Raw genomic sequence first — 72,089 nt, 5'->3', positions numbered from 1 at the left:
TAAACTCATTAGCGCTCCTCCCCGTCCGTGTAGCACTTCGCATGTCAGCTCAGTGCAACGCACGATGCTGCCCTTACCTCAAATGGCTTCTGCAGCTTTGCCCTCGGCCACAATTGTGTTCCTTCCACCCAGGCTTCGCCCAGGTAAGCGGAGCTTGAGAAGAATGAGTTAGTTAATAACATGGCTTATCTTCTGGTGGGCTGTTTTGTTGCAAAAGGAGTAAAGACAAGTCCCTTGTCAATTGGCTTACTGAGAAGGACAATGTGTGTGTGTGTGGGATATGCTTAACATTTCACTTGGTAGAGGTAAGCCCTGGTTGCACTAATGGACCAGCCTCCACTGACTTTAATCCGGGAGTAGGAGAAATGAAGAGAGGAAACAATTCAAGAAAAAAATACTAGAATTTAACAATGACAAATCATTGTTTATGGTCATGTTATCAAAGATACCCTCTCAGTTAAAAAATGTATACTAATAACTTGGGGGCTTCTCAGCCACACTGCACACTGTGCATACACGTGCCACCCACGCCCCCTACATGTCTGGGCATTAGCATTGCCCTTAATGAAGGTCTGTTTTAGCATTGCCCTTAATGAAGATGGCAGCCACGGCTTCCCTAAGGGGAATGAAGCCTCCACTGCCATCTTTGTTGATGGCACATGTGCATGCTGCGCACTCACATCTCTTTCATCAACTAAGATGGCGGCAACGGCTTCAGTACCTTAGGGAAGCTGTGGCCACCATCTTCATTAAGGGCAATGTTAAAAAGCCAGCTGACAGGTAAGTGGGGGCGAGAGGGCATGGATAGTGGATGGGGGCTGGAGGGCCCCTCAGGGGCCCCTCATGAGCTCCTGTAGCTCCAGGACTCTCGGGCCAGTGCCCAACCTGGCCGCCCTTTAGAACCGGCCCCGACCCTCTCAGTCAAAAATGTATACAAATAACTTGGGGGCTTCTCAGCCACACTGCACACTGTACATACATATAATCTGCCATTGAGCTAGTCCTTAGAATCACATTCATCTAGCCACTACATCTTTCATTCATCAGTGAGTTACTTATCATGCACATGTCTTACATATCTGAGCATGAGGATCAAACATCCAGTGCAGAGGGGAATGACCTCAGAGGAAATAAATTGTGCCACCCTTTTGATGAATTAGGATGATCAATTAGGCTCTGGATATTACCAAGGTGCAATGATGATGCAATGTTATGAAACACTATTGGGAACAGAGGTGATTCACTCTCCTCTTCATAAGGCAAGCTCCTGCAAATAAACAGCAAATTCAGACATGCACACACCTATATTTTCCAAGAGGATCATCATTAGACAAAGGTGAGCATTATTATAAATCATATTCAGTATAGATTTTGGGTTAATCCCAGCTTAGTCATGCTTAAGGTAGACCCACTGAATCACATCTCACTTAAGTTTCATTGTTTCCAATGGGTCTACACTAAGCATGACTAAGTCAGATGTTACACTAAAAGCTCAAGTTTTCATTCCTTTTTAAAAAAAACAACAACAGTGTGATGGAGCGATTTGGACACTTGAACATTACCATAAAATCTGTATAATACATGTTTAGTTTTTTTTAATTCCCTTGCTTTTTCATTAGGAAAGAATAATGTACAATATGTATGGTTGTTTCTCTGAAAGTGTGACAGCAACAACTCCCTCCCCCCATATTTAACAAAAGGTACCAAGATTGTTAAGGAAGATTATTTTACATTATTCATAAGGGACTATAAGCTGGGTTTTTCTTAAAAAAAGAAAAAGAAAAAAAGTCAAAACTGTGAATGAAATGTACTTCCGTATTGGGTATAATTCCTTAGTGCTGTTACATACAATTTAGAACATAAGTCTATGCATGTTTATTTTTAAGTCCTTTTGGGTTCAATGAGGCTTACCTCTAGATAAGTATCCATAGGTTTGTCACCTTAGTACGGATCAGTATGAAATGAGCATGCAAGATTAATATAACTCTTTTGCAAAATAATGTGGGGAATGGGGACTAATGGCTATTTAGATATATGCAGATTTAATACTATAGAGATGGATCCATTAGAAAGGTCTCAAAGACTTATAATGATGCTGATATACAAAAAGATGAATTGTTCCAGGACTGATATTTATTTTCCTTCAAGAATTTATAAAGTTCTTCCCTATAGTTGATGAGATTTTAAACAAGATACAATAAACTGTGATGGGGAGAAAGTTAGGCTACAGACGTTGATGATCATTGCCCTGCCTTGTTGTTAAGCAACCCCATTTCTACGCTGGCTGTTCAGAAGAGGAAGTTCTGTGCACTTTCAAAGTTTTGTTGTTGCTGGCCTGCCTTCAAGTCGATCCCAACTTATGGCAACCCTACGAATAGGGTTTTCATGGTAAGCGGTATTCAGAGGGGGTTTACCATTGCCTTCCTCTGAGGCTGAGGATTCAAACTCTGGTCTCCCAGGTTGTAGTCCAACACTCTAACCACTACACCACACTGGCTCTGCACTTTCAAAGAAGGAGTGTTTATTCCTTCTGCTAGTACACAAAGTTTCTTTGTTGATCATGTAGTAGGGAGTTTCTATTATTGCATAACTCACATAGAAATATGGACAGCTAGTTGAGAAGACACAGACCACTTTGCCCTTGCCTGGCCAGCAGGCAGCATTGCTGTAGTACCATTCAAAGCTGCTGAGTCTGTTCCCCACCCTCACCCCAGTTTAGTGGTGCTTCGCAACCACAATAAGGCTGCTTTCACACATGGGGCTATTGCGTTAGTTTAACAGATTAAAATAGTAGTGCTTCTGTCCTGATTTCTAAAATACCCGTGGCTCATATACCGGCATGTTGCACAAATGTCTTTCACACTGCTTCAATTGGAGACACGAGGATCAGGTGAGAAAAGCAAAAAAAAAAAAAAAAAAAAACAAGAAACCAAAATCTCCAAAAAGAAAGATCTAGAAACAAAAACACGGGAGAAACGGGGAAAATGTGGTCACTTTAAAAATACAAGCTGCTCCAGCTCAAGTAAAAAAAGATTCAGGGAAGAAGGGCTTAAAAGACAATAGAAATGGACTTGAAAAGACTTGAAAAGCAGCTCCAGCAATTATCGCACACAATAAATCTCATATATGACGCCTCGCTTGCCGCGCAGCTGACGAACGATGCATAGTTGCGGATGGGGGTGAAGCTGCTGCCTCCATCTTTCAATAGGGCAATGTTGCGCATCGCGACTATTATGCACGTGTGATGTGCAGCATGGAGGGGTGGAGCTTATGGGCCTATTTATGCCCAGCTGCCCCTCCTACCTTCCTCTTTGCTTGTGCAACGCTTACCCCACCCTCCCTCTTTTATGCTGTGCCTAGGGGTTGCTTCGGGACCAAGTAGGAATTTTTATCCTGCCCACCCTCGTTGGCAGGCAGGTTTTTTGCCTGCTCCACACTATGGGAGTGGGAGGGGATCGGGTTAGGGGGCGTTGTGATCAATAGGTGGTTTTGGCTAGTCTGACTAATTTGACATATTGAAAGTTTAATGCCCTAGTGGGCAGATCATTATAGCACTGGTATGGGAAGGTGCAGGAAAGGAAATAGGTAAGGACAGCTAGGTGGCCCCCTTAGGCACCTTTAGAGGTGATTGGCGGTTCAAGAGGCCTGTCTGTCAGGGCTTTTCCGGCTCGAGGGCAGGATATGGCCTGCCTCTGGGGCCAACTTATCTCATCTACCCAAGGGTTATCCGGCCCCGGGTGGGGATGACATGGGAAGGTCCCCCTACTCACCTACAAGGTGTGGCCAGGGTAAGGGGTAAGCACATGGGCTTGCCCTTGCCCCAGCAGGGGCTGGTCGCCCAAGAGTTGTATGGCAAGATACTTGCTTATAGATAGTTCCCGCACCTAGGTTTCCTTCTGCAGGTCACTTTAAATTGGGTTTTGTTTACTGTAATTTAATAAAGCGGCCCTTGTTCAACCCAAGCTGATGTCTCTGTGTTTTATTTCGCCCCTCAACTGTAACTGAAAGCAGCCAGGGGAAGCTATCTTGAGTAAAGTGAACATGGTAAAGAGAAAAAAGGTGGGTAACATATTTTAGATCTTATAGCAGCTACATGGGGAGAGGTAGAGGCGGCAAAGAACAGGACTTCCAAGGCACAGATCAGAGGTAAAACTTTGAAAAACAATGTAAGGAGGACTCACCAATGGCAAACAAAGGAAAATAGGAAGCAGGTACAGGAAGGAACAAGTCAAACAATACAGAAATGTAGCAAGGCTACAGAGAGGAAGCTTGGATGCCTGTCACGTGACAGACTGCTAGCGCAAATCTCCTGCACTCTTCTGGGTTCCCAGTCTTACAAACAGATTATGTCTGGTATTATTTATCATGGAAATTAGTGATAAACTTCCACTATATTCCAAACATTTCTGAAACTAGCTTGTACATCGTGTGATAGGTCAAATATAATGTGCAAATTACCAGAAAAGGAATTGTCAGAAAAATGGAATAAAGCGCAGTATGAAAGCACCCCAAGTTAGTTCTCATAAACTAAGGATGGAAGGATCTGTAATTTTTGGTGCTCTCTGTTTTTCATTATTTCCAATCTTAAATTTAGTTCTCCACATGTTTGCAGCAATTTGCCAAATTCTTCAGCATTTTAGTGCAAATTTAAAGCAAAATAAGGAATATCGTTCTTATTGAAGCAATAAAAATGCAATATTGGGGGAAAAAATGGAGGGGAAATATTTGGGGAAGGAAAAAAGCTCAGTAGATACAGCATCTGCTTTGTGGGCAGAAGGGTCCAGGTTCAACCCACAGCATCTCCACGTAGGGCTGGGAGAAAACCCTGCCTGAAGTCCTGGAGAGCTGCTGCCAAACAGTGTAGATAATATTGAGCTAGATGGATGGACCAATGCTCTGACTCAATATAAGGCAGCTTCCTACGTTCTTACGTTCCTAAAAATATGATTAAAAATCAAAATCAGTTTTTAATGTGAACATGCCGCTGACTTCCTAAATGAAACGAGGATCACTGGTTTGGGAACCCTGGTCTAAAACTGTTAATCTAGGCCTTTCCTTGCATTGTAAACTATTTATCTTGTATTTTGTGGCTTTGATTATAGGAAGGGTTGATGATATTTGCATGCCACTCTCTGCTCTCTCCATAAAATGGAATGTTCTAAGTGTTGCTATTGTAACCAAGTCGTATTTCAATGCATTAGGCAGCACTCATTACCTTTTCCCTTCCCAGTACAATACTTGTGTAACTGTAAAATTGTACAGTATATGCTTTTGTATGTGCCTGCATATAAACAGAAAGAAGTATTTGTACAAATTAAGTAAATGTGGCAAAACAAGATAATGTTGTTGGCCCACACATGACATCTGTGACTTTAGTATCATAATGTTAATGTCACATACATATCATTGCTCATTTTGTTACACAATAAACTGTAGAAAAATAGTTTGATCCTTCATTTCTTCAGCCTGTGCTAAATATAGTAAGACTGAAAGCAGAAGTGGTTTGATTTTCAACGTATGTCTACTCCCTTGGGCATAGGGGTAGGGGTGGGAATGCATGCTCAAACCATTTTTAAGTGTATAAAATGTTACCTCTGTCAACTGTTTATTCTAAACTAGGGACTACACTGAATCCCATCTCATGTCATTTAAAAAATCAGGAGTAAGCGAGCCATGGCATTAAAAAAATCAGTCTATGCTATCATCCAGTATTGCAGCATTGGTGCCCAAACCAAACCAAACAACAAAGACAGACAGACAGACAGACAGACGGATAGATGGATAGATAGATAGATAGATAGATAGATAGATAGATAGATAGATAGATAGATAGATAGATAGATAGATAGATAGATAGATAGCTTTTGAGAAGTAGGATTTGGAGAATTATGTGTTTTAACATTGGAATAAATGCAAAAACCCAGTCACTCTTCTTTCAAGAGGGTTCTCTTAAGATATTGCTTAAACTAGGGGTCACCAGCCTTCAGTGGTGCCCCTGCAGATAGCCCAGAATCTGAGTTGTTTTTTTTTTTAAGTAAGTCTCTAGCCCTCCTGGAAAGGAAGTTATAAAATGTGCAAGTACCCTTCCAAGTGATTCCTGTGAAATGAGCCAGACTTGCTGCTCTGGCCGGTCAGTGTTATTAGTGAAAGAGTGAAATTAGAGCTTTGATTGGTAAATGGTTTGACTGAGTATCAGGCAATAGCAATTCCTGGGATTCTAAAGAGCTGCTTTTTAACCTTCCCTTTTAGTGCATTTTTCCAGCTTCTTTTTTTCTCTTGTCCTTGGAATCTCCGTAGTTTACCCTTCTTTTTCTTTCCTGTGATGGGTTCCAGAGATAAGTTAGTGCCTAGAAGTTATTTTCTGCAAATACTACTAAACAATAAGTGTGGGTGAAAGTTAAAGAATCCCCATTCCCCAAAAAGACAAATGTGAAAACGTTGCAAAAAGGCTTGGACATGTCTACTGCCTTGCAGTTCCTAAAGATGTGGGACTCATTAAGAATTCACTGTATTGTTTATTTACATTACAATAGTATACATGTCTACCCAAAAGTAAGTCTCTTTGGGTTTCATGGGCTTACCTCTAGGCAGTCTTTTAAAAAAAAATGACAGTGCCAGTACTTCTACCTTGATAAAAGTGTTGTGACTGCCAACACAAAGCGGTTACTGGGGTGGGCAGCAAACAAAAAGAGTTGTCCATACTCCACAATAGTGGGTTCCCCACTGATTCCAGGTATGGGGAGAGGATGGCAGCCTTGGCTTTGTTTCAGGGTTGACATTGGGGGAAAACAGGGTTCTTGTGCCTTTAACAGGTCAAGTCTTTTCTAGTATGGAAATACTAGATTATGGGAAATTATGGGAAAAACTTCACCATGATTAGTCTCTAATTTTGTGTTAAGCCATGCCCCCATGAAAGCCATTTTGTGTTATGCTACATCGCCACAGCCACATAGTGTTTGTTGCCAGGGAATGGTGAACCCATGGTCCTCCAGATGTCCTTGAACTCCAGCTCCTAATAGTCCCAGCTAGCATGGCCACTGGTCAGGAATGAATGGAGCTGCAGAACAGCTTGTTTTACTTATTTACTGCATTTATATCCACCTTTTCTCTAAGGATTCTCCTCATTTCATCCCCACAACAAACTAGTGAGGTAGGTTAACCTGAGAGGCAGTGACTGGCTAAATATCACACAGTGGGCTTTATTGCTGAGTGGGGATTCAAACCCTGGCCTTCCAGGTCCTAGTCCAACACCCCAATGGCTCTTCTTGGAGTCCACAGGTTCCCTATCACTTTTTTATCTCATCAGTGTCTGTTTTTTTTCAGGAGTTAACTATACTTTTTAATATATATTGAGGGATATGAATCTTCCCAAAATGAGCTGATAAGTGAAACATAAATTGAAAAGGAAATACATAGGGTCCAATATCTCAAAGATATTTGGGTGTTATTCAAAATACAGTAACAGCAGCTTTTTCTAAAATGTATACTGCAGATCAGATGATGCTGGCATGGTTAACAAGCAGGGTCAAGGAAGCTCAACATGAATACCCCATGTGGATAAGAAAGGTGTGTCACAAGAAAGTTCCTGGCCCTGTTTTGCAGATGAAACAACTTAGAGACGTTGGTCTGAGAACTCCCCCTTCATCACCCACTTGGTGCTCACTAATCACCCCCTCCCCCTCACCAATCAAAGCAATAATGACAGAAATCTGTGGCTTCTATTGTCTACTTTTCAGTTTCCTAGAGATTCTTCTTCTTCTGTTCCCACATATCTGGTTCATTTATACATTACGCTACATACACCCTTAAAATAAAATAAAAAACTTAGGGACACACACACACATGCAGTTTGTGAAGAAGCCCCCAGAGGCATCATTACGATAAAAGGAGGCAAATCAGGCCAATGATGATGAAACTGTTGTTTCAAAACAACCACAACCACAAAAAGAGACATGTGATGGGAGGGGGAGGCAAAAAGCTCCTAATCTTCTGATCCATCAGTCTCCTCCTACTCCTCTTCCCACATATCTGTTTCATTTCTACATTAAACTGCATACACTCTTTTAAAAAAACCTTAGGTGTGCATGCGCACACACACACACACACACAAATACAGTTTGTGAAGAAGCCCCCAAAGGCATCATTACTGATAAAAGGAGGAAAATCAGGCCAATGATGATGAAGCTGCTCACACACACACACACACAAAGTGAAAGATACAGTGGGAGGGGGAGACACAAATCTCCTAAGGTAGAAAAATTCATACATGAAATCCTTGCCATCTTTTTACTGAAACTGTACCCCTCAAACAGAAGGCAAAATATTGTATCATATTAGTGCCTGTTCACATGGGAGGTTAACTTTAAAGTAAATACTGTTATGAGCATGGGGGGGGGGCTGGAATGGATGATTTCTGTGGGTCACCTTTCCAGCCTCTGATTTGGAATCCTATGCCTGGGAGGCTGGCTCTGCTAGCCAGATGAGTCTCCCTTGTTAATCAAATAGAGTGGCTAGGTAGTTAATGGTCCTATTTAGTTGCCCGGCAACTGGTGAAAGGGGCTAGGAAGATCCTTTTTGTCATTTTAAACTCTACTGGAGGAGAGTCTCCCCCCCACTCCTGGGCAGGAAGAAGTGTGTTTGGAGTTGGCAGTGTGTGTACTGGAGAACTAGGGCTGCAGGCATGCACGGAGGCTGGCTCCCTGCATCGTGGCAATAGGATGCCCCCGCACCTAGATGGAAAGCTGGGTATTAGACTGCTGATGCCTTGAACCCCTCCATCCTAAGCTCAGGTTGGAATGTGTGTACAGAAATAAACCATATTTCATAAAGACACTGCAGTCTCTGCTGGCCTTCTTCCCAAAGGAAACCAAACCAAACCCTGCGCCCGCAGGGACCCCCTGAAATCTCACCGCTCGGAGATTGGGGGAGGCGCGCAAGAATACGAACCTTTTGCCATTGCGATAGATTTGCCAGGTTCACACTCCCCAGCTTCCATTATGTTATTTTTACTTTCAGTTCACATGGTGTTCCTCTTGAAAGGTTAGCTTCACTGTTCCCTTTCTCAATTGCATGTTAAGCCTAGAGACCATTGGGGGGGGTGCAACTGACAAGGAAAACATTTTCTGTCAGGTTTCATTCCCTCCCTACCTATGTGTGCCTTCTGTTTTAACTTAGGTCATACTGCATCAAAATACAAAATACCGTATCATATTAGAGCCTATTATTATGCTGAGAATAGTAGCCCAGTAGCAGAATAGTGCTGTAAAATTGTGTGTGTGTTGATTGTAAACTGCTTTGGGAACCAATCTTGGCTGAGAGGTGAGATATAAATATTTTAAATCTATACATTTTTGAAGTTGACTTACTTCAGTGGTGGATTTATGGCCCACAGCCCCTGTGCAGAGCCCTTTTTTTTAGAGGGGGGGAACTATTTGTTCACATAAATAAATGTAACTATGTCCAAAAATATGTATAATAATAAATTAGTTAATAACATGGGTTATCTTCTGGTGGGCTGTTTTGTTTCAAAACATGTGAAGACAAATCCCTTGCCAATTACAATGAGAAGTACAATGTGCCAGAGGAGGGAGGTATGCTCAGGGCCGGCTCCAGGTATGCGGGGGCCCTTGGGCATCAGCTTGCCCTGGCCCCCCGGTGGGTGGGTGGGTGTGCATGTGCATGCATACGTGTGTGTGTGCCCTCCCACGTGCCCCCCACAGCCCCCTACCTGTCTAGTCTTTACCATTGCGCTTAATAAAGATGGCGGTCATGGTTTCCCTAAGGGGAATGAAGCCTCCGCTGCCATCTTTGTTGATGGAACACGTGCATGCTACATGCACATATCTCTGCCATCAACTAAGATGGTGGCAGTGGCTTCAGTACCTTAGGGAAGCTGCAACCGCCATCATCATTAAGGGCAATGCTAAAAAGCCAGCTGACAGGTAAGTGGGGGCATGGGGGGGCACGGATCATGGAAGGGGAGCGGAGGGCCCCTCAAGGGCTCATGTAGCTCCGGGGCCCTTGGGCCAGTGCCCAACCTGGCTGCCCTTTAGAACCGGCCCTGGGTATGCTGAACATTTCACTTGGTAGGGCTAAGCTCTGGTTGCCCTAATGGACCAGCCTCAATTGACTTCAATCTAGGAGTAGAAGAAATGTAGAGAGGAAATTACTAGAATTTAACAATGACAATTCATTGTTTATTGTTGTGTTTCAAAGGTATCCTCTCAGTTAAAACAAGTATACTAATAACTTGGGGGCTCCTCAGCCACACTGCACACTGTGCATACATATCAATCTGCCATTGAGTTAGCCCTTAGAATCAGATTTGACTTTTATTAATTAGTGAGTTACTTATCATACACATGTCTTACATATCTGAATATGTAAGGATCAAAGCAGCCGATGCAGAGGGGAATGACTTTGCACAAAAGATATTGTGCCACCCTTTTGATGAATTAGGATGATAAATTAGGCTCTGGATATACCCAGGAGGAAATATGATGCAATTCCATGAAACACTGTTGGGAACAGAGATGATCCACTCTCCTCTTCATAAAGCAAACTCCTGTCAATAAAAAGCAAACTCAGACATGCACATTGTGATGTTCCTGCTTATATTGTAAATATGGTAAGTGCTGGTTATATAGAAGATATATGGTAAATGGAGTGAAAGAGGAGGGGGAATACATGAGCAGTAGAATGCTGGATGATTGGATGAGCGTTTGAATGGCTGGGAGTATAAATGGAAGAATGACAGTTGAATCAGGGTGGTGGATGTTGGAGGTTTAGAGAGGTGGGTTGTTTTGGTGGTGTTTGGAGGTGAGTGAGTCGGAGTTCTGAGGCAATTAGTAAGAAGTCAAGTGCATAACAGAATATAGATGAAACCATACACTTGTAAACAAAGTCTTAAGTAATCTTGTTATTTCTAATACTTAATAAATATTTCTTGGTTAAATAAAAGCCTGATTCCTTCAGCTGGGAAACACAAACCAGGGGGGATAGCAAGTAACCAAGGCTGAACAGTTGTATCAAATGGTGGCAGTGGCGGAGCAGAGGAAATTGTATCCAGTACCACAGAGGAAACCCAGGGCTGTAAGCTTCAGAATCAAGGGGCTGCAGGGGTTTTTAGAAATTACCTATACCCAGTGACACAAGGTATCTGAAAAGCCAGGCAGAGACTAGGCACAGTCTATTGGCTAAAGGGTTACAGAGTGTTGGGTAGCAGGGGGATCTGTTGAGATCTGTGCTAGAGCTATAAAGGGTAAGAAGAAAACCTGACGTTCCTGTCTGCTGTTAGCTGCAAGTGAGAGCTTCACAGGTGGTGCTGGGGAAGGATGTCACACACACACCTACATTTTCCAAGAGGATCCACAGCAGAGAGAGGTGAGCATTATTATAAATCATATTCAGTATAGATTTAGGGTTGAATCTCAGCTCAGTCAGGCTTAAAGTAGACTCACTGAATCACATCTCACGTTTCATTGATTCCAATGGGTCTACACTCAGCATGAGTAAGTCAAATGTAATACTAAGAGCTTAAGTTTTCATATCTTTAAAACAAATGAACAGTGTGACAGAGGAGCAATTTGGATGCTTGAATATTATCATAAAATGTATCTAATATATTTTTAGGTTTTTTATCTACTTGCTTTTTCTAATAGAAAAGAATAATGTACAGTATGTAAGGTTGTTTCTCTGAAAGAGTGAGAGCAACAACACTCCCCTCCATATTTAACAAAAAGTACCAACATCGTTAAGGAAGATTATATTTTACATTAATCATGTAGGACTATAAACTGAGGTTTTTGTAAGAAAGAAAGAAAGAAAGAAAGAAAGAAAAACATGTCAAAACTATTAATTAAATTTAAATCCATATTGGGCATAGTTTCTTTGTGCTGTTAAATACAATTTAGAACAAGTATATGCATGTTTATTTTTAAGTCCTTTTGGGTTCAATGGGGCTTAGGTCTAGGTAAGTATCCATAGGTTTGCCACCTTAGTAAGGAAGAGTATGAAATGAGCAGGCAAAATAATATAATTCATTTGTAAAATAATGTGGGGAATGGGGACCAATGGATGTTTAGATATGAGCAGATTTAACACTGTAGAGGTGGATCCATTGGAAAGGCCTGAAAGACTTATAATGATACTGATATAGAAAAAGATGAATTATTCCAGGACAGATATTTATTTTCCTTCAAGAATTTATAAAGTTCTTCCCTAGAGTTGCCAGGATTTTAAACATGATAAAATAAACTGTGATTGGTTTTTAAGCATTCTAAGGGAATGGCTGGCAGCGGAAAAGGGTCACATTAAGGAACTCTGAGTTATAACGGCATGGAGTCCCATGGATCCTGAAATATAACACTAAATGGAGCACAAATATCTAACAGATCTATCTATAAATATCTTCATCTATATCTATATATATGCACACACATATGCATACAGTATATGAAGGCAACCACCTTTTTGGAAAGATGAATTCTTGTGCCACACTTTTGATCAAATAGAGAAAAGACTGTAAGTTAAGGCACTAGAGCAGCCTTTCCCAACTAGTGGGCCACCAGCTGATGTTGGACCACAACTCCCATCAGCCCCAGCCAGCATTGCCAATGCTCAGGAAAGATGGGAATTGTGGTCCAACAACATCTGGTGGCCCACTAGTTGGGAAAGGCTGCACTAGAGTTTGTCCAGGTAAAACTCTCTGATGCAGCCCCATGAAACAGTACGGGAAAGAGAAATGACTCTTTCTTTTCTTAAGCACACATGCATCTGCAAATAAAAAGGAATCTCAGGTATACAGACATTTTCATCTTCTAAGTGGCTCAACTTCAGGTAGAGTTGTGCATTTTCATAAATTACATACTACATAAAATAAGGGTCTGTTGAAGATTTAGTAATTCTCAGAGTGCACCCATTTAAAACAATGAGACTTAAGTTAATCTTGACTAACATACTGTATGTCTCGTTGATTACAAGCCTTCTCTAAGCATAACTAAGTCTGGATGCAACTCTGTGAATTCAAGGTTTCATGACTAAAAATGGTGTGAAATGACAGCAGAATAGTAGTAATTTTAGTATTTCAGCAGAATCATGTTTACTACTTTGCTTTTCCTGATAGGAAAAAAATCTACTATTTGTTTGAATGTTCCTCTTAAAGAATGGCAGCAACATTTAATTTTATTGGTCTGTTTAATGAAGGCAATGTATGACATTTGTTTAAAAAGGTCCTGTTTTACATGGATCACACAGGTCTCCGATTTAGATGTGTGTTTTTGCATGAGAAGAATAATGTTACATACTGTATATGCCTAATCATGAATTCATATTAAACATAAATGAGGTTTTCCATTGTAATATTAAATACAGTGTAGAACATGGATGAGACCCTCTGGCTTTCCACATCTTGGATTCTAACTCCCATCAGCTCTAGACAGCATGGCCAAAGGTCTAGAATGGTGGGAGTTGCAGTCCAGAAACATCTAGATTCCCAGAGATCCCCTTCCCCTGATTTAGAGTATAATCCTTTGCAAGTTTACTCCTACATAAGCAGCTCTGTGTTCCATGGTGCTTACTACCAGGTAGATCTGCATATGCTTGCACCAAAGGCTGTAATTCACTAGTAAGGAGAAAAAACCCTTGTGATTTATGAGTGTACATATAGCCAACAGATATTCCTATCAAACTTTAAAAACAGGGAAATTGGGCAGCTATAGTGAATGTACCAGGGGAGCAGTAGACCTGCCCTCCTCTGTGAGATACTATACTGCCCTACAAATTTGTCAAAATGCAAACACAATTTGGGTTGGTTTTTCACAGTCCAGTCCATTTCTTGTATAGATTGGAAGAATTTGGTAACTGTAGGCTGCTGAGAAGTCTATCTGTCTAGTTTTCCAGAAAGACAGAAACGGAAGACAATTAAAGGGTTAAGGTGTGCAGCAGCTCAAGGACAGTGCACAGACGAGGCTGCAGCTGGCACTGAGCTAACCCAGTCTATAAAGCCTTGAAAATGAAACTACAAGGTGTGGGGGTGTTAGGAGTGTGAAGGAAAGCAGTAGTATCTGTATCTGAATTGTATCTGTTCCTGTATGAAATCCTGTCAGTAAAGACTCTTAACAAATAATGGCTTGTGTGTGGGCATCTTCGACGTGGGCTATTGCTCTGGGCACATGCATTCTACACACCACTGCCAACAGTAACATGCCACTGAACATATGGTGAGTAGTGGCAATACCTGCCATCTCCAAAGATAATTACATTTTTGTATGTTTGTTGGTCTTCTTACTTTGCCTATTTCCTGTGTTGCAACTGCTTCTACAGAGACTCTCACATAGAAAATTATATTGCTCTCATTATTCATCCTAAACATTTGTAAAATTATTTTTTATTAATTTCAAAACATTTTTATTGGTTAGTGTCATATGATGGTGAAAACAGCCTTTTGTGTTTCATACTGGAGGTCATGTTCTATTTCTATTTTGGTTGCCTTAACAGTTGAATCTGAAATTGCAGTTTGATGTAAAATCAGACTGATTACAAAATGTTGCTACTTAAATGAATCTAGTTGCTGGAAAAAACAAACTTGGCCTGCCCAGGATGCACATTTTCAGCCTCCTATGCTTAAACCACTTCACTTAAGGACAGGTGGGCATGGTCAATTAAAATCATAGAGCACACCTAGAAATTTGCTACAATATATTTCACCTCCCACTGGTTATCTTGTGCAAACTGAGACACTCCTCATGTCCACTGGAGACTATATTGCTGAATAGCGAGTGTGATTATTCCACAATTGTTTTTACAATTTTTTTAGTGTAAATTTTGCAAATTGTTGCTGTGCTTCATGTATTCACAGAAAGAGGAGCAAAAGAAAATGATTCACTATAGAAAAATTGCAAAGTAAAACAAACATATTTAAAGTGACTATTAGAACTATATCAACTGTCTTAATATTGTTGCTTTCTCCCTGCTAAAATAAGATTAGAACAGCACACTTCTTTGTTTTGTTATTTGGGCTGATTGCAGATGTTGCCACCACACACCATATGCTCAGAGTCACATGTTACCAAATTCTTCCAAGCTACACAGGAAGTGGATTGCTGATTGCAGATGTTGCCCCCACATACCATATCTGTTGGCTATACGTTTGTTCTTAAACGGCAAGGTTTTTTTTTTATTAGTGGATTTCTTTGCTTTGTAATCTGGGAGGTAAGAAATGGGATCCTGTGCAAGTTTGCTGAGAATGGATTGATCATTTGCATGCTTGAGTCCAATGGAATTTACTCCCCTGCAATCATGCTTAGGATAGCTGAAACTAACTAAGTGGGGAGGGGAGCAGAAGGAAGTGCAGGGGAAGGGGAGGAGGACAGTGGGGAGGAGAAAAGACTGAGAGGAATGAGATCAGATGGAAGGGGGGAAGGGCAAGTTTGATCATTTGCATGTTTATTGGGTTTCGTGGGATTTACTACCATGCAATCATGCTTAGGATAGGTGAAACTGACCATAGGGGAGGAGGTAGTGGAGGAGGAAGAGGAGGAAAGGAGGGCTGGAGAGAGCAGGAGAGGAAGAAGAAGGAAGAGGGGAGGGGAGGAAGAAGGGAGAGGAGAGGGGAAGCAAGGGAGGGGAAGGAGACAAGGGGGAGGAGAGGAGAGAGGGGGAAGGGGAGGAGGTTGGTCTGATCGTTTGCATGCTTATTGAGTTCAAAGGGATTTACTCCCATGCAATCATGCTTAGAATATGTAAAACTGACCATGCAGGAGGAGAAGGGGGAGGGGCCAGTAAAGGGAAAGAGGAAGGGAGAGGAAGGAGGGGAAGGGGGGAGGGGGAGAGGATTGGAAGGGAATGAGAAAGGGGAAGAAATGGGTAAAAAGGGGAGGATAGGAGGGAGGAGGAGGAGGGGATAGCAGGTTTGACCATTTGAATGCTTTTTGAGTTCACTGGGATTTACTCCTGTGCAATTATGCTTAGGATAGGTAAAACAGTGTCTAAATTGCTTTTTAAAATGTGTTTTTAAATGTGTATATTTGTTTTTAATGTTTTAATTGTTGTAAACTGCCAAGAGAGCTTTGTCTACAGGGCAGTATATAAATGCAATAAAGAACAACAATAACTGACCTGGGGGAGGGGCAGGTAGGGCAGGAGGGTAAAGGGGAGGAAGGGAAAATGGAGGGGGGGTGAGGAGGTTGGATAGGCGGGCACTGGGCAGAGGGAAAGTCCCTGTCCTTTCCAAAATGAAAACATTGTGAACAGCATCATTGTTTTTCAGGGTTTTCCCCACCTTTTTATTCTATAGCAGGCACATGCAGTCTCCCATACAAATTTAAACCAAAGCTGTCACCACATCCACACTAGAGCTTTATTTCACTTTAGACAGTAATGGCTTCTCCCAAAGAATCCTGGGAAGTGTAGTTTGTGAAGGGTGCAGAGAGTTGCTAGGAGATGCCCTATTCTCCTCACAAAGCTATAGTCCCCAGGAGAAGAGCTGACTGTTAAACCACTCTGGCCACTGGAGATCTCCTAACAACTCTCAGCACCCTTCACAAACTGCACTTCCCAGGATTCTTTAGGGTAAATCTTGACTGTCTAAAGTGAAAGAAAGGTCTGGTTAGCCAAGCCAAACAGTTGTGAGTCTGGCATTTAGAACACTGACAGTTGGTTCTTACTGAGCATGCCCAACATTATAATAGACTTCAATGTTAAAGTTCTTATATTAATTAAAAATCAGCCATGCATATTTCAGCTTTTAAACTGCAGAAGATGAAGGTCATAGTATGGGGCAAGGTCAGTAATAGGAGTACAGATACTCTCTGAACATGGGTGATTTTTAATGAATTCCAACAGATTATGAGAACTCTGACAGAAAAAAGTCCAAAAGGGAATCTGGTTTTTTCCCCTCTCTTTTTAGACTTTGAACTCTCAGTTCACTATTTTGTGTATTGTCATGAAATCTTAGAGGGTTGTTAAGCAAGTGTTTCTGAGTTCAGGATTATAAGTTTTGTGAGGTTTTATTTTGAAATGAGCTTCTGGGAAGCAGCAGAATGACATGGGGGTATTTTTAATTGTACATTGCAGAATGTGAAAAATCCACCTTGGCTATACTATATAGTGACTGTTGTGGCTCTGTAATCCCATCCATGCTTACTTATGAATGAGTCCTATTCAACTGAAAGGGACGTGATTATATGTAAACATGCAAATATTTCCAAATTTAAAACGAGCTATTTGTGGAAGAAATGAACAGGAAATAATAAGATACTCCATTCACAAAAGAATGGAGTTAAAGGATGTTATGTGTGTGGTGATTTTGTGGTATAGAGTCGGATCCATTAAAAATGACTCAAAAGGTCACAAAGACTTATCTTTCATAGCAATATCAGAAAACAGAAAGAGGGACCTTTCCTGCTTTGTAAAGGAGGTTGATTTTGCCTCCAAAGACCACGTAATTAAATAGTTTCTTTCTTATGATTGATAGAATTTTAGAAGGAATGGGATAAGGTGTGATGTGGAGAGGGCTTGACTGGTGAAGCTTTGTCAACCCGGGGTCACTAAACAAGTGTCCCCTCTCCAAGGTCAATTACCTCCATTTCTATGCAGGCTGTACAGTAGGGGACTCCCTCTCTTCCCTACCTGGTATAAAAAACTGTGTGGTGTCAGAGAAGAAATGTGACTTCCCGTGTCAAGCACATAATATTTGTATGTTGGGCATGTGGCCCTCCAAATGTTCTTGAACTCCCATCAGCCCTAGGCAGCATGGCCAATTGTCAGGGATGATAGGGAGTTGTAGTCCAATAGCATTTGTAGGGCCACAGTTTTCCCAACTTGAGTGCATACCACTGGAGAAGATCATGGTCTTAGTTTTCAAATCGTTGTTTGTCTTCAGACGTTCAGTGGGGTTTGCCCGGGCCTGTATATGGCTTTCCAACATCTCAGAAGCGTACTGTGGTACCAGATTAGAACTAAGCCTTTCCTGCTAAAGACTCCTGTATCTCGGAATTTGGTTCAAAATATTGTGTCCTCTCCACTTCCTCCCCTCCATTCAATTTAATATGCCATTTTCACCTGGCTCAAACAGACCCTATCACTTTCAAGGTTTTCTTTCAGACCAAGAGACACAAATTGTAAATGTGGAATGTTCCTTGTGTTCTGTGTTAATAAGTGATGACTTATTCAGTGATGGAATTATTGTCAGCCTAGTTTGCTCTTGTGTTTGGTTATTAAAAAGTGGTGAGCTGGGCAGTGTCACCAGCCTCCCTGATCACTATCATGGCCACTTTATGCAAATGATTTGTTTACCCACTTTTTTTTTGTACTGTAAACTGCTTTACCTGAATTTGAGCTCAAGCTGTGCCTGTCACTCAAACCAAATAACAAACAGACTGGAGATGACAGTAGCAAGACTTGCTTGTTGCTTGCCCAGTGATGGTGCCTGTCTCTTTTCAACATCCAAAGCACAGATATTTGGCAATAAACCAAGATGATACTTCAGCTGCTGTCTTTGTTCTTTAAATTAATCCAGACCAGTTCTCTTTTTGAGGAGTTTATACAGCTAGGATTTAAAAAAAGGGCTTCTCAGCTGATAGCAACATGTCCTGAACCACATGAATGTCAAATGGTGGGTGTGTTCTTCCTGCCCACGAGTGTGCCAGCTGTGTTACCAACATCTCAGCCAAGCTGAAACTGTCTTAATTTTCTTTTATTTTTGCCATATTGTCAAGTGGTGTAATGAGACCTGTTTAAGATTGTAATGTTATATATATAGTATTGAAATGGTTTTTGTGTTGCTGTGACATTTGTTGTTTTATTACTGTTGTATTATTTTATTAAGAAATTGTTTTTGTAATTGTTGTTTGCTTTTGTTGTAAGCCACTTCGAGTACAGTTTTTTTCTGTAAGTCACTTTGAGTTTCCTTTTGGGAAAAAAGCTACTAATAAAACATTATTATTATTATTATTATTATTATTATTATTATTAATAATAATAATAATAATAATAATAATAATATTATTATTAATAATAATAATAATAATGTAAATGAGAGTAATACTGGTTATGTAGCAGAGGCTTCCCTATTTGCATAGCTAGCATAAAAATGTGCTGCCATAGAAGACAGAACACTCTGTCTCTCCTTGGCTAGCTGATGACCAGGAGTAAAAGGCGCCCTCCTGATCATCCAGGTTAGTCAGTACATGATTAAGCCCTTTTAAACAGCTCATTGAATGCAAAAAAAAAAATTGTTGAATGGTTTGGTGTTCAACCAGGTGTCTTGAGGGGGGCTGATGATTTTCAAGCCAAACAGCAATATGATCTTGGAATCCAAACTGTTCCCATTGTTAAATATGTAAAGACCCTGACCACCGTCAGAATCAGCTATTTGTTTCTTTGTTTCTTTGTTTATTCACAGATCCTGCATCTTCCCCCTTTCAGCTCTCAAATGAGTCCCCAAAGTATTTTACAGCATTAAAGTAATAATTAAATCCTAAAACCTACATGCACGTAGGGATTAAAATAGACAAAAAGCCTGGTGGAATAAACAGGTCTGAAATGCCCACCTAATAGTCCTCTACGAATAACCCTATCTTACATCAAAGGAAAGAAAGATGTAGAAAAGACTGTGTCTGCATCCTAACCAGACATACCTCTCATTGCTTAATAATAACAAAAAACAGATAATAATATTTATACAATTAGGACATCACAACAGTTGACAGTTACCATGTGGGCTTATGCAAACATCTAGAAATGAAGCAAACTCTAACACTGGTATGTTTTAGATGTGTGTTGAAAATGTTTCTTTTGTCCCAAGCCTTCCCAGATTAACCCATTTTATTTCTCGAGCTTTTTACTTTTTTTGTTTCTTCTTTTTGACATTGTTGCTATGTTGCTGTTCTATGTTTTATATTCTATTTATATTCTATATTTGCTTTTTTAAACAACTCAGTCTTTACACATTCTGAAAGCAATATAAAATATTATTTATCTGGTGGTCATTGATATACTTAGATTGTAAAGGTGGTTTGATGGTAACGACTTTGAAGCTTTATGCATGTACCTGGGGTGTGCCCTCTTTGCAGAAAGAAAGAATGATTGAATTGAATAGCGCTCATTCAAAGGCAATGGGGAGGGATTGTAACTTAGTGGTGGAGCACATGCTTTACTTGTAGAAGGTCCCAGGTTTGATCACTGGCATTTCCAGGAAAGGGGGGAAAGATTCCAGTCTGAACCATTGGAGCACTGGTGCTAATCAGTGTAGATGAAGTGACCTGGATGCACCCATGGTATCTATCTATCTATCTATCTATCTATCTATCTATCTATCTATCTATCTATCTATCTATCTATCTATCTATCTATCTATCTATCTATCTATCTATCTATCTATCTATCTATTAAAAAAAACAGTACTTTCATTATGTATTTTATCAGTAAATATCATACATATTAGTAATGGTTTTTATTCTTCTATAAAAAGCTATGTGCAATTGTTTTCAGTATTCTTCTATACATATTTGCAATTTTTTGCATATGTTTTTATTGCATTATGAAATCAACTTACGTAATGAAATACCTTCGAGATGCTTCATAGGAAGCAATTCAAAATAAATTAAATTAATATTAATGAACTACTACAATTTGTTCTCTTTTCTTTTGTACTATTCAAAAGAAAATACTCTCTCTCTCTCTCTCTCTCTCAGAGAGAGAGAGAGAGAGAGTATATATATCTCAGTATTTTCATTTGTATCTGTATAATTCACTTGTACCATTCAAAGCTAGTGAGTTATAAACTATGGGTGGTAGAGCAGTACAACAATGGAACCAATTCCTTAGGGAGGCAGTGAGCTCTCCAACACTAGAGACCTTCAAGAGGCAGCTGGACAGCCACCTGACGGGTATGATTTAATTTTGATTCCTGAAATCCACCATACACAAAAATCCCTCCCAGGCCCCTTCCAGCTCTATGATTCTTTGATTCTATGTCAGTTTTGGTGCTCTCAGATTCTACTTTTTTCACTCTTAAATTTAGTTCTCCACATGTCTGTGGAGCGATTTCCCACTTTTTAAAAATCCTCATGAAAATTCTTCAGCATTTTAATGCAACTTTCTCCCAACACACATTTTTGTATGCAGTTTTGACTAATGTACTCATTTTAGCAAGCAATGCTCCTAATATAATGCATATTTGTATGTTATTTTAACCTGTATATTCATTTTTATCCACCCTTACCCCTAATATATACATTTTTGTTAGCATGCTTTGATTGGAGAACTCCATCACAAAATTAGGATACCCGTGAATTTAAAGGGGTAGTTGTGTTTTGGTTCTTATTTTGTTTTGGGAAGTGAAAATTTGATGGATTTGGCTCTAAATGCTAATTGAGTGGGCATATGATATTGAACTAGAACTCTCATCAGCACTAGGCAGCATGGTCAAACACTACAGATGATGGGAGCTGTAGCTCAGCAACAACTGGAGAGTCAAATGTCCACCACACTTGTCAAAAACTGTTGAAGTTGAACTTAATGCCTGAACGAATACTATTGATATACTTATACTGAATTAATTCTTTACTGCAGCATAGGAATCTGAGACCCTCAAACGATCAGGGAATCTGACCTCTCACGATGCAGATTCTGACTCTCATGATGCTTGCAACTGGAACTGAAGAGAATTGGAATCTGAAGACATGTTAGAGAATGTTTTTATTTTCTCCTATGGGGTCTTTGCTGGGGGTCCTTTAAGTAATTTAAGACACAGGCTTAAAGCAAAAAGGTAGGCCTTTATTTCTTTACAAGCATATGCAGGGTCAGTCTCTCAGAAAGTCTGGAGAGGACTGCACTGAGGCACTGTGTGCAAGCTCTTTTATACAGTACAGTTACAGCATGTGGCAGCGATTCACCAATCTCATGAGTTCCTGCCCACATAACATCACAGTTCCTCCTCTCTACAATCGTTCCAAACCAATCAGAAAGCATTAGGCTACCCTGCTCCTGATTCCAAGATCCTGTCCATCTTGTTAATATGACCATTGTTCCGCTGTCTTTCAAGACTAATGAATTTTGGGGCTAGTTGGAACAATTACTATTGTGAATATGCTTTCAAGCATACTTGGTACAGCCATTGTTTCATTGTTTCTGATGGGTCAGGCTGACTCAGGTACGCTTGGAGATATTTGAACAGGTTCCTTGAGTTAAGTTTGCCTCAACTTAGGGTGTTTGGGAATGTATGAGCACCCCCAGTTCTTTTCATTTGCCATAGGGGTTCTTGTGTCCTTATACTTTCTCAGAAATCCCATTTTCTTACTTATAAAATACATAGCTCAAGAGAGGGTATTATATTTAAATACACTGAGCTTCATTTTAAAACCACACAGACTAAGGAAATGACTGGGTGACTCTGGCTAACTAGTATCTTTCAGCCTCATAGATATAGAGGAGCCAGGCCACCCCAGAGTACCTTTTCCTTAATTGAAACACACTTATAAAGTTATAAATATAACACACTGGATTTAAAATCATTGTAAAATCTCACTGTTTCTCTTCATTATAACTTCTAATGCATGTTTCATATTTTTTCCCCTAGATAGCATTATTGCTTTAAACAAGAAACCTATCGCTTTGGATAGAAACTAATATCATATCAATCACTGCTTACCAGTTATATGCTTGCTTGAATTAGAACAATAGACCAATTAATATATGTCAGTCATGCATTGGCCAAATCTTGGCAAAGACACAGAAGGTCCCTGTGACTGCTAGCTGATTCTTTATCCACAAGCCTGATTCTAGGGCCTCTGGATTTTTGCTTGGTTCCTTTTGATTTTAAAACATATTGTCTAATATCTATGTTTATATATGTGGATATATACAATTCCCCATTAAACATACAGAGGACAAAAGTGTCCCTACCAATTTATATTTTACTATATGATGTCATACAATTTATGGTTGTATGGATTGGTATTGGGACCTGTACTTTTCAACTTGTTCATTAATGACCTAGAATTAGGAGTGAGCAGTGAAGTGGCCAAGTTTGCTGACGACACTAAATTGTTCAGGGTTGTTAAAACAAAAAGGGATTGCGAAGAGCTCCAAAAAGACCTCTCCAAACTGAGTGAATGGGCAGAAAAATGGCAAATTCAATATAAACAAGTGTAAAATTATGCATATTGGAGGAAAAAATCTTAATTTCACATATACGCTCATGGGGTCTGAACTGGCGGTGACCGACCAGGAGAGAGACCTCAGGGTTGTAGTGGACAGCACGATGAAAATGTCGACCCAGTGTGCGGCAGCTGTGAAAAAGGCAAATTCCATGCTAGCAATAATTAGGAAAGGTATTGAAAATAAAACAGCCGATATCATAATGCCGTTGTATAAATCTATGGTGCGGCCGCATTTGGAATACTGTGTACAGTTCTGGTCGCCTCATCTCAAAAAGGATATTCTAGAGTTGGAAAAGGTTCAGAAGAGGGCAACCAGAATGATCAAGGGGATGGAGCGACTCCCTTACGAGGAAAGGTTGCAGCATTTGGGGCTTTTTAGTTTAGAGAAAAGGCGGGTCAGAGGAGACATGATAGAAGTGTATAGAATTATGCATGGCATTGAGAAAGTGGATAGAAAAAAGTTCTTCTCCCTCTCTCATAATACTAGAACTCGTGGACATTCAAAGAAGCTGAATGTTGGAAGATTCAGGACAGACAAAAGGAAGTACTTCTTTATTCAGCGCATAGTTAAACTATGGAATTTGCTCCCACAAGATGCGGTAATGGCCACCAGCTTGGATGGCTTTAAAAGAAGATTAGACAAATTCATGGAGGACAGGGCTATCAATGGCTACTAGCCATGATGGCTGTGCTCTGCCACCCTAGTCAGAGGCAGCATGCTTCTGAAAACCAGTTGCCGGAAGCCTCAGGAGGGGAGAGTGTTCTTGCACTCGGGTCCTGCTTGCGGGCTTCCCCCAGGCACCTGGTTGGCCACTGTGAGAACAGGATGCTGGACTAGATGGGCCACTGGCCTGATCCAGCAGGCTCTTCTTATGTTCTTATGTTCTTATGTTCTTATGGTTTCTTTTAAAGTATTACTTTTCCTTGTTCAGATAATAAGTTGTTTCCCTCAATCTTATGTCTCCTATTTTATCAGAACCTCTTCAATTTTGTTTGATGCTTTATTATTTATGGAAAGAAAAAAATGACATAACTAAACTACAATATACACATCATGATGTTATAAACATAAACTCATGATTCCTCTAAATTTAGGCCTTATGTTAATGAATGTATTGTTCACAGAATATTTGAAAGGAATTAAATGGCTAATCAATCTACTCCAACAGAGTTCCTTCTGATGGGATTCTCTGATGAGCATGATGTACAGATTTTGCATTCTGTGATGTTTCTCTTCATTTACATAACAGCCTTATTGGGAAATGTCCTCATCATCACAGCTGTGGCCCTAGACAACCACCTTCACAGCCCCATGTACTTCTCTTTGGTCAACTTAGCAGTGTCAGATATTTGCTACATCTCTACTACTGTTCCCAAGACAATAGCTGTTTCACTGACAAACAGCAAACTGATTTCTTTTGTTGGATGTGTCACACAAGTTTTCTTAGTTATCACATTTGCTGGTGCTGAGGTTGCCTTGCTCACTGTCATGGCTTACGACCATTATGTAGCAATCTGCCATCCTCTACAATACAGGCTAATCATGAACTGGGATGCCTGCATCCAAATGGCAGCTGCTTCCTGGATAAGCACTGTGATTCATGCAGTTCTGGAGACCACCATGACATTTAAACTGGGCTTCTGTGGGAACAATATTGTTGGGCAGTTTTTCTGTAATCTGCCGCAGTTACAAAAGATTTCTTGCAGTGATACAAAAGTTAATGAAATTGTGGTTTATGTCATTGCGATCAGCATAAACTCATTTTGTTTTGGGTTCATCTTTGTTTCTTATGGCTACATCTTCTCTGTTGTGCTGAAGATTCCATCAGTTCAAGGTAGATACAAAGCTTTCTCTACCTGCACTCCCCACCTGACTGTCTTTTCTATATTTATCCTCACAGCTGTGTTTTCATGCCTGAGGCCTAAATCACTTTCATCCCCCACTGTGGATTTGGTTTCTGCTGTATTGTATACAGTTCTGCCACCGGTTCTGAATCCCATCATTTACAGCTTCAGGAACAAGGACATCCAAAAGGCAGTGTGGATAATATCCCAAAATTTAAAAAGTCTCATGGCATAATGCATCTACATTCTTGTAAATTTTAAGTATGGAAACACTAAATGCACAGCTGATGTAGGACTTAAAAATAAGATCTTATCTGTATCTGTTTATCTTGTAATAGGGAATTTCTCATTTTTAACTACTTGACTACAAGGTTCTTTGTTATCTTCACAAATTGTGATTTAGACATTTTCACTCTAGCATTTGTTTAATTACAACCCACAGTTACTAGAGTCATTTCTCGGAGTTATCTCAAATAAAAATCAGAAATGTTATTCTCAAGTTGGTCTCAGTAATGATGCATCTGATCTGATCAATAATGATGAAACTGATCTGGAATCTGTTTCTTTTTTCCATCAGGTTCTCCTTTATTTCCAACAATTAATTAAGAATCCTCAAATAGAAGGCTGACTTTCTTCATATCTTAGGTCTCATGTTGGTTTAGAGCATGGGCAGCCAATGTGATGCCCACCAGATGTTTTGAACTACAATATCAGTCACCCCGACCAGCATGACCTATGATCAGGTGTTATGGGAGTTGTGGTCCAAAACATCTTATGGGAACCATATTGGCTACCTATGGCTATAGTAATGTTAATCTACCATCATCTTAAATGGATTAAATGTGCAACAGAAGGTGATGCATTTTATGATAACATTTTGCAGTTTAGATTTGAAGTGAAAACTCCCAGTTCAGCTTACTGTTTAATTATCCTATTTCAAGATAAAGAATTGAGTAAAACAAAATTATATAGATCCATATATCAAACTATTTTTAATGCACATAGTCCCAATTCAAAATAGTCACCATCACTTATCCCATACTCTTACGGTGGTATTCAATACCAGTCCTACTCAGAGTAGACTTTTTGAAGTTAATAGACATGATTCACTTAAGTTCATTAATTTTGATGAGTCCTCTATGAGAAGGAATTTGATAAATACACATCATTCTTTTAAAAAAACTTTTAAAAAGGAATAGAACAACAAATTGAAATGGATCATTTACAAAATTACCATTATAAAATGATAGAAATTTGTATTCATTTTAAAACAAATTAACCAAATTGAAAAAGTGAGGATGGGGGAAGTGACAATAATTTATTATATAAGCTTTAACCATAGTTTAAATAATATTTTGAGGCAGGGCACCTGCAGTGTACAGGTGGCAGCGCAGCACCCCATTTGAGCAGGAGGGGGTTACTTTCTCCCCACTCCTGTTTTCATCCTTTTGCAGGCTGCGCTGTTAGGCCTTATGAGGCTGTGGGGCTCCTGGCCTTTCTCAGACCACAGTTGCATCTGTAACGGGGAGCGATTCACAGCACCAACAGACCGAGTTGGTGGAGGCTTGTGACCAGGTTTGGCAGCCTTCCCGGGGGTCACCATGTGGGAATTTTCCTCCACTCAGCCCGTCCTGCTTGCAGGGGGCATTGCTGACCCTCTGGGGCACATTAAGGAAGGGGCCATTCTGTTTGGTGAGACGTCAGCTCCATTGGGTTTTCATTTGCTTCCTTCCACTATGGGAAAAAAAATTGGAAGGGGGAATACGTTGACTAATTTTTCCTTCTGTATAGGGAGCCAATCAGGAGGAAAAAGGGAGAGGAAAAAGACTTTGATAGGCCCAAGCGGAGCCGTGTGGTACCACATGGGCTAATTGGCTACCTTCCTATTTAATGTATATAGGTGTAGTTCTGCAGAAGCAGCCACAGCGAGGTTCAGTCCTGATCAGATATCTGGACATTGTATATCGTGGCTATTCTGAGTTCATGTGGGTGGCATTGCTCTCTTATGATGAGGTCTTTCGCATGAGAGTGGCATTCGACACCTCCCTCTGTTGCTGTCCCAGGAGGCTGTTCCAGGTGGTCCGAAGTCTGGTCGGTCCAGTTGCTCAGGAACCCTTGGAACAGTCAAAGGCCTCCTGTGACTTATTAGCAAAACACTTCACCGATAAAATCGAACACTTACGGAGCTCGATCCCGTGCGCCGTGGACACAGTGGATGAACCAGAGTTGGCCAGTTGCATGCCGGTAAATTGGGATCGGTTTCGGCTTCTCCCTTCTGAGGAAGTGGACAAGGTGCTTTCATCTGTGAAGCCAACCACTTGTCTTACTGATCCTTGCCCTTCGTAGCTCCTTGTGAGCTGCAGAGAGAAATTGGGCGAGGGGATCAAAGCGGTGGTAAACGCATCCTTGAAAGAGGGTGTGATGCCATCAGCCTTCAAGGAGGCAATTGTAAAGCCCATCTTAAAGAAGCCCTCCTTGGATCCCCAAGTATTCGATAACTTCCGCCCAATTTCGAATCTGCCATTTCTGGGCAAGGTCATTGAGCGAGTGGTGGCCAACCAGTTGTCAGCACACTTGGATGAAACGGATTATTTGGATCCATACCAATCGGGTTTCAGGACTGGTCACGGAACTGAAACAGCCTTGGTCGCTCTGGTAGATGATTTGAGGAGGGCATTAGATAGGGGAGAATCCACCTTTCTTGTCCTCCTCGATCTCTCAGCGGCTTTTGATACTGTCGACCACAGTATCCTTCTGCTTCGCCTGGAGGGATTGGGAATTGGAGGCACTGTATTACAGTGGTTCCATTCCTTTCTCTCCGATAGGTACCAACAGATAGCGTTGGGGGAGGAGGTATCAGACTCTTGGCCTCTCAATTGTGGTGTGCCACAGGGCTCTATCCTCTCTCCCATGCTATTAAACATCTATATGAAGCCGCTGGGGGCAATCATCAGGAGATTTGGGCTGCAGTGTCATCAATATGCGGATGACACTCAGCTCTATCTCTCATTTAAATCTTCACCAGAGTTGGCTGTAGAGACCTTGTCCAAGTGCCTGGAATCCGTGAGTGGATGGATGGGAAGGAACAAGCTGAAGTTGAACCCTGATAAGACCGAGGTACTACTTGTGGGGGACAAGAGAAGGTTGGGCGACATTGACCTGAAGTTCAACGGGGTGAGTCTACCCCTAAAGGACCAGGTCCGCAGCCTTGGGGTTGTGCTTGATTCCAGGCTGTCCATGGAGGCTCAGATTTCGGCAGTGAGCCGGGCAGCCTGGTACCAACTACACCTCATATGAAAGCTGCAACCCTACCTTCCTGTTCACCAGCTCCCACTAGTGGTACACGCCCTGGTCACCTCTCGTTTGGACTACTGTAATGCGCTCTACGTGGGGATACCCTTGAAAACTGTCCGGAAATTACAACTTATACAAAATGCGGCGGCTCGCCTACTTACGAATAGTCGCCGCTGAGATCACATCACACCAGTGTTGTTCGACCTACACTGGCTACCAGTTGTTTTCCGAGCCCAATTCAAGGTGTTGGTATTGACCTTTAAATCCCTACACGGTTCCAGCCCAGTTTATCTCATGGAGCGCCTTCAACGCCACCAATTATGCCGCCCGACAAGATCGGCCACACAGGGCCTTCTCTCAATCCCGCCAACAGAAACAGCCAGATTGGTGGGTACAAGAGAGAGGGCATTCTCAGTGGCGGTCCCCACTCTTTGGAACTCCCTCCCACAAGATCTCCGGCACGCCTCTTCTTTAAATGTGTTTCGGAAAGCCTTAAAGACCTGGCTCTTTCAGCAGGCCTTTGGGGTATCTGGGGAGGGTTAATTGTTATAACTGAAATGCCTCCTGCCCAGTTTTAATATTGTTGCTGCAGATGTGTTGTTTTTATATTGTATTACTGTATTTTATCAATTGTATTTTAACAATTTTGTAAGTCGCCTAGAGTGGCCATTGGCCAGATAGGCGACGAAGAAATTAAATTTATTATTATTATTATTATTATTATTATAAGAAGGAGTCTGATCTCTGGCTGCAGTTCATATCACATTCACGGCCAGTGGCCAGAGACAGGACAGACAGTGGCCACCTTCTGGCTAGGCAGTCAGTGCCAGTTCCCTCCCGCGGGCCAGCAGGGCAGGGAGTTCAATCCCACCTGCTTTGCTGGGAGTTCTGTTCCCATGGTTTTTGCAAACACAGCCCATGCTAGTTCCAGCATGAGTGTGCCATGTGTGTGGGGGCCCACACCTGCGCTAATTGCCCCAAGAGCCGGCAATTTAAGGGGGGACAAAGGGATGCCCCGGCCCGCAGAAGCGAAGGCCTGCTGGGACAGCTCCAGGAAAAAAACCCCAGCCCAGTTAAGATTCCAGAGTTATGCCACCTACTCAGTTTTTACCCCCTAGATCGAGAGGCTCAGTTTCTGTTGGAGGGCTTCACGTTTGGTTTTCACACCCCTTACAAAGGGCCCAGGCGTGCTTTTATGTCCAAAAACCTTAAGTCAGTAGTAGATATGGAGAAGGTTGTCAAAGAAAAAATTGATAAGGAAAGGGAAGCAGGTAGGGTTTTAGGCCCCTTTTCTTCACCGCCCATTGCTTCACTACGGGTTGAGTACCGCCTTATACATCACCTGTCTTATCCACAGGGTGAGTCAGTTAACAATTTTATCCCACAACACCTATGTTCAGTTCGTTACATGTCTTTTGACTGTGCAGTGTGAATAAGTTAGAGGTTGCAGGGTGGGCGCCCTTATGGGAAAGTGTGATATAAAATCAGCATTCCACCTACTCCCTGTCCATCCTGGGGATTTTGATTCGTTGGGATTCACTTTTGGGGGAAAATTTTACATGGATTGGGCTTTGCCCATGGGCTGTTTGATATCATGCTCAGTTTTTGAGCGCTTTAGCTCTTTCCTGGAATGGGCAGTGAGGAGGCAGTCAGGCTCGCAGTCTGCGGTTCATTATTTGGACAACTTTTTGTTTGCAGGCCGGGAATACACAGATGAGTGTAGGGATCTTATGGAGCATGTTTTGGCCTTGTCAGGGGAACTTGGGGTTCCACTGGAGGGGGAAAAAACGGAGAGCCCTTCCCATATTCTCACCTTCCTGGGAATTGAAATGGACACTTTGGCCCAATGCTGCAGGCTTCAGGCAGCCAAACTGACTTTACTGCGGGATAAAATTTCACTGGTGCTCGCCTCCAGAAAGGTAAACCTGCTTACATTGCAGGAGCTGCCAGGTTCTTTGAACTTTGCCTGCAGGGTGGTGGCACCTGGGTGTGCCTTCTTGAGGCGTATATATGATGCCACATCCAGATTGTCCCGGCCCTGACATCACATTAAGGTTTCGGCTGCACTTAGGGCAGATCTTACAGTTTGATCGGTATTCTTGCAGGAATTTAATGGGGTTTCCTTTTGGAGGAAGAACTTCAGGTGCAGTTGGATATTTCAGGGTCGTTTGGCTTTGGGGTGATCCTCACTTACTCATGGTGCCATGGTAGCTGGCCACAGGAGTTCAGGAGTGTTTGGTCAGAGATTTGACCTTCCTTGAATTCTTTCCAATTTTTGTGGCTGTGTATCTCTGGCCAGACAGGTTGTGTGACTCCACAGTTCGTTTTTGGTGCGACAACCTGTCCATGGTGCATGTGATTAATTCCTTTTTATCAAAAAATCCCTCAGGTCATGCACCTTGTTCGCGCCTTCATTTTACAATGTCTCTGTTTTAACATTCTTTCCTGGCATGCCACATCCCTGGTATTGATAATAATATTGCTGATGCTCTGTCACGGAACCAGATGGAGAGATTTCGCCAGCTGGCACCATGGGCAAGGGCTCAGCTGGACGTGGTACCACCAGAGCTCTGGGAGATTGGTGGCTTGAATCAGAGAGGGCAATAAGCCTGTCTATTGCACCCAGAATCATGGCCAGCTACCAAAGACCAGGTAGGGAGTTATTGTCAGCTCTACACTGCATCAGCAGTGTCAGGGGGGGCTGGAAATTCCTGGGTCTTTGGCAGGGAAGGAAAGTCCTTAGCCAGCAGTCGGGTTGTAAATCTGCCAGGCCTATCCGAAGTGTACTTGCCGAGTCAGAAGTCCAGAAGCGAGGTCAGTGGAGGTCCGGGATCAATTGCCAAAGAGGTCAGTCAAAGAGATGCTGCAGGGAAACTAGGTCGACACAAAGCCACGCCTGACGTTGCAGTCAGCAACAAGCTGCAGCCAGGGTGTGCCTTATAAAGAGCAGGATGGACAGCAGGTGTGAGCCCTCAGCGTTTGGGCCTTAAGGAGACAGGCCTGCCTCTCTTCTGCCTGACCTTCTGCTGTCTACGTTCTGCAGGTGAGGGGGGAGTATCCTGTTCACTGTCTGTGTCTGGCTGCAGGGCCTCTGCTGTCCCTGGGGTGCTCTGCAGCTGAGGGGCAGAAGGAACTGGATTCTCAGAAGGCTCCTACATGTCTCCTGCTGCTCCTGGGTCTGCTGCTGTTACTCCCGAGTCATCCTCATCTGAGGAGTCCTCTGACGGGGCCATGACACTATCCCCTGCCCCACGACCAACCCTCTGCCTCCCGCCGGGGCCAGGCTTATCCGGGTAGCACTGGTGGAAGCGCCAGACCAGATGAGGGGCATGCACCTGCGCCGCATCTTCCCATGAGCGTTCCTCAGGGCCGTACCCCTGCTAGTCTATGAGGTACTGGAGGCAGCCCCGATGCCTCCAGGAGTCCAGGATCTGCGCCACTTCGAATTCCTCTTCCCCGTTGACTTGTATCGGTGGTGGGGGCTGCGGTTGACTACCCCAGGGCTGAGGCGGGAGAGCGGGAGTCAGCAGTGATCTATGGAAGACAGGGTGAATGCGGAAGGAGGCAGGGAGTTGGAGCCGGAACGCCACCGGGTTAATTTGCTGGGTGATCCAGAAGGGACCTGCATTCCGAGCCTCCAGCTTGTGAGACGGCCGTTGCGAATGCAGGAATTTGGTTGAGAGCCATACCCGGTCGCCTACCTTCAGCGGCGGGCCTGGTTGGCGGTCAGCAAAGCGCTTATACACGTCCTTGGCCTGCTTCAGCTGCTCCTTCAGGACTGCCTGCAGGGCCTGCAACTCCTGCAGCATGACATCCGCAGCGGGGACCGGCGACGGGGGTCGCACTGACGGGAAGAATCGGGGGTGGTAGCCGTAAGAGGCAAAGAAAGGGGTCTGGCGCATGGAGGCATGCACGCAGTTATTATACGCGAACTCCGCCAGAGGTAACAGATCCACCCAATTGTCCTGTTGGAAGCAGGTGTAACACCGCAGGTATTGTTCGACGGTGGCGTTGGTACGTTCTGTTTGTCCATCTGATTGAGGGTGGTGGGCGGAGGACAACTGGATCTGGACATGCAGGGCCCGAAACAGGGCCTGCCAGAACCGGGCGGTGAACTGGGCTCCTCGGTCAGAGATCAGGTGGTCGGGGAGGCTGTGCAAACGGAAGACCTGGGCCAAAAATAGTTGCGCAGTTTCTGGGGCAGAGGGTAGTCCGGCACAGGGGAGGAAATGGGCCATCTTGGTGAACAGGTCGACGACTACGAGGATGGTGGTCATTCCTGGGGAGGCCGGTAAGTCCGTGATAAAATCCAGGGAGACAGAGCGCCAGGGCCCGGGAGGGGGGTAGGCAGTGGGAGCAGGAGCCCCGGGGGCTTGCCGGGGTGGCTCTTGGCTCGCTGGCAGGTATCACAGGCCGCTACATAGTCCTTGACGTCCGCTTGGACCCGGGACCACCAGAAATCCCGTAGGACCAGGTGGAGGGTTTTATACGTTCCAAAATGCCCTGCAGGCTGGCTGTCATGGCAGAGGTGGAGCACCTCTCCCCGCAGAGCTCCTGGGGGAATGTACAACCGGTTCCGGTGATACAAGAGGCCCTGCTGCAAGGAAAAGGGGCTGTCTCGGGCAGGCATCCCTGACTGGAGCTTTTGCTGCTGGGCCAGGGCATAGGGGTCCTTTTGCTGCTGTTCCTGCACCCGGTCCAGGAGGGGTTGCGGCTGGTGGGTAGCGGCGAAGCTCTCTGGGTGAAGAATTGGGCGAAGGGGGCGATCGACCTGCTCGGCTCGGTATTCTGGCTTGCGAGAGAGCGCGTCTGCTAGGGTGTTTCGGCGGCCAGGGAGGTAGGTGACCGTGAACTGGAACCGGAAGAAAAACAGGGACCACCGGATCTGGCGTTGGTTCAGCCGTTGGGCGCTTTGCAGGTGCTCCAGGTTTCGGTGGTCTGTTCGTACCTGGACCGGAGGCGTGCCCCTTCCGGGAGATGATGCCAGGTCTCGAAGGCTACTTTGATGGCCAGTAACTCCTTCTCCCAAATGGTGTAGTTCTGTTCCGAAGCGTTGAGTTTCCGGGAGTGGAACGCACAGGGGAGCAGGGACTGCTTGCTCCCCACCGGCTGAAGTAGGACCGCTGCCACTGCCTTATCCGATGCATTGGCCTCCACTATGTAAGGTCGGGTAGGGTCGGGTTGCTGGAGGATGGGTTCAGATGTAAAGGCGTGTTGGAGGCGCCGGAAGGCCTGTTGAGCGGCCTCGGTCCAAACAAACTTCTCTTTGCCTCGAAGCAGGTCTGATATGGGCGTGGTGAGTTCGGAGAAGTGGGAGATGAACCGGCGGTAATAGTTGGCGAAGCCCAAGAAGCGCTGCACATCTTTGGGGCTTCGCGGAGCTGCTCAGTGGAGGATGGTCTCAATTTTGGTGGGGTCCATCTGGATACCCGAGGGCGAGATCCGATGGCCTAGGAAATCCACGGTCGTGAGGTCAAAGGCGCATTTTTTGAGCTTGGCGAAGAGGTGGTGCTCCGCAGGCGCTGCAGCACTGCTCGAACGTGCTCCGTATGTTCCGAGGGGTTCCGTGAGTAGATCAGGATGTCATCCAAGTAGATCACCAGGAAACGGTCTAGGAGGTCCCGGAAGATGTCGTTCATGAAGTGCTGGAAGATGGCAGGGGCGTTGCACAAGCCAAACAGCATCACGGTGTACTCAAAGTGCCCATAACGGGTGCGGAAGGCGGTCTTCCACTCATCGTCCTCCCGCATACGCACCAGGTTGTAGGCCCCTCTCAGGTCTAGTCTGGTGAAAATGCGAGTGCCCCGCAGCCGCTCTAACAGTTCTGGAATCAGGGGCAGAGGGTAGCGATTCCGAACTGTAATCTGGTTGAGGGCGCGGTAGTCATTGCACAGGCGGAGTTCCCCACATTTCTTTTTGACAAAGAGGACAGGGGCGGCTGCAGGGGACGTGGAAGGGCGAATGAACCCTCGGCGCAGGTTCTTGTCGAGGAACTCTCTGAGGGCTGCCAGTTCGGGTTCTGACAGGGAATAAAGCCGGCCCACGGGAATCTTGGCTCCAGGGAGCAGGGCAATGGGACAGTCGTAAGGATGATGGGGCAGCAACTGGTCTGCCTCTTGCTTCCCAAACACATCCGCGAACTCCCGGTACTGTTTTGGTAAGGCCTCGGGCACGGAGCTTGCCTCCTGGGTCATCACGATGCGCTCCTTCGGCCTCCAGCAGTTGGCTTGGCAATAGGGGGATCCGAGGGTCAGTCGGCCCGTGGACCACTGGATGATGGTGTCATGCCGCTGGAGCCATGCCAGGCCCAGCACGACCGGGAAGTGGGGTGCGGCAGCCAGGTAGAACTGGAGGCTTTCCTGGTGCTCCCCCAGGGCCACGTCGAGCGGCACTGTCTCCTCTACTACAGGGCCCGAGGCGAGAAGCCAGCCATCAATAGTCTCCACCAGGAGGGGGCGGTGAATGGGTTGACTAGGAACCCGGTGGAGCTTGGCAAAGGACACGTCCATGAAATTGCTGGTGGATCCTGAGTCCAGCATGGCGGGTACTTGTAGGGTCCCCCTTCCGGGGACTGTCAGTGTGATCAACACGGTCAGATGCTTGGGCAGTGAGGAACTGAGGTGGCAGGCCCCTTGAACCATGAGGGTGCCCCGGCTCAGGGGCCTGTGAAGGCCGGGGCATGGGCATTTCCCGAGGCAGGGGCTGTGGGTCGTTTCGCGGAACACTGGGCTGCAAAATGTCCCGGGGTCCCGCAATACAGGCAGAGGCCCTGTAGCCGGCGTCGCAGCTTTTCGGCCGCAGAGAGACGTGGCCGAGCCCCTCCCAGCTGCATCGGTTCTGCCGGGGGTGTAGGGTCCTTGCCGACAGGCTCCTAGGGCCCAGCCACTGGGGCTGATGCTCTGTAGACTGGCCGGGGTCGGTTGGCAGCACGCCTGCTTTCCAGCCTCCCATCAATCTGGAGACACAGGCATATGAGGGCTTGCAGGGTTCCAGGGCGCTCCACCCTAGCTAGCTCATCCAGGAGCTCATCCAACAGCCCCTCCTGAAACTGGTCCATGAGAGCGGCTTCGTTCCAGCCCAGGGTTTGTTGCAATAGACGAAAGTCTGTTACATATTCCCCCAAGGGGCGTCGGCCTTGCCGCAGCCTGCGTATCCGGCGGTTGGCTGTGGCAGATTGGACTGGGTCCTCGAACATAGTCTTCAGTTCTCTGGTGAAGGCGGCGAGGTCGTTGAGCACGGGGCTCCACTCGAGGAGCAGGGGCGTGGCCCATCTAGCTGCTGCCCCGGTGCAGAGGTTAATCAAGAATCCCACCCGGGTCTTATCATCTGGGAAGGCCTCTGGGCGTAACTCCATGAAGAGCTGGGCCTGGGCCAAGAAGGCTGAGAGCTGGTCGGAAGCCCCAGTAAATTTCTCTGGGAGAGTCACAGGGCACTTGGCTCTCCCTGTAGGGAGAGGGGGTGGGGCTGCTGCTAGCTGGGTTTGCAAACCTTGGACGGCCAACAGCAGCTGGTCTACTTGTGAGCGCAGGAGCAAGTTTTCCTGCTGGAGTTGCTCCATGGTCAGCACTTCCCCCACTCCTTTGATGCCTGCTTTGTTTGGGCTGACTGCAAACTGTCAGCTCTACACTGCATCAGCAGTGTCAGGGGGGGCTGGAAATTCCTGGGTCTTTGGCAGGGAAGGAAAGTCCTTAGCCAGCAGTCGGGTTGTAAATCTGCCAGGCCTATCCGAAGCGTACTTGCCGAGTCAGAAGTCCAGAAGCGAGGTCAGTGGAGGTCCGGGATCAATTGCCAAGGAGGTCAGTCAAAGAGATGCTGCAGGGAAACTAGGTCTACACAAAGCCACGCCTGCCGTTGCAGTCAGCAACAAGCTGCAGCAAGGTGTGCCTTATAAAGAGCAGGATGGACAGCAGGTGTGAGCCCTCAGCGTTTGGGCCTTAAGGAGACAGGCCTGCCTCTCTTCTGCCTGACCTTCTGCTGTCTACGTTCTGCAGGTGAGGGGGGAGTATCCTGTTCACTGTCTGTGTCTGGCTGCAGGGCCTCTGCTGTCCCTGGGGTGCTCTGCAGCTGAGGGGCAGAAGGAGCTGGATTCTCAGGAGGCTCCTCCGTGTCTCCTGCTGCTCCTTGGTCTGCTGCTGTTACTCCCGAGTCGTCCTCATCTGAGGAGTCCTCTGACGGGGCCATGACAGTTATTGGTTTTCAGGGCAGAAAGGGGCTATGTCCAACGGTGGCCCATCCCGGTGGAGCACCTCATTGAGTTTTATGTGGAAGGCTGGAGGAAGGGCCTTTCTGTAAGGACTATCTGAGGTAAGCTCTCTGGTCTTTCCTTTCTAGGCAGGTCCCAGAGTTTTCAGGATTTTTCAGATGAATTCCAAGTCCTCAGGATGTTGGAAGGCTGGGCCCCAGAACACCCGGTCACCACGGATGCTCACCTCCCGTTGTACCAGGAAACTGTGATGGGGCTCTGGGGGCAATGAGAGGTTTTATGTTTCTCTTCCTTTGAGGCAAGTTTGTTCCATGCTGCTGCCCTTACCCTGTTTTGGGGGGCATTTTGGATTGGCGAGGTGGTGGCTGGGTCCAGGACTGACCTAACCATGCAGACTCTTTTGATATCTTACTTCAGTTGGAGGTAGGAGCAGGCCCTCTTGTGGCTGTTCTGGTCCAAGACTGACCAGCGACAGAGAGGATGCCTGGTGGTGCTCTCCCCCTCACAAAGGGGCAAGATTTGCCCAGTGACAGCTTTTAGGGGCTTTTTACAAGCGAGAGGCCAGCAGCCCGGGTATCTTTTCATGTACAAGGATGGCCAACCACTTTCTAAGTATCAGTTTTGGGAGGTGACAAAGGCAGCTCGCCGTAACATGGGTTTGGACCCCACATTTTTTGGGATGCATTTGTTTCAGATCAGGGCCACTTCTACAGCAGCATGCTTGGGCTTCTCACAAGAGAAGCTGCAATTACCTGGGAGGTGGTGTTCTAATGCCTACAGGTCTTATGTTAGACCGTTCCATGGGGTTTCAAAAACCAGATGCTGATTTGTTATGGTCCCTGTTGTGAGTTCTTGTTGTTTGTTTTAACAGGCCACTGGAAGGGAGATGAGAGACATCCTCCTCCTCTGTGGCCATAGTATGGTGTTTTGGTCAGGCAGCAGGGTGGCAAAGTTGTGTTTTGGCACATAGCTGGGGCTTAGTCAATTGGCCTCAGTGCAATGGTTGGGCCGCCGAGGAATGCGCTCCTTCATATGCTTTTCCAGCCGGCTTTGGTTCGGGAGGTGCCAAAGGTTTTGGCCATTCACCTCGGTGGTAATGACCTTGGTATGTTAAAGGGCAAGGCCTTTATTGAGCAGGCTTGCTCTGATTTTTGGGCCATTGCACGGCGCTGGCTGGGAGTACACTTGGTGTGGTCCAATATCCTACCCCGTATATGCTGGAATTGTGTGGGTGAGATAAATAGGACCCACAAGAATGTAAATAGGCAAATCCCACTGGCCCTGTTGGACTCTGGTGATTTTGTCATTCATCATCCAGAGATAAGACACAGTAAGTTGGAGCTGTATCGGTCAGATGGTGTCCACCTGACCGATGTAGGTAATGATATGTTAGCAGACTTGCAGAGGAGTTTGCATGAGATTTTGTTCAGATGTGGGGTAAAGAGGGACTAAACAGAGGTTTGCCCCCCTTTAGTGGCAAGGAAGTGTGGGAAAGGTGAAGGGCAGCTAGATGACACCTTTAGGCACCTTTGGGGTGATAGGCGGTTCCAGAGCCCTGCAGCTCAGGGCTATACAGCCCAGGGGCAGGTTATGGGTCACCTTTGGGGCCAACATGACTTGTCCACTCAGAGTTTTAAGGCACCAGGTTGCAGTGACACAGGTTGGCCTCCCTACACACCATCTGGGTGTGGTTGGGGCAAGGGTTTGGCAGATTGGCAGGCCCATGCCCTGGCAGAGTTTGGGTCACCCTAATAGCTGCAAGCAGACTTTGCCTGACTCATCAGTGGGTCCCACACTTAAATCCCCTTCTGCAGATTCAATATTCTAATATGAATTTGGTTATTAAAGTGGCCTGTTACTTAACCCAACATATGTGTCTGTGTCTTATTTCACTCCTGGGCCACAAAACCCACCAGTAATAACTCTGAAATATCTGTCTATCTGCCTATATATTAATTTATGGAAAATGCATTATCCCATTGATCTAAAACTAGGGTGTGGGAATTTGAGACCCTAGGGCCAAATGTGGCTCTACAGAACTCTCTAGGTGGCCCTTGAACTTTTTCCAGGCCACACCCTCACTGTCCCTCTTTGGTACTCTGAGTGCTTTGTTTGGCTGAAATGTGTTCTTGAAGTCTGATTAATGCCTTTGAATGCCTGAATGGAGGATAGTGAGGGGTGTGTAGGAGAGGGTGTAAAAACTAGCCTATTGTAAGGTAATATCTACTTTAATTGCTCCACTAATTTTTGTCTTTGGCTCTACCTAATATTGGCATGTGGCCCTTGGAAGATTGCCAAGAGTGGAATGTGGTCCTGACCTAAAGTTTTGTGAGCAGACCATTTCATGTAAAGACCATTGAAATGATCAAGTTAATCTGAGCTGAGTCTGCTAGTGATGGGAAATGGACACCATATGTGTACATATGTCTTAATTCTAAGCCTATTTAGAAGTCAATTTTAGCTGAACAATGAGATAATTTCAATCAAATCAATACATTTGAAAATGTGGGGTTAACCTCTGGCACCAGATTAATCTAGAACTTTCATTCAGTAGTGAGCTAGGTCTCATACCACCATGTCTTGCTACAGCGTGAGATGAAATTTAAATCCATTTTTTTAAAGGTGGAATGAGTCCTTAGCATCAGATTTATTTAGAATATAAGTCTTTCATTCATTAGTGAGCTACTCATCACATACATTTCTGACATATTTGAGTGTAAGGATCAAAACAGCCAAACCAGAGGGGAGTGATGTTCAAGGAAAGTTATTGTGCCACTCTTTGATGAATTAGAGAACAGATTTCATCTTAGGCACTGAATATCACCAAGGTGTAATTTCATGATGCAACTCCATAAATACACTATTGGGAATAGAGATGATTCACAATGCATACTTCTGCCAATGAAAACATTCTCAGACATACTTGCACTTCCATCTTCCAAGAGGATCATTTTCAGGTGGAGGTGAGCATTTTCTTAAATTACACTTAGAATTAACTTAGGGTAACTGAGTCAAGTTTAGACCCATTAAACTTTGACTAAATTAAGTTTCATTGATTACCTCTAAGAATCACCAAGTTAGGATCCAACCCTATGAGGGCAAAGTTTCATTTCTAAACCATAGTGTGACAATGGAATAGAAATAATTTGCTGACCTGAATACCATCATAAAATGTAGAAGATCTATTTTAAATGAAGCCCTCATTTGCTTTTTTTAATAGGATATAATAATGAACAGTATGTGTAGGTGCTCTATTGAAAAAATGAGGATAACTGTTAATCCCCCGCCCCAGTATTAAGTGAATCTACCCACATTGCTAAGAAAGATTTTGTTTTATATTGATCACACAGATCGCTGTTTTGGAAGGCACCTAATTTAAAATGAGAAAGATGCCAAATATTCACTTTGTCATGGATTCTTATTGAACAAGAATGGACAATTCAATGGTATTGTTACATACAATTTAGAATACAATTCTATGCATGTTTAATCCTAGGTGTGACCGGATTCAATGAGGCTTACTTCTATGTAAATCTCCATGGGGTGCCACTCTAATAAGCTCAGGATGACTTATTTATGTTTCAAATAAGCAGTTATTATAAGAATATCATAAAACTTAGCCAAAGGAGTGCTTACATGGTTGAGATTTTGTATTTCTTCAGAATATTATCTGTCAAATCTAATTATTTCATTTAAAATGTTTTCCTTTAAAGGAGATATAATAAACAGTGATGGAGAAAGTCTTGGCTACAGTAGCTCTCTCTCTCTCCCCCCCCCCCCCCGTTTATACTGTCAGTGCAGAATAGAAATTCCTCTCCTCCCAAGCAAGCATACACGTGTGGAACACTGGCTGAGAAGACAAAGAGCATGATCTTCCACCTTCTTGGTCTTCAGACTTTATTTCTCTAGTTTATACTAACATGTGGCCAGGAGAAGAGCCGTCATAGTAATCCAGCATTGTCAGAAGAATCAGGACCCTTTGAGCAGCTTACTGAACATCACAGTGCACTTTGCAGGGAAATAATCTTCAAATAAGCTGATTCTTCTTGACAAACTGCAATGTGCTGTCATAATTAATTTGTTAACTATGAAAAGATCTTGAGCATCCTAAGAATCAGCAATTTGCTTATTTTTAAATGCCACCTTTCATACCTTAAAAGGGTTTTCAAGATATTTTGCAACAAACAATTAAATTAACACAAGCCATTAAGCAAATGCACAGGCAGATAGGAATTAAAATAATAAAAATATATTCAGTGCCCTCCAGAAGTGATCTAATAAACTTCTAACTTTCATTGTGAGGAGTTACAGCAAAAGGAAGATAAAATAGCACTATACCCTTTGAACACAGTAACTGTGAGCAGTTAAGATGTCAATTCACTAATAGACAAAAAACCTTACAGTTTAAGAATGCACCTATAGCCAACCATCATTTCTATCAAACTTATCAAGGTTTTGTTTTGAAATAAGCTTATGGGAAGCATCAGAATGGCATGGGAATGTATTTTCAATTTAATGTTGTGGAATGTGAAAAATCCATGCTGATTATAGTATACAGCCACTCTTGTATCTGTATAATTTCATTCTGCAAATATCTGGTTCTTATTCATCCATTTATTTGATGGCAAACACTTTATTTTAAAGTTTTATACATGTATTCAGAGTGTGCCTGATTTCAGAACAAATGAATAATTGAATTGACTGGGGGCTTGACTGGGCTAATGGGTTTGTCATTTTTTGGATCCCTACCCATGCTCATCCATTCCTCCTATTTAGGGATGGGGAATCTTTCCTTCTCTAATGGCATGCTTCTAAAACACAGTACTCTGTTATTCAATTAGTGGACACATTTGCCTGAAATTAGCACCTAAGTGCTTCAGTCTTACATGGATGGTAGATATTGTAATGTAGATGTAGGCAACCTTTGGCACCCGAATTGCTGTACTCCAACTCCCATCGTCCCTTACCATTGGGCATGACTGGTGAGGCTGATGGAAATTACAATCCAACAACATCCAGTTCCCCACCCCAGTTTTAATGGTGGATATCATACAACTAATGGTCTCTCTTAAATATGTTTATCGTTTAGATAAAAACTTCTCCCCCTAATATTATATCAGCTGTTTTAGCTGATATTCTTCAATTATAGTTGCTTTTTATGATGTGTGGCAAGAACAAATAGCTTCTATATATGCTGTGATGTTACAAACATAAAGACATGCTTTCTCTATACTGCAGCTCTATATTAACAAGTGTACTGTTCCCTCCATAGAGTATCTGAAAGGAATTAAATGGCTAATCAATCTACTTCAACAGAGTTCCTTCTGATGGGATTCTCCGATGAGCATGATGTACAGATTTTGCACTCTGTGATGTTTCTCTTCATTTACATAACAGCTTTAGTGGGAAATGTTCTCATCATTACAGCTGTGGCCCTAGACCACCACCTTCACAGCCCCATGTACTTCTTTTTGCTCAACCTAGCAGTATTAGATGTTTGCTACATTTCTACTACTGTTCCCAAGACCATAGCCATTTCTTTGACAAACAACAAAGTGATTTCTTTTGCTGGTTGTGTCACACAAGTCTTCTTAGTTATCATGTTTGTTGGTGCTGAGCTTGCCTTGCTCACTGTCATGGCTTATGACCGTTACGTAGCAATCTGCCATCCTCTACGGTACCGACTAATCATGAACTGGAATGCCTGCATTCAAATGGCAGCTGCTTCCTGGATAAGCACTGTGATTCATGCAGTTCTGGAGACCACTATCACATTTAAACTGAGCTTCTGTGGAACCAATATGATTGGGCAGTTTTTCTGTAATCTGCCACAGTTACAAAAGATTTCTTGTAGTGATACAAAAGTTAATGACATTTTGACCTATGTCATTGGGATCAGCGTGAACTCATTTTGTTTTGTGTTCATCTTTGTTTCTTATGGCTACATCTTCTCTGTTGTGCTGAGGATTCCATCAGTTCAAGGTAGATACAAAGCTTTCTCTACCTGCACTCCCCACCTGACTGTCTTTTCTATATTTATCCTCACAGTTGTGTTTTCATACCTGAGACCTAAATCACTTTCCTCCCCCACTGTGGACTTGGTTTCTGCTGTGTTGTATACAGTTTTGCCACCGGTTCTGAATCCCATCATTTACAGCCTCAGGAACAAGGACATACAGAAGGCAGTGTGGATAATACTCAAGAATTTAAAACGTCTCATGGCATAATACATCTACATTCTTACAAGTGTTAAATATGGCAACACTAAATGCAACACTGATATTACACTTAAAAATGCTCTTACTGATATCTTTCTATGTTGTAATAGGGAATTTCTCAATTTTAACTATTTAACTACAAGGTTCTTTATTTTCACAGATCTTGTGGCTGAGATGTTTTCACTGTAGCATTTGTTTAATTACAATCCACAGTTACTAGAGTCGCTTCTCATGTAAAATACAGAAATGTTATTCTCAAGTTGGTCTCAGTAATGATGCAACAATAAAACTGGTCTGGAATATGTTTCTTTTCTTTCTCTGGTTCTGGTTATCCTTTATTTCTGACAATTGTTTGACTCCTCAGATAGAAGGCTGGCTTTCTTCATATCAGGGGTTTCATGTTGGTTTAGAGCAGGGGCATTCAATGCAATGCCCACCAGATATATTGAACTGCAACTTCAATCAGCCCAGCCAGCATGACCAATGATCAAGGTTTATGGGATTTGTGGTCCAAAACATCTTATGGGCACCATGCTGCCTACCCATGGTTATAGTGATGCTAATCTTCCATCAAGTTAAATAGTTTAAATGTGCAAAAGAAGGTGATAAGTTTTATGATGATAACATTTTAGAGTTTAGACTTGAACTGAAAACTCCCAGTTCAGCTTACTGTTTAATTAGCCTATTAAAAGATAAAGAATTGAGTTAAACAAAATTATGTAGATCAATTTATCAAGCTTTTATTTTGCACATAGTCCAAATTCAAAACAGTCACCACAGCTTATCCCATAGACTTAGGGTGGTATTCAATACTAGCTCTACTCAGAGTAGACCAATTGACATTAATAGACATGTCTCAGGTTCATTAATTTCAGTGAGTCAGCTCTCATAAGAACATAAGAAAAGCCTGCTGGATCAGGCCAGTGGCCCATCTAGTCCAGCATCCTGTTCTCACAGTGGCCAACCAGGTGCCTGGGGGAAGCCCGCAAGCAGGAAAAGGTCTCAGTAGGACCTTGTTGAATATAACTCATTTTTTAAAAAAGCTTCTATAAAGAAAAAAGGACAAGAAATTTAAATGGAACATCTATAAAATTATCATTATAAAACATTTGCAAAAATAAATAAAAAATTGTATTCAATTGCCAAAGGAATCAACCAAATTGAAAAAGATGAGCATGGGGGGAAGTGACAAGAATGTATCACAGAAGCTTTAATAGATTAAATAATATTTTGAAAATCTTTTTGAAACCTTGTTTCAAAAAAATGTAGAACAGGAAAATATTTCTATCAACCCAAAATACTTGCTATATTTTAGAAATTGCAGTCCATTTGTTGCAAATTTATCTTGTCTTTGGGTTTTCTATTCGAACCTGACATAGTAATTTGACCATTGATTCAAAGTCCCAATTTTTCAATGAATTTAAAGTTGTTTGACTCCTTAATTAGAAAAGTATAACACTGTAGCATGTACACTCTTTAAAACCTATGTTCACAAATTATTTGAAAGTTAAAATGTATAATATGCCATTTTGCAAGTAATTAAAAAGCCCCTGCATGTACACTTTTATGCCTACCAAGATCCTGCTATGATATTCTCTTGTAGTGCACTCCTGTGCATGCTTACTCAGAAGGAAGTCCCAATCCTCTACAGAGACATAACTCTTTATGCTGCTGAAAGCTATATATTTACTGAATTCCTAATGTGAGACAAGCAGAAAAAGCAAACTGTGGTTTTAGGTATTGCTTGGGGGTCAACAAATCTTATCAATCACGACCCTGACTTCACTTATTGGATAAAAACTGGAAAGGGCACGGATTTGAGCAGCCAGTGCTAACAAAAGTTGTGTGGGACAAGTGACATTTTGGTTTATATCTTTTGAACCAGACAAGCTAATAGTCCAGAGATAAAGGTGACTCACCCAGAGAGGACCCCCCAAAACCTGAAGCTCCAGGTGAAAACCAGATACCTTGCAAATATACTACTAAACAATAAGTGTGGGTGACTGTTACAGAATCCCCATCCCCCAAAAAGGCAAATGTGAAAACTTTGCAAAAAAGCTTGGAAATGTACACTGCTTTGCAGTTGCTAAAGATGAGAGACCCTTTAAAAATTCACTGTATAGTTAATTACAACTGTACACTGTACATGTGTATCCAAAAGTAAATCTCTTTGTGATTCATGGACTTACTTCCAGGTAATCTATTTATATTTTTGTAAAAAATGAAGTGCCAGAACTCGTACCTAAATAAAAGTGCTGTGACTGCTAGCACAAAATGGGCAGCAAACAAAAATGATTATCCTTACTCCATACCAATGAGTTCACACAAAAAAACCACTGACTCCAGGTGGAGAGAGGATGGCAACCTTGGCTTTGTTTCATGGTTGGCATTGAGGAAAAACAGGTTTCTTGTGCCTTTAACAGCTATAAGGCAAGCCAGTCAAGTCTTTTCCAATATGGAAATCCAGTTATGGGAAAAGCTTCACTATGACTACTTTCTAGTTTTATGTTATGTCATGCCCCCATGACAGCTGTTTTGTGTTATGTCACACTGCCACAGCCATGTTGTGACTGTTGCCCTCAGCACTGTGTCAAAATTTAAAATGTGCTCTCTCATCCAAAAAAGGGGTGGTGTGTAGGCTGCTGAGTCTCATTGTCTGGTGTTTTTCCAGAAAGACAGAAGTAGAAAAATGACACTTAAGAGGTTAAACTGAGTGAAGAACTGCCAAGGTCAGCACACAGCAGATGTGGTTGGCAAGGGCAACTAAGAGATATATAATCCTTGAAACCGAAAGCACGGTGTGGGAGAAGAGAGTGGGAAAGTTGTTAGAAGAAGCTAGGAGCACATTGCATGTCTGTATACCTAATGTCAGTAAAGACTCTTAAACTTTAAATGCCTCTGTCTCTGTGGCTATCCTTCGGCCGGACTATCTAAGCTTGGGTACAACCAGGCAAGTGGGCAACTTGTGGTACGCACTGCATCAATACACCACAGGGGTTATGGGCCCAGATAGCCCAGATATACCGCAATAGCCCACCAACTAGACACCCAGCAAGCCCGGAGAAGGCACACAGGAGAACAGACGGAGAAGCAAGCAAGCCAGAAGCTCGGGAGTAGCAGTGAAGTGGCAGAGTGCTTGAGCATAATCGGAGAAGGCTGCAGAGATGGCAGTTTCACTATCAGCCGGAATGCCTCTGGAAAGGCTCACTGACCGTAATTATGCCAGTTGGAGGCTGAGGATGCAGGCTTTCCTAACGAAAGAAGAGTTATGGCAAGTGATCGAAGATGACCCCCCCAGAGCTCCACAGCCAGTGTGGATTTGCATGGATGAGAAGGCAAGAGCAGTTATTATATTGGCTTTAAGTGACTCTCAGTTGTTATATATGAAGGACAAGCCAACAGCGAAACTTATGTGGACTGCTTTGAATGCAGTTCATGTGAGACAGACGGCAAGCAGCAGGATTTATTTGGCAGATTGTATCAAATGAAGCTGGTGGAGAACATGACCATGACTGAGCATTTGATGGAATTCAAGAGACTGTTTTTGGAACTGCAGGAGAGAAACGTAGTACATTCACCGTTACAGCAAGTCTATATCATATTAGCTTCGTTGGATACGTCTTGGGATTCATTAGTAAGTTCATTAGAAGCCATGAATGATGCGGGTTTCACTGTGGATTACATCGCGGGCAAGCTTCTTCAAGAATGGGACAGAAGGAGAGAAGCCAGACGAGAGAAAGCGGAGAGAAAAGAAAGCAGGAAGACAAACTTCAAAGAGACTGAAGTAAGATCATTTGGACTTAAAGCTTGTTTTGTTTGTGGTTCGAAAACACATCTGCAAAGAGACTGTGCAATGAAGCGGAGAGGACGGGACTGGAAGCCGTCAAGCATGCAGCTGGTGAGTGCTGGAACTTGTAAAACAAATGACTATGAGAGCAGAGACAGTAGTTTATGGGTGGTCAATTCAGGAGCTACTCTCCTAACCAAACTTTACTTGTTTGGTAAAGGACTTAAACATGTTTAAAACGTCAATTCCCACAACAGAAGTCGTTGTTTTGGTGGATGGAATGAAGAGGGATGTGTTGGGTAAAGGTACTGTGAAATTAAGTGTGTTAAACACAATCATAACAGATGTATTGTATGTGCCAGGTTTGGAATGTAACATAATGTCTGTAAAGAAACTGAATGCGATGGGATACACTGTAACATTTAGACAAGGGAAGTGTGAAATACTGAAAGGAGACACAATATGTATGAAAGGGTTTATGAGAAATTCCCTGTTCCAGGTGAACGTGAGTGTCCTCAGGTGTAAGAAGAGAGGGAATAATAACGTGGTGATGCACAAGGAGGGTAAAAGCAAGAGCTCAGTAGGTGCATCAATAACGTACCCAGTGATAGAGCTGTTTTCGGCATTCACCGCAGTCATTATGGCACCAGAGGCAATGCAGGAGGAACCCTCCTCCATAGATGAGATCAAGCGGTTGCCTGCAACTGAGCAGGCCAACTGGCAGGCAGCCATGCAAGAGGAACTGAAAGCCATGGATCACAATGGTACATGGACACTGAGCAGTCTTCCCACAGGCAAGAAAGCCATAGGCTGCAAGTGGGTATTCAAAAGGAAGAGGACTAGCTCAGGGGAGGTACAGCGATATAGAGCGTGCTTGGTAGCTAATGGATTTACTCAACAATATGGGACAGACTACGACGCTGTCTTCGCTCCTGTCGTGAAACATGAGTCTGTTCGTATGTTACTGAAAATAGCAGCTATGAAGCATATGCTAGTCAATCACTATGATATAGGCACGGCATTCTTACATGGGGACCTAAGGGAGGAGATTTATATGGAGCAACCTCCAGGGTTCATAACCAAGCCAGGGCTGGTATGTAAACTGAACAAGTCTTTGTATGGTCTGCACCAGAGTGCCCGGTGTTGGAACGAAAAACTTGATGAAGTGTTAAAAGCAATGGGTTTCAGACACTGTATAGCGGACACGTGTGTTTATGTCAGAACAAAAGGAGCAAACACCACGTATTGCACAGTTTATGTTGACGATATCCTTTATGTGTTTCATGATGAAAAAGAGAAGGAATTTCATGACAGTCTGCGACGGCATGTAGGTACAAAGTGCATAGGGACAGTGAAGCACTATTTGGGTACTGACATAATGTGTGCTGATGATGGGAGCTTCATGCTGAGACAAGAGGGGAAGATAAAGCAGCTCCTTGCAGAAAATGGGATGTCAGACTGTAAGCCAGTCAAGACTCCCATGACTGTCACATTTCAGCAGGACACACAAGACACACCTTGCACAAATCCGGCACAATATAGACAAATGTTGGGCAAGTTACAATACCTAGCCAAGGTCTCATCCCCAGACATTTGCAATGCTGTAAGCATTTTGAGTAGAAGGGTAGACAATCCCTCAGAGGCAGACTGGCAAGGCGTGAAAAGGGTGCTGCGATACCTCCAGGGCTCAAAGACAAAAGGGCTGGTGCTTTCTGTACAGGACCAGGGTGGCTTGGAGTGTTACGTGGATGCAGACCATGCGGGGGAACTCACAAGCTGAAAATCCACTACTGGCATAGTTGTGCTGCTGCACGGGTCAGTGATAGATTGGTACAGTAGGAAGCAAGCAGTAGTAGCTACTTCCAGCTAAGAAGCCGGATATGTCGGCTTATCAAGTGCGTGCAATGAGCTACAGTGGTTTGAGCTGCTCATGCACGAAGTGGGCATGGAAATTAGAAAACCCATCACAGTGTTCGAGGACAATCAAACATGCATCAAGATGGCAACGTCAGAGGTGCACACCAAGCGCACAAAACACATAAGCGTCAGGTACCATCATGTGCAAGATTGTGTGCAGAAAGGGTTCATTGCCTTGACTTACTGTAATACCACGGACATGTTAGCAGACATCATGACCAAGCCTATATGCGAAGAAAAGTTTGGTAAACTGGTTCCTAAGTTTGGTGTATTAGACTTGAACAATGTATAAATTGTATGTAATGATTGTATATCTGAGATGAAAAGAAATGTCTGGAACAAATGTAATGCATATCGAAAAACTGTCTTTATGGAAAAGGTGGGAGCTGTAGGCTGCTGAGTCTCATTGTCTGGTGTTTTTCCAGAAAGACAGAAGTAGAAAAATGACACTTAAGAGGTTAAACTGAGTGAAGAACTGCCAAGGTCAGCACACAGCAGATGTGGTTGGCAAGGGCAACTAAGAGATATATAATCCTTGAAACCGAAAGCACGGTGTGGGAGAAGAGAGTGGGAAAGTTGTTAGAAGAAGCTAGGAGCACATTGCATGTCTGTATACCTAATGTCAGTAAAGACTCTTAAACTTTAAATGCCTCTGTCTCCGTGGCTATCCTTCGGCTGGACTATCTAAGCTTGGGTACAACCAGGCAAGTGGGCAACTTGTGGTACACACCGCATCAATACACCACATGGTGACCCCTGACTTAAACATAAGTTCTCCCACTAATCAAAGTTACTATTGTCTGGTAGTAGTCCCCCACCCGTCCTGCTGCTGGTATTACTCATGTACCTTTACCACCTGGGTTTTTTAAGGCAGGGAATGGGGAATCCATGGACCTCCAGATGTCCTTGAACTCTAGCCCCAAATACTCCCTGCTAGCATGGCTATTGGTGAGGTATTAATGGAGCTGCTGAACAACTTATTTTATTTATTTGTTGCATTTATATCCCACCTTTTCTCTAAGGATCTCAAGGAAGTCTACATGATTCTACCCTTCCTCATGTAATAACCACAACAACCCTGTGAGGTAGGCTGTGCTGAGAGTCAGTGACTGGCCAAAGGTCACCCAGTGGGCTTGATTGCTGAGTGGGGATTCACACCCCGGTCTCCCAGGACCTACTTTAACCACTACATCATACTGGCTCTTCTCTGAGGCCAAAGGTTCCCTATCACTGTTTTCACTCATCAGTGTCTATTTTTTCAGGAGTTAACTCAACATTTATTTTTATATTGAGGGATATGACTCTCCCCAAAATGAGGAGATTAGTAAATTGAAAGGGAAGGTCAAAGCATCAAATATCTCAAAGATATTTGGGTGTTATTAAAAATCACAGTGACAGCAGCTCAGCTAGAATGTACACTGCTGATTAGGAAAGATCCCAGACCAAGATGTTGTCAGCAGGGTTAAGAAAGCTCAGTATAAAAACCCCATGTGGATAAGTCAGGTGTGCCACAAGAAAGTTCCTGGACCTGTCTTGCAGATGAAACAACTTAGAGAGGTTGGTCTAACAACTCCCCCTTCATCATCCACTTGATATCTCAAGGTGCTCACTAATCACCCCCTCCCCATCACCAATCAAAGCAATAATGACAGAGATCTATGGCTTCCATTGTCTACTTTTTTGTTTCCTAGAGATTCTTCTTCTTCTGTTTCCACATATCTGGTTCATTTATACATTATACTACATATACCCTTAAAACACACACACACACATACACACACACAGTTTGTGAAGAAGCCCCCAGAGGCATCATTACTGAGAAAAGGAGGCAAAATCAGGCTAATTATGATGAAGCTGCTGTCACAAAACAAAACAAACCGTGAGAGATGCAATAGGAGGGGGAGGGAAAAGGCGGCAAAGGTAGAAAAATTCATGCATGAAATCCTTGTCATATTTTTACTTGAACTGTACCCCTCAAGAAGAAGGCAAAATATTGTATCATATTAGCACCTATTATTATGCTGAGAATAGTAGGCCAGTAGCAGAATCTTGCTGCAAAAGAATGTGTGTGTTGATTATAAGCTGCTTTGGGAACCAATCTTGGCTGAGAAGTGAAGTATAATTACTTTATATTTTTGAAAGTTGACTTACTTTCATGGAGAATATAATGTACATGATTATACAGCCAGCGTGCATTTTTCACAATCCACAATGTTAAATTGAAAATACCCCCATGCCATTCTGATGCTTCCCGTAAGCTCATTTCAAAACAAAACCTTACCAAACTTATAGTCCTGAACTCAGAAACACTTGCTTAATAACCCTCTCAATTTTCATGGCGATACACAAAATAGACAGAGAGAATCCAGAGTTCAAAGTGTCAAAGGAGAGGAAAAAATATGAGAGCCCTTTTGGATTTTTTTTCTGTCAGAGTTTTTGTAATCTGTTGAAATTCATTGAAAATCAGCCATGTTCACAGATTACCTGTAATCCTGATACTGACCTTGCCCCATACTCTGACCTTCATCTTCTGCAGTTTAAAAGTTAAAATAATGCCTGGATGATTTTCAATCAATTTATGAAATTTTGCCTGGAACCCTATGATAACGTAGGGCATGCTCAGTAAGAACCAACTGTCAGTGTTCTAAAAGCCAGACTCACAGCTGCTGGCCTTGCCTAATCAGGGGGCCACACCCACACCAGACTTTGATCTCACTTGAGACAGTGATGGCTTCCCTCAGAGAATCCTGAGAAGTGTAGTTTGTGAAGGGTGCTGAGAGGAGACTCCTGTTCCACTGAGAGAGCTCCAGTGGCCAAACTGGTTTAACAGTCAGCCACTTTGATTGAAGTTCTGTGAGAGAAACAGGGCATCTCCAAGCAACTCTCAGCACACTTCACTAACTACACTTCCCAGGATTCATTGAGAGAAGCCATGAATGTCCAAAGTAAAATAAAGGCCTGGTGTGGATGTGGCCAGGGACAGCTTTGGTTTAAATTTGGGTGGGAGGCTACATGTGCCTGCTGTAGAATAAAAAGGTGGGGAAAACCCTGAAAAGCAATGATGCTGTTCACAATGTTTTCCTTTTGGAAAGGAAAGGGGCTTCCCCTCTGCCAGGTGCCTGCCCACCCAATCTTCTCCCCTCACCCTCCCCTCCCTGCTCCTCCCTCGGCTCTGTGTTGGACTATGACCTGGGAGAGCAGGGTTCGAATCTCCACACAGCCATATGGCTCACTGGGTGACCTTGAGCCAGTCACTGCCTCTCAGCCTCAGAGGACAGCAATGGTAAAGCCACCTCTGAATACGTGAAGGCAGTCCATTTCCATTTTCAAACATGATTGCACAGAAATAAATCCCATTGAACTCAAAAAGTATGCAAATGATCAAACCCACCCTCCCTTTGTGTTATGCCATTTTGTGTTATGCCACACCCCACAGCCATGTTGTGACTGTTACCCTCCGCAATGAATCAAAATTTAAAATGCTCTCTCTGCTCTAAAAATGTGGTGACTTCTTTTTCTCTTCCCACATATCTGTTTCATTTATACATTACACTGCATACACCCTTAAAAAAACTAAGGTGCACACTAGGGTTGCCAGGTTCATGGCCTGAGACTGATCTTGTATCTTTAGGAGAAGAGAAAGTCAGCCAAGTGCAGGTGTTCTTGCAACGCTATAATGAGGAAACACCACAAAGTGGAATTCTCCCTTCGCCCTGCACAACTTTTAAATACAGAATACCTCTTGGTTGCCAGGCCTGGCCTCCAAGAGGTCTTCTATATCTTTAAAAGTTGTGCAGAGGGAAGGAAGAATTCCACCTTGTGGTTGTTCTCATTACAATGTTGCAAGAACACCTGCACTTGGCTGACTTTCTCTTCTTTGAAGGGGGGAACCCCTGACTGAGGGGGGAAACCCCACAGGAGCTGAGGAAGGTCTGGTTCAGAATAAACCTCCCCCCAGGATAAAGACCAAAGAAATGATGAAATTTTAGAAGGGGTAGGCCTAGAAGTAGGCATTGTGAGAGCAGGGGGCACAGGATATCAATTCAGAAGGGCAAAATTACCACAGGCCAAACCAAAAGTGCCAAAGAAACTTGAAGAGAGACACTGCTTACAAGTGTCTGTATGTTAATGCTAGAAGCCTCTGAACCAAGATGGGAGAACTGGAGTGCTTGGTCTTAGAGGAGAGCACTGATATAGTGAGCATAACGGAGACCTGGTGGAATGGAGAAAACCAGTGGGATACGGTTATCCCTGGATATAGACTATATCGGAAGGACAGGGAAGGACGTATTGGTGGTGGTGTCTGTGATGTTTCTGTATTAATGTATATATGGTAAGTACTGTTTGTATAGAAGATACATGGTAAGTGGAATGAAAGAGGAGGGGGAGTAAATGAGCAGTAGAATGCTGGATGATTGGCTGAGCGTTTGAATGGCTGGGAGTATAAATGGAAGAATGACAGTTGAATCTGGGTGGAGAATCTGTGGTGAATCTGGGTGGACGTTGCTGGGTTGTTTGAGAAGTGTTTGGTGGTGTTTGGAGGTGGATGTCAGGAGCGTGTGGAGAAAGAGAGAGTGAGAGTTCTAGTTCATGATAAGTCAAGTATCACAGAAATAGATGAAACCATATGCTTAAGTACCATTAGAAAAGTAATCTTGTTATCTGTTATTTAATAAAAACTATATTTGGTTTACCAAAGGCCTGATCCTTAGCTGGGGTTTCACAGACCAGAAGGGAGGGTAAGGTAATGATCAAGGCTGAAGGGAAACAGTAACAAATGGTGGCAGCGGTGAAGAGAAGATTATAACATTCATAAGTATCTAGAGTTATGAGTTATCTGCAGTGATACAAGGGGGTAGGGGACAGCTTAAGCACGCAGTCACAGAGGTAACCTGATTGAGAGAGACTCAGGCAGAGTCTCTGGGGATACTGGTTATAGGACGTGACTGGTGGTGCTGCCTAGCAGGGGGATCTGGTGAGGTCTATGCTAGAGCAGAGAGAGAAACCATAAAAAAGGACAGTCCGGACTGTTGGAGTCCCTGGTGGTGCCTAGTGACAGGCAGTAGCCACGAGCAGGTAGGAACCTGACAGGGAGAGCCAGGGAAGGGCGTCACAGTGTCGCTCTATACTTGAAAGAAGGCATTGAATCCAGCAAGCTTGAAACCACAAAAGAGGCGGACTCCTCCACATAATCGTTGTGGGTGGTGATACCATGCCCCAGGAGGGATTTAATACTGGGAATGATCTATCGTCCCTCTGATCAAAATGTTGAGGGGGACCTTGAGATGAGATATGAAATTGAGGAAGCATCCAAACTAGGAAATGTGGTAGTAATGGGGGACTTCAACTACCCGGACATAGACTGGCTGCACGTGTTCCAGCCATGAAAGCAGAGAGTAGGAATAAATGGACAGTTCTCCCAGTGGAGGGCTGTAGAAAGTGGAGTCCCTCAAGGATCGGTATTGGGACCTGTACTTTTCAACTTGTTCATTAATGACCTAGAATTAGGAGTGAGCAGTGAAGTGGTCAAGTTTGCTGATGATACTAAATTGTTCAGGCTTGTTAAAACAAAAAGGGATTGCGAAGAGCTCCAAAAAGACCTCTCCAAAGTGAGTGAATGGGCGGGAAAATGGCAAATGCAATTCAATATAAACAAGTGTAAAATTATGCATATTGGAGCAAAAAATCTTAATGTCACATATACGCTCATGGGGTCTGAACTGGCGGTGACCGACCAGAAGACAGACCTTGGGGTTGTAGTGGACAGCACATTGAAAATGTTGACCCAGTGTGCGGCAGCTGTGAAAAAGGCAAATTCAATGCTAGGGATAATTAGGAAAGGTATTGAAAATAAAAAAGCCGATATCATAATGCCATTGTATAAATATATGGTGTGCCGCATTTGGAATACTGTGTACAGTTCTGGTCGCCTCATCTCAAAAAGGATATTATAGAGTTGGAAAAGGTTCAGAAGAGGGCAACCAGAATGATCAAGGGGATGGAGCGACTACTTTATGAGGAAAGGTTGCAGCATTTGAGGCTTTTTAGTTTAGAGAAAAGGAGAGTCAGAGGAGACATGATAGAAGTGTATAAAATTATGCATGGCATTGAGAAAGTGGATAAAGAAAAGTTTTTCTCACTCTCTCACAATACTAGAACTCGTGGACATTCAAAGAAACTGAATGATGGAAGATTCAGGACAGAAAGAAGGAAGTACTTCTTTACTCAGCGCGTAGTTAAACTATGGAATTTGCTCCCACAAGACACAGTAATGGCCACCAGCTTGGATGGCTTTAAAAGAGGATTAGACCAATTCATGGAGGACAGGGCTATCAATGGCTACTAGCCATGATGGCTGTGCTCTGCCACCCTAGTCAGAGGCAGTATGTTTCTGAAAACCAGTTGCCAGAAGCCTCAGGGGGGGAGAGTGTTCTTGCACTCAGGTCCTGCTCGTGAGCTTCCCCCAGGCACCTGGTTGGCCACTGTGAGAACAGGATGCTGGACTATATGGGCCATTGGCGTGATCCAGCAGGCTCTTCTTATGTTCTTATGTTCTCCTAAAGATACAAGATCAGTCTCAGGCCATGAACCTGGCAACCCACTGCACACAAGCACACAAATGCAGTTTGTGAAAAAGCCTCCAGAGGCATCATTACTGAAAAAAGGAGGTAAATTCATGCCAGTGATGATGAAGCTGCTGACACACAAACAAAATTGTGAGAGATGTGATGGGAGGTGGGCAAAAAGCTCCTTGAAGGAGAGAAGCCTCCAGAGACATCATTACTGAAAAAAGGAGGTAAATTCATGCCAGTGATGATGAAGCTGCTGACACACAAACAAAATTGTGAGAGATGTGATGGGAGGTGGGCAAAAAGCTCCTTGAAGGAGAGAAGCCTCCAGAGGCACCATTACTGAAAAAAGGAGGTAAATTCATGCCAGTGATGATGAAGCTGCTGACACACAAACAAAATTGTGAGAGATGTGATGGGAGGTGGGCAAAAAGCTCCTTGAAGGAGAGAAGCCTCCAGAGACATCATTACTGATAACAGGAGGTAAAATTAGGCCAATGATGATGAAACTGCTGACTAAAAAAAAGAAAGTGGGAGATGTGATGGGAGGGGGAGGCAAGAATCTCCTAAGGTAGAAAAATTCATGCATGAAATCCTTGCCATCTTTTTACTCAAACTGTGCCATTGAATTAAATATGTATACTAACAATTTGGGGGCTTCTCAGTCACACTGCATACTGTGCATACATATAAATCTCCCAATGAGCAGAGCTTGGAAAAATTACTTTTTTGAACTACAACTCCCATCAACCTAATCCAGTGGCCATGCTGGCTGGGCCTGATTGGAGTTGTAGTTTAAAAAAGCAACTTTTCCAAGCTCTGCCACTGAGCTATATCTTTTATTTATTAGAGAGTTACTTATCATACACATGTCTTACATATCTGAGTCTAGGGATCAAAGCAGCCAATGCAGAGGGGAATTACCTCACAGGAAAGATACTGTGTCATGCTTCTGATGAATTAACATTGTAGATTAGGCTCTGGATATCATCAAGGTGCAACTATGATGTAATTTCATGAAACACTATTGGGATCAGAGATGATTCAGTCTCCTTTTCATAAGGCAAGCTCCTGTAAATAAAGACCAGACTCAGACATGCACACACCTACTTTCTCCAAGAGGATCAATATCAGACAGGTGAGCATTTTTGTAAATAATATTCAGTATCAATTTATGGTTGAATCCCAGCTTAGTCATGCTTAAAGTAGACCCACTGAATCACATCTCACTTAAGTGTCATTGATTCCAATAGGTCTATACAAAGCATGACTAAGTCAGATGTTACACTAAGAGCTCAAGTTTTTATTTCTTTTTTTAAAAAAACCCACAGTATGACAGAGGAGCAATTTGGACACTTGAACATTATCATAGAATGTATATAATGCATTTTTTATCCACTTGCTTTTTCTAATAGGAAAGAATAATGTATAATATGTATGGTTGTTTCTCTGGAAGTGTGACAGCAACAGCCCTCTCCCCATATTAAACAAAAGGCACCAATGTTGTTAAGGAAGATTATGCTTTACTTTAATCATGCAGGAATATAAACTTGAGTTTTCTTTAAAAAGGAAAGAAAGAAAAAGAAACATGTCAAAACTATTAATTAAATCTAGATTCATATTGAGTCTACTTCCTTTGTGCTCTTACATACTATTTAGAATATAAGTCTATACATGTTTATTTTTAAGTCCTTTTGGGTTCAATGGGGCTTACCTCTAGGTAAGCATCCATAGGTTTGCCACCTTAGTAAGGATGAGTATGAAATGAGTAGACAAAATATAATTAATTTGCAAAATAATGTGGGGAATGGGGACTAATGCCTATTTAGATATGTGCAGATTTCATACTATAGAGATGGATCCATTAAAATATCTCAAAGACTTATAATAGTGCTGCTATACAAAAAGATTTCTTCCAGGGTTGGAAGTAAATTAATTGCAGCGGAGGGTTGAAATAATACATGGAAACAGCAAGCTGGATTGAACAAAGGGCCACTTTATAACACTTCAAACAAACAGTTTAAAATAAACCTACAGAGGGAAACAGAGGTGCAGGAACTGTCTATTAGCAAGTAGTTCCAATACAGTAGGGCCCCGCATTACGGTGTTCCGTTTTCCGGCATTCCGCTGATTTCAATTAGGGGAAATTCCCCATTTTAAAGCCGATTTTGTGCTTTTGCGGCATTTTTGTGGCATTGTCGTGGCATTTTCGCACGACACGACCCATTATAGTCAATGGGTTCCGCTTTAAGGTGATTTCCACTTTATGGCAGGATCCTGGTCCCTAACCCGCCATATAAGTGGGGCCCTACCGTACAGCTATCAGGCGACCAGCCCCTGCTGGGGCAAGGGCAAGCCATTCTGCTTTCACATACAGGGCTTATTGTATTAGTTTAATGGATTAAAATATTAGCGCTTCTGTCCTAATCCCTAAAATTCCTTTCACACTGCAGAAACTGATGTAGTGACATGTTGCGCAGATGTTATTTGCAGTGCCAAAATTGGCCAGATGAGGATCAGGTGAAAAAGGCAAGAAGAACAGCAAGAAAGCGAAAACTCCAAAAAGAAAGAGCTAGAAACAATACAATGAAGAAAAGGGGAAAACGTGGTCACTTTAAAAATACAAGCTGCTCTGGATCAAGTCAAAAAGGCTTAACGAAGGAGGGCTTAAAAGACAATAGAAAAAGAGTTGAAAATCATCTTCAACAATTATCACACACAAGAAGCTTCATATCTGAAATCAGCTAGGGGAAACTAGCTGGAGAAAAGTGAATACAAATGAGATAAAAAAGGCAGGTAAGATCCTTTAGATATTTTAGCAGCCGTGTGGGAGGGGGAGGGGGAGGGGAAGAGGTGGGAAAGAACAGACTTCCAAGTCACACATCAGAAAAACAATGTAAGGAGGGCTCACCAAAGACAAACAAAGGCAAATAGGGAGCATGCAAGGGCAGGAATAAGTTTAAAAACACAAAGGTATAGCAAGGGTACAGAGACAAAGTTGGATGCCTGTCATGTGACAGGCTGTTAGCGCAAATCTCCTGCAATTTTCCAGGTTCCCATCCTTGCAAACGTATTATTTCTGGTATTATTCATCATGGAAGCACTGAACTTCCACTAGATTCCACTAGATTTCTGGGACTAGCTTGTACATCTTGTGATGGGTCAAAAAAAAAAAGTGCAAATTGCCAGGTAAGAAATTGTCAGAAAAACGGAATAAAGTGCAGTGTGAAAGCACCCCAAGTGAGTTCTCATAAACTAACGATGGAAGGATCTGTCATTTTTTGTGCTCTCAGTTTCCAATTTTTTAAAATCTTAAATTTAGTTCACATTTCTACAGCAATTTGTCATTGTTTTTAAATTCTCATGAAAATTATTCAGCATTTGAGTACAAATTTCTCCCAATTCACATTTTTGTATGCAGTTTAAACTAATGTACTAATTTTTGCAAGAAATTCCTCCTAATATAATGTATTTTTGCATGTTATTTTCACTCATATATTCATTGTTATCCACACTTACCCCTAATATATACATTTTTGTAAGCATGCTTTGATTGGAGAACTGCATCACAAAATTAGGATATGTGGGAATTTCAATGGTTAGTTGTGTTTTGGTTCTCATATTGTTTTGGAAAGTGCAAATTTGATAGATTTGGCTTTAAATATGAATTGAATCAAATTACTCTCCCATCCCTATTATAAACTGGGTGTGGGCACATGATATTGAACTACAACTCTCATCAGCACTAGGCAGCATGGTCAATGGCCAAGGATGATGGGGACTGTAGTTCAGCAATATCAAGAGGGCCAAAGATTCACCACACTTGTCATAAACTGTTGTAGTTGAACATAGTGCCTGAACTTAATACTTAGTTGATTCATATTTACAGGCATTATTGATATTTACTGCACACATAGGGAATCTGAGACCTTTCATACAATGATGTACACTTACTGCTATCATGACCATTGGCCATGTGGCCTTGGACTGAAGAGAACTGGAATCTTAAAACAACCACAGGGCAAGAGGTTCCCTACCTTTGTATGATATTTTACTATGTGTTATCAAACAGTGCATTTTTTCGTTTGAAGCTATCAGTTTTCCTTTTTCATATAATTTGTTTTCCTCAACATTATGTCACCTATTTTATCTCAAACTCTTAAATTTTGCTTGATCTTTTATTATGTATGGGAAGAAAAAATGAGTTATCTAAACTCCAAAATATACAGCATGATGTTATAAACATAGATTCATGATTCCTCTAAATGTAGGCCCTATATTAATGAGTATATTGTTCCCTCCACAGAATATTTGAAATAAATTAAATGGCTAATCAATCTACTCCGACAGAGTTCATTCTGATGGGATTCTCCGATGAGCAGGATGTACAGATTTTGCATTCCGTGATGTTCCTCTTCATTTACATAACAGCCTTAGTGGGAAATGTCCTCATCATCACAGCTGTGGCCCTAGACCACCACCTTCACAGCCCCATGTACTTCTTTTTGGTTAACCTAGCAGTGATAGATATTTGCCAAATCTCTTTTACTGTTCCCAAGTCAATAGCCGTTTCTCTGACAAATAATAAACTGATTTCTTTTGCTGGATGTGTCACACAGGTTTTCTTAATTATCACATTTCTTGGTGCTGAGATTGCAGTGCTCACTGTCATGGCTTATGACCGTTACGTAGCAATCTGCCATCCTCTACAATATAGGCTAATCATGAACTGGTATGCATGCATCCAAATGGCAGCTGTTTCCTGGATGAGCACCGTGATTCATGCAGTCCTAGAAACCACTATGACATTTAAACTGAGCTTCTGTGGAACCAATGTGATTGGGCAGTTTTTCTGTAATGTGCCGCAGTTACAGAAGATTTCTTGCAGTGATACAAAAGCTAATGAAATTGTGGCTTATGTCATTGGGATCACAGTGAACTCATTTTGTTTTGGGTTCATCTTTGTTTCTTATGGCTACATCTTCTCAGTTGTGCTGAGGATTCCATCAGTTCAAGGCAGATACAAAGCTTTCTCTACCTGCACTCCGCACCTGACTGTCTTTTCTTTATTTTTGGTCACAGTTTTGTTTTCATACCTGCGACCTAAATCACTTTCCTCCCCCACCGTTGACTTGGTTTCTGCTGTATTGTATACAGTTTTGCCACCAGTTCTGAATCCCATCATTTACAGCTTCAGAAACAAGGACATACAACATGCAGTGTGGATAATACCCAAAAATTTAAAAGGTCTTATTGCATAATGCATCTACATTCTTGTAAATGTTAGGTATGGAAACATTAAATGCACAGCTGATATTGGACTTAAAAAGTAAACTTATCTATATCTGTCTATGTTGTAGTATGGGATTTCTCATTTTTAACTATTTAACTACAAGGTTCTTTGTTATTTTAGACATTTTCACTGTAGTATTTGTTTAATTAAAATCTAAAGTTACTAGAGACACCTCTAGAACTTATCGCAGATAAGATTCAAGAATGTTATTCTCAAGTTGGTCTCAGTAATGATACAACAATAAAACTAGTCTGGAACTTGTTTCCTTCCTTTCTCTAGTCATATTCAGCTATTTCTCCTTTATTTCTGACATTTGCTTAAGAATCCTCAAATAGAAGGCTGGTTTTCTTCAAATCTGGCTTCTGATGTTGGTTAATGCAGAGGCATCCAATGTGATGCCCTCTAGATGTTTGTAATTACAACTTTGTAGGGGCAAATTCCGCAAGACATCTTGATGTAGCAAGGAGGCTTAGTGTGGCATGCCTCATTCCCCCGGATCCATAATTGTTTTCTCATGCCCCTGATTTATGGGGTGCTTATTGCATAGTACTGGATTCTGAAAAGTTTTGTTTAGAACAGTAAGCTCAAATTGCAGGCTTTCTAATGCTGTTTAGGGTAAAATGTTGGGAATGAAGCTTTTTACTCTGCTTAAAAACAGAGAATAGGAAAGGTTGTTTAATTAGTCAGAGTAAGGTCATCACAAAGAAGGCTTTCATACACATGGTGGCAGTGACGGCAGCAGCAGCAAACTTCTCTCCTTCCCTGAACAGTGGTGGTCCCCTTCCTCCTGCAGGCACTGGGTCTCCAAAGTCACCTCAGCCAGCCAACTTATGTATCCCCTCCAGAGAAGGGACAGGTGGAAGAAATCAGCAACAGCTGGCTGAGTACCTTGGTCCTGGTCCTGCAAGGCGTGACACCTGCCATGCAGAAGTCCAACAGGGAGAGGGTGGTGGTGGTGGTAGCCGAGCAGCAGCAGCAGCAGCAAGCAGGCAGGCAGGCAGGCAAGCAGGCAGCATCAGCAAACAGCTCTCCTTCCCTGGACAATGGTTGTCCCCTTCCTCCTGCAGGCACTGTTTTTTCCCCCCAACAGCTAGAATCATTGCTGAAGTAGCAACATATTGTACTCAGTCTGATTTTATATCAAAATGCAGTTTCAGATTCAACTGTTAATGCACCCAAAATAGAAATAGAACATAACCTCCAGTATGAAACACAAAAGGCTGTCTTCACCATCATATGACATTGGCCAATAAAAAGGCTTTGAAATTAATAAAAATAAATTTGACACAGATTTCTAGGATGAATAATGAGGGAAATAATTTTCTAGTTTAGATACTCTGTAGAAAAATTAGTAACACAGAAAAGAAGCAAAGTAAGAACACCAACAAACAAACAAAAATATAATTCATCTTTTGAGATGACAGGTGTTGCCACCACTCACCATATGCTCAGAGGCACATGTTACCAAATTCTTGCTAGCTACACAGGAAGTGGATTGGACTGTGAAAGAGCAACCCAAATTGTGTTTGCATTTTGGCAACTTTGTAGGGCAGTCCAATATCTCAGACAGAAGGTCAGGTCTCCTGCTCTCCTGGTGCATTCACTATAGCTGCCCAATTTTCCTGCTTTTTAAAGTTTGATAGAAATGTCTGTGGGCTATAGGTACATTCTTAAACCACAAGCTTTTTTGCCTATTCATGAATATGACATCACATTAGTGTCTAATATTATGCTGAGAATAGTAGGCCATTAGCAAAATCTTGCTGCAAAAGTATGTGTGTGTTGATTGTAAGCTGCTCTGGGAACGAATCTTTGCGGAGAAGTGAGGTATAAATACTTTAAATCTCTATATTTTTGAAGGTAGACTTATTTTCATGGAGAATTTATGGCCCACAGCTCCTGTGCAGAGCCCTTCTTTTTTTTGGGGGGGGGGTCTATTTGTTCACATAAATACATTTAACTATGTCAAAAAATATGCTGGAGCTAAATGCATAAGAATGAATTCATTAATAACATGGGTTATCTTCTGGTGGGCTGTTTTATTTTGTTTCAAAAGGTGTAAACACAAGTCCCTTGCCAATTGGCTTACTGAGAAGGATAATGTGGCTGTGTGGGGATTCAAACCCTGGTCTCCCAGGTCATAGTCCAACACTGACCCGCGGGAGGAGCAGGGAGGGGAGGAGGAGGGGGTGGGGAGGAGATTGGGTGGGTGGGCACTGGCCAGAGGGGAAGTCCCTTTCCTTTCCAAAAGGAAAATATTGTGAACAGTATCATTGCTTTTCAGCATTTCCCCCATCTTTTTATTCTACAGCAGGCACATGTAGCCTCCCAGTCAAATTTAAATCAAAGCTGTCCCTGGCCACATCCACACCAGGCCTTTATTTCACTTTGGACAGTCATGGCTTCTCTGAAAGAATCCTGGGAGATGTAGTTAGTGAAGGATGCTGAGAGTTGCTAAGAGACACCCTGTTCTCCTCACGTACCTTCAATCAGAGTGGCTGACTGTTAAACCAGTCTGGCCACCGGAGCTCTCTCAGTGGAATAGGAGTCTCCTCTCAGCACCCTTCACAAACTACACTTCTCAGGATTCTTTGGGGGAAGCTATGACTGTCTCAAGTGAAATCAAAATCTGGTGTGGGTGTGGCCCCTTGATTAGCCAAACCCAGCAGCTGTGAGTGTGGCTTTTAGAACACTGACAGTTGGTTCTTACTGAGCATGCCTGACACTATCATTCAGTTCAATGCAAAAAATATTAAATTAATTAAAGATCAGCCAGGCATTTTTTTTTAACTTTTAAACTGCAGAAGATGACAGTCAAAGTATGGGGCAAGGTGAGTAATAGGATTCCAGCTACTCTGTGAACATGGCTGATTTTTAATGAATTTCAATGAATTATGATAACTGTGACAGAAAAACATCCAAAAGGGCTCTGGGTTCTCTCTCTCTTTTTAGACTTTGAACTCTTGATTCTCTCTAACTGTTTTGTGTATCACCATGAAAATTGAGAAGATTGTTAAGCAACCTGAGTTGAAGACTATAAGTTTTGTAAGGTTTTGTTTTGAAATGTGCTTATGGGAAGCATCAGAATGGCATGGGGGGTATTTTCAATTTAACATTGTGGAATGTGAAAAATTCACATATATAATATACAGCCACTCTCATGTTTATAATAATAATAATAATAAACTCCCTGCATATTTAACAAAAGGTACCAACATTGTTAAGGAAGATTATGTTTTACATTAATCATGCAGGATTAACAATTTTTTAAAAGAAAGAAAGAAAAAGAAACATGTCAAATTATTAATTAAATGTTGGTCCAAATTGGGCATAATTCGTTTGTGATGTTATGTACATTTTAGAACATAATTCATTTGCAAAATAATGTGGGGAATGGGGAATGGGGACTAATGTCTATTTAAATATGTGCAGATTTAATACTGTAGAGATGGATCCATTAGAAAAGTCTTAAAGACTTATAATGATACTTTGGAATTTCAAAACAGTGTGCAGCATGGAGGGGAGGAGCTTCTGGGCTTATTTAAGTCCAACCACCCATCCTACCTTCCTCTTTGAATGCGCGATGTGGATGGCGAGGAACAGAGCAGCTTGGAGATGGAGCTGCAGAACAGTGGTTTTTTGTGGCACAAGGAGCCTTTTGTGGGCTGATTTCAGACTCCTTACTTCCCCATTAGGGGTGTGGGCTGTAGGCAGGGTGGTTGCGTGCCTGGAGGAGCAGCTGCGGCTGGAGTGGGCCTTGTTAAAGGGGCCTACTCAGCCAAACGTGGCTGGCACGTACACACACACACAGAGCTGGTGGGGAGGGAGACACCTGTACTCTCCAGCAGTGCCACCTCAAGGCTGCCTTGGCAGCCAGTTAAAGAAGAACACAACACAATTATAATCTGAATTACACAATTCAATTCTATTGAATATAAATAAATTATAGCTACTGCATGACTTATGATTACAGGTTTTATACATTAAGCAGTGTCTTATAATAGTTTAATAATAATATTGGTATTGCATTGTTTGACACTGATGCTGTTTGTGTATTTATTGTTGTGAGCTAAGAACTGCAATAGGTTAATTTCACCATACAGCATTTCTAATAATTATTATTATATAATTATATTCATAATTATAATTATAAGCCAATGACTGGGAATAAGGGAATCACACATACAGTCATTGGGTATAATATTATTATTATTAATAATATTCATAATTATAATTATAAGTCAGGGGTGGATTTAAAGCAATAATGCCACCTAAGAAAGGAAATGGGGGGTGAAAGGTCCCCTCATAAATGCAGGCCTTTGGGCATTTTTAAATCACCCCACCCATACGCCTAGTATAGGTTTTGGTGTAGTGGTTGAGGTTTGGACTGGACCCGGGAGATCAGGGTTCAAAACTCCCCAACAGCCGTGGGCTGCAGGCTTAGAACTAATTATGGGAGAGGAGGCTGCACAAGCCTTTCGAGCCTCAACAGGCCCTATTTCCCCTCCTTTGGTTGCCAAGGCTGGGTGTGAGTTCAGCCTAGGTAGGGGGCACAAGACGGTGAAGGATGTGGGTGACCTTGGCAACCTCTCTTGGCCATTGTGCAGGGTTCTTTGGTTAGGCTTACGGCCTTTGGTTGACTTGGGCCTATATTAGGTTCAAGGTACTTTATTCTATTAATTTTATTACATGGTGGCTCCTTTGGGGGGTGCGGAGCTCTTTGGTTAGGCTTCTGACATCCTGCTAGGCCCAGGAATATATTAGGTTGAGGTAGTTAATTCTATTATTATTATATTACATGTGGCCTTTGTAGGGCCGGGTGAGCTTTTTGGGCCTTTCGGCCTTCATATTTGGATACTAATGGTGTGCAGAGATGACAGGGTTTGCTAGAAAATGTCTACATCACCATAACTTAGATGATAGTGATCCTTTCCCAAGTGTCAGTTACACATTCCTTGTTAACTCTGAGACAGAAATTGCATTTATTTGAATTTGGTCTCATATAATTATTAATTTTATTTATTTAATAATATAAAGAACAAAGCATATGGCATTTGTTATATTGTTATATTTAAGGAAGGACATGCAAACTTCTGCAGGGAATTGAAGGTCTAACAGACAATAGTATGGCTGGAGGGGTAGACAGGAATAAAGAGGAAAAGACAGGATACTTATCAGGTTCTTATCCTCATTTCCAGGATCTTAGACCTTTCTGAAACATGTGCTGCCTTGATGGAATTTTAGACTCTCTTATGATACGGAGGCTGCTTTTTAAGATCCAGGCAGACTCTTCACCCTTTCCTGATGATTTCACAATAACAAAACCTTTCTTTGTGGGATTTCTGATAACAATTACCTGAAGTCATGCATAACATGCAACCCTCACATGGGCACTTATATTCGATTGGCATTTGAAACCCGTTAGGAGAAAGCTGCGGCAGTGGGTACCAATATTGGGTTAATGGCATATCCTTAGTTTCTGTGATTTAGGGGAACTGGGTTAGCTGCAATGAACTAATAGTTGGTAAAGTGTACTTACTCATAAACAATTTCCTTCCTTTTTGCAGATGGATATGTGCAACAGGGAGATAGGAGGAAAGAGGCCTTCAAAGGGGTAAGCAGAAGCCCCCAGCTGCTTAGGGACAGGTGTCCCTCCCCAGTTAGACTCAAGGTACTACAAACTTTGTTTGCAGGCTACCCGGTTTAAGGGGAGGTTTGTTATGTTATGGTGTTTTCCTTTTTGTTTTCCCAATCCCATACTCTAACTCCCGGCTGGCCTTCATGGCCTACAATCTTCACTCTGTTTTAGTTATGGCAGTAATCACTAGGGACAGAATGTACAGATGTACACTTGGTCAGGGTTCTTGGCCTCTTCCTGGATGCCCCAGTCGGTGTAGGGCCCTAAGAGGCAGCGGGCAAATTACACCTGATTCACACCAGTCTTATTTAAAGGGTCAGGCAGTGAGGGGTTCACACTAGTTAGTCTAGGAACAGTGAGCTACACTTCCTTCAACACAGTGTGCACATATGGCATAGGTGCCTTATGCATTTTACGTGGCAGAGCATTACCTATGGAATGCTATATTTCTCACATGGAGTGCTTCAGAGCCTCCCGGGAGGGGGCAGTCAGGAGACAACTGGGCTCATAAGCAGTGGGGTACTATCTGTATGAGTGGCTGTCCATAGGTATGACAGCTTTTGAGATGCATATTAGCACCTGAGATTACAGCATATAGTATGAAGGATCCTGCCCCAATGTTCACATTTCTGTAACAAGATTGACTCTGGCCTAGAGCCGAAGCTGCAGAGGGACAAGCTTGAACTGTCGCAGATTAGGATCCGGGATTGGGACCATGAAGTGTTTCCTTTTGGCCCTCCAGGTGTTAGGGGTCTTTTACTTGGGTTATTATGCCATGATGGGGCTTTCACACCCATACTACAGGTTCAGGGTTATGGCTGCCTTATGCGCCAACCTGGCTGTGTGGCTCTCTTTCCTGCGGCTGCAGGCTGGATTCGGGAAAGGGTTTTAACTATGAATTTCACCTTTCATTAACTCTTTTCCAGTGTGCTGGAAGTCAACTTATGGACAGAAGAGCTCATGGCATTGGGTCAGGTTTTGTAAATCCCTTATATTTAGGAGCACTAGGGTTCAGGGTCCTTGTCTGTTCCGTTGTTCTCAGAGAGGTTTCGGCAGGGAGCTGGAGGAAGCCATAAGCCTATATATTGCCCTAGCATGAGCACCAGCTATCAGAATGCAGAAAGGGCAGCAGGGGCAGTACAAAGGGGGGCTAATTCTGTGAGCTGCATGCTGGAATTCCTGTGGATTCAATGGATTCCATTGCCCCCAGAATGCTCGCCAGCTTCCAGAGAACAAGTATTCAGGAATTCTGGGCCAGCAAGGGCTATACACCAGAGTGGCATTTTCTGGTGAGTCACCTGCTGACATTCCTGGTGGACAGCAGGAGAAGGGGCCTGGCAGTACGAGCACTTTGAGGCAAGCTGGCAGGACCTTCTTGCTTAGCTAGGCTGGTGGTTTTTCCCTATCCCCACTGCCCTTTCTCACTGGACATTTTATTGGGTGTGGTGGGCCAGTGGGAAATGGTCTGTTCCTCCAGTTATGAAGCCTAGCTATTCCAGGCAGTGGCCCTTACACTGTTTTTTTGGAGCTTTCAGGAGAGGAGAGGTGGTGGCTGGCTCTACGCGAGACCTTTCTCAACATGCCCTCCAGTGTTCGGATGTTTCCATGGAGGGGGGTTGTGCTTGCTTAACTTTGAGAGGGTTTAGAACAGACCAGAGGTGTAAGGGAAGGTGCGTACAGTTGGCCCGGCCTTGGTGCCCAACCTCTGCCCTATGCGGGCTTTGCAAGTTTTCTTAAGAGCCCGGGGATCTGCCGAAGGATATTTATTCACCCATGTAACTCTGAATCCCCTCTCTATATACCAGTTTTGGGCGTTAACAAAATGAGCATTGCAGGGGCTGGGGTATGATCCCTTACAGTTTGGAACCTATTCAATTCAAATGGGAGCTGCTTCTACGGCAGCAGGTTTTGGTTTTCCCCAGGCAAAGATACAGGCCATGACGTTGGTCCCCTGATGCGTATGAAGGCTATATTCACCCCTTCTAGAGGGCATGGGAATGTGGCAGCCTCACAAAACAAGCATTGCAGGGGCTGGGATATGACCCCTTACAGTTGGAACCTATTCATCTTGAATTGGAGCTGCTTCTACAGCAGCAGGTTTTGGTTTCCCCCAGGCAAAGGTACAGGCTGTGGTCCTCTGATGTGTATAAGGCTATATTCCCCCCTTTTAGAGGGCATGGAAATGCAGCAGCCTAACAATCTTAATTTGTTTTGACAGGTTGCTGGATGGGGATAGAGCAAACACATATCTTAATATAATATATATCTTAAAATAATATGCAGCCATGGCATGGTCTTCCGGTGACCCCGGAGGGCAGCAAAATCGAGCATGGGCTCACAGTTGGGCCTCAGTAGACAGGCTGCAGTACAGTGGCTTGACCGGTGAGGAATGCCTTGGGAGGGGCTCCTACCTGCTCTGTTGCAGCAAGGTGTGGTGTGGACAGTTCCGTAGGTGATGGTCATCCACCTTGGTAGTGATGACCATGGCGTGAAGCAGGGCAAGGCCCTCAGTGTACAGGCATGTAAGGACATGCAGGTGATAAGGCAGCGTTGGCCTTCAGACAAGCTTCCATGCAGGGTGTGGCGTGGCATATGGGATCCAGCTGGAATTGATCGAGCACAGAAGAAGGTCAACCAGCAAATCTGGTTGGCTCTTCTCGGGTATGGAGGGTTAGCCATTCCGCATCCCCACATTCAGCACTCGAAGGGTGAACTATACAGGGCTGATGGCGTTCACCTGTCAGACACAGGTAACAACATATTTCTGGGAAACCTGCCGAGGTGTCTGCGAGAGGGGCTTCTCGGCAGTGGGGTAAAGGGGGACTAAATAGAAATTTGTCCCCCTTTTGTGGCGGTAAGGTGCGGGAAGGGAAATAGATAAGGACAGCTAGGTGGCCCCCTTAGGCACCTTTGGAGGTGATTGGCGGTTCTGGAGGCCTGTCTGTCAGGGCTTTATGGCTCAAGGGCAGGATATGGGCTGCTTCTGGGGCCGTCTTATCTCATCTATACAGGGGTTACATGGCCTCACGTGGGGATGACGTAGGAAGCCCCTCCTACTCACCTACAAGGTGTGGCCAGGGTAAAGGGTAAGCAGATGGGCTTGCCCTCGCCCCAGCAGGGACTGGTCGCTTGAGAGCTGTGTGGCAAGCTACTTGCTTACAGACAGTTCCCGGACATATGTTTCCTTCTGCAGGTCACTTTAAATTGGGTATTTATTGCTATAATTTTAAATAAAGTGGCCCTTGTTCAACCCAAGCTGATGTCTCTGTGTTTTATTTTGCCCCTCAACTGAAAACTTATTATCACATTTTTCCTGTAAAGGCATATTTTGGCCTTTCAAAAAGGGTCCCCAAGATGTTTTCCATCATTAAACCATAGACACCTTAAAAGGAACCAATAAAAGAAAGTCACATGGAGATACAAAATGAAGTAGATCAAAAGCTTGTTGATTCCTTGAGGAAAGACAGAACAGACTCCCTTTCTTACTGAAACTTCACAATAATATTTCACATGATTCATTTAGAGTACAACAGTTAACAGTTAAGATGTACACTTCAGTCTTCATACATCTGTGAGCTATCAATATTATTTTCCCAGATAAGTGTAATTTGATGGTGACATCTTAACTTTGAAGTTTTATATGTCTGCTAAGGTTGTGCTTTAATTTAAGAATGAATGAATAATTGAACTGAATGGAGCCCTTTCAAATGAATTTAGTAACAAATGCACTTTTTATTACTTTCATTCAAAACCATTTTCACCCATTTGTACCATTCAGGAATGTGGATTTTTCCCTTTCTTTATGGCATGTGTCTAAACAATAATTACCAGGCACTGAAAAAGTACCCATTTTTTCTCTCTAGCTGATATAAAAACATAACCTGGACTATTTATTTATTTATTTATTTTAAATATTTATATCCCACCCTTCTACCCTATGCAAGCCACTGTGCTTACACCATACGCCCACCACACCTGTAGGTGAGCAGGAGAGCCTTCCCACATCACCACCCCTGGGGCCCTACAACTCCGAGTGGATGAGGAAAGTAGGCCCCATAAGCAGTCCATTATCCTGCCCTTCCTGGCAGGCCTCCGGAACCACCAATCACCTCCAAAGGTGCCTAAGGGGGCCACCTAGTCGTCCTTACCTATTTCCTTTCCTACGCCTAGCCGCCACCAAAAGGGGAACAAATCTATACTTAGTCTCTCTTTACCCCACTACCAAGAACCACATCTCACAGACACCTCTGCTGGTCATCTAGAAGGATGCTGTCAGGTGAACTCCATGAGCCCTGTAAATTCAGCCCACATGTGCCATGTATGAGGTGATGCAGACCCAACCCCCCATGTCCCAGAAGGGTCAACTGAAGCTGCCGGTTGACCTTTTTGCATGCCATATCAATCCCCTTTGGATCCCCAAAGCAACACCAAACCCTGCTAGGGAGTATGTCCGACCATATCAGCCTCACCAGTGGCCAACGTTGCCTCACCAACTGCATGTCATCACACGCTTGCAAACTAAGGGCCTTGCCCTTAAGTAGATGAGGTCATTCCCACCCTGATGAATGACCACCATGTGTGGAACCATCCGCACCAAACCATGGTAGAACAAAATGGGTAGGAGCCTATCCCAGTGCATCCCCCACTGGCCCAGCCATTGCACTGTGGCCCACCGACTGAGGCCCAGCTCCACACCAAAATGTGACTTCGTGGCCCTACGGCCCATCCAAAATTCCATGCTATGGCCACAGATTAGGATGTGCATCCACTCTGTCCCACTCCAGCAACCTGCCAAAACAAAATAATTACAAATGGTTAGGCCTCAGGCCCTCCTGTCCCTTCAAAGGGGCAAATGTAACCTTTGTATGCCCTCAATTTCCATCTTCCGATGACCTGTACTCAAATTGGCAAAATTCCAATACAAGCTGCCGTACAAGCAACCAGAATCCTGAATGAGTGAGTCCCAAACCTCGCAGGGTCCATGCCCATATCCTGCAGAGCTAGCTTGTTAAGTGCCCAAACCTGAAACTTAGTAAGGGGGAACCCCCTCTTGAATAAGCAAATACCCTTGCTTTTAGCCCCTCACCTCCAGAAAGCAGTGAAATGCCCTCATTGGGCAGATGTCTGGCACCAGGGACAATGATAACACTACACTGCACCCCCTATACTATTTGTCTGTCTTAGGCCACCACAAATTTATCATAGCACAGCCCCCCTCCAAACTGACAACTGGCTAGAGGAGGGCACATAGAGACAAGTCTGACTTGGACCCAGCCACCACCTCACCAATCCTAAATACTCCACAAAAATAATGTGAGGACCACTGTGTGAAACAGCTGAACCTCATAGCGGGAAGAACAGATATTGCCCCACTGTGCTAAGAGCCCCACTAGCAGGTCAGATAAAAAAGGGTGACATGAATCAGAGGCAGCAGGGCACTCCCTGGCCCAGCCTGCCAGCATACAATGGACCCAGACAACTTCCAAATGATCCCTAAAAACCCCTGCCTTGGCTACAAAAGAAAGCCCTGCCAGCTTACCACTCAGAGTCCTGACAGAAAGGCCCCTCTCCTGGCCTTCCACCAGGAATTCCAGCAGGTATTCCAGAGGGATAGGTGACAGCTGTGCATAGCACCTGCTGCCCCTGAACTCCTGGAGCTCCCTATCTGCTCTCTGATAGCTGCTGAGTGTGCTGGGTGCAATTGATAGGCTTATGGCCCTCTCCGACTCCGCTCTCCAATCTCCCAAATCTCTGGCGGCATGGCCTCAGGCAGCACGGCCTCCATCTGAGCCCTGGCTAGCCACACCAGCTGTCAAAACCTCTCCATCTGGTTCCATGGCAGAGCATCAGCAACACCATTATTGATACCAGGCACATGCCGGGCCCGAAATAGCACATTAAAACACAGGCACTGGAGAATGGAAGAACGGACTAGACCCATAACCCTCGTATTCCTAGATGTACGGGAGTTGATAACGTGGTCTGTGGCCATGTTATCACACCAGAAATGAATAGTAGAGTTTCGTAGCCTCTCTGCCCACAAGTAGGCTATGACTATGATGTGAAAGAATTCAAGAAAAGTCAAATCCCTGGCTAGCCCCTCCCGAATCCAGGTCTGTGGCCAACACCCATTACATCAGGAATTTTCTAACACTACGCCAAA

General features: G+C 43.3%; 3 protein-coding genes across 3 annotated transcripts; all 3 read left to right on the top strand.

Annotated features, from left to right (window-relative positions):
* Positions 1-24,306: 24,306 nt before the first annotated feature.
* Positions 24,307-25,242, top strand: LOC133367801 (olfactory receptor 14A16-like). Its single transcript, XM_061591904.1, has one exon. The coding sequence runs from the start codon at positions 24,307-24,309 to the stop codon at positions 25,240-25,242; it is 936 nt and encodes a 311-aa protein (XP_061447888.1).
* A 16,553-nt stretch (positions 25,243-41,795) lies between these two features.
* LOC133367800 (olfactory receptor 14A16-like) lies at positions 41,796-42,731 on the top strand. The gene has a single exon (XM_061591903.1). The coding sequence runs from the start codon at positions 41,796-41,798 to the stop codon at positions 42,729-42,731; it is 936 nt and encodes a 311-aa protein (XP_061447887.1).
* A 14,954-nt stretch (positions 42,732-57,685) lies between these two features.
* Positions 57,686-60,262, top strand: LOC133366129 (olfactory receptor 14A16-like). Its single transcript, XM_061588880.1, has 2 exons — positions 57,686-57,791; positions 59,302-60,262. Exon 2 carries the CDS (start codon positions 59,321-59,323, stop codon positions 60,254-60,256), a length of 936 nt encoding a protein of 311 aa, XP_061444864.1. The 5' UTR covers positions 57,686-57,791; positions 59,302-59,320; the 3' UTR covers positions 60,257-60,262.
* The last annotated feature ends 11,827 nt before the right edge of the window (positions 60,263-72,089 follow it).

The sequence above is a fragment of the Rhineura floridana genome, chromosome 11 (genome assembly GCF_030035675.1).
Source record: "Rhineura floridana isolate rRhiFlo1 chromosome 11, rRhiFlo1.hap2, whole genome shotgun sequence".
In the NCBI taxonomy this organism is placed as follows: Eukaryota; Metazoa; Chordata; class Lepidosauria; order Squamata; family Rhineuridae; genus Rhineura; species Rhineura floridana.
The sequence above is the reverse complement of the archived record's forward strand: the minus strand, read 5'-3'. Positions and strand labels throughout refer to the sequence as shown.

What these genes read in the sequence shown, in the direction of transcription:
- LOC133366129 (XM_061588880.1), top strand. Translation starts at nt 59,321, where the DNA reads ATGGCTAATCAATCTACTCCGACAGAGTTCATTCTGATGGGATTCTCC.
- LOC133367801 (XM_061591904.1), top strand. Translation starts at nt 24,307, where the DNA reads ATGGCTAATCAATCTACTCCAACAGAGTTCCTTCTGATGGGATTCTCT.
- LOC133367800 (XM_061591903.1), top strand. Translation starts at nt 41,796, where the DNA reads ATGGCTAATCAATCTACTTCAACAGAGTTCCTTCTGATGGGATTCTCC.